The sequence below is a fragment of the Telopea speciosissima genome, chromosome 7 (genome assembly GCF_018873765.1).
Source record: "Telopea speciosissima isolate NSW1024214 ecotype Mountain lineage chromosome 7, Tspe_v1, whole genome shotgun sequence".
NCBI classification, from domain to species: Eukaryota; Viridiplantae; Streptophyta; class Magnoliopsida; order Proteales; family Proteaceae; genus Telopea; species Telopea speciosissima.
This window is the reverse complement of record NC_057922.1, coordinates 66,895,666-66,967,754: the sequence shown is the minus strand read 5'-3', so window position 1 is coordinate 66,967,754 and position 72,089 is coordinate 66,895,666. Positions and strand designations below refer to the sequence as shown.

Genomic DNA, 72,089 nt, shown 5'->3' with positions numbered 1-72,089 from the left:
TGATGCAATGAGTGTACTCCATGATTAGGAATATGAGGGATTTTAGTTCCATATTGATCGGGTAGTGTGCAGTTGTTGGTATATGATATTGAAAATGACCTTTCCACCCTGAAACCTGGGTTTTTGAGTTGTGTGTCATTAAATGATATCAGATGGGTTGTCCATGTACCAATCATGTAGGTGACATGGCTCAAAGCGGGAGGGGAGGGGAGTGGGAGTTGATACAATGAATGCACTACATAGCCTGAAATAGAAGGGGTTCTAGTCCCATATTGGTTGGATATTGTGCGCTTGTTGAGCATATGACCGGATATCATCAATATCTCTCTCTAGACTCATATTTCTCGATTTTGTTTATATATATATATATATATAAAAGTCTTTTTTCATGTTACTGTGATTGAAATAGTTAACCTCCATTTCAACAAATTAATCCTTTCCACTTACTTTTCTTCTAAATCTCAAAGGAGAAAAGAAAAATTAGAGAAGAGATTTAGGTTTAGTAAGTGGAGAGGACCCTGATATTGAATTAACTAGTGGAATTTTCTATCTTTTAAATTTGAAAAGGCTAATAATTAGTCTGGCAAAAGGTTAATTAGAGGTGCTGACAAAGTCTTGGGTTGGGGCAAAGAAACCATGCATCATATATATAAAAGAGAGGGTGAGAGTGAGAGTGGGGTGTAGAAAAAGAAAAAGAAGAAGAAGAAGAAGAAGAAGAAAAGGGAACGAGTGGCAAAGGAACATCGATTGCTTTAAAGTGGGAAGCTAGCAAGAACGATCCCCACCGGGGACCAGCAATTTGTTTTGTCCAGCTAGCTATCCTATCAATCTAATAAAGAAAGGCAAAAAAAGCTCACCTCACCGACACTAATTAATTGCTTGTACGTGTTCAGCTGCCCTCATATTTCTTTCATAGATCGAGGTGGTGGTTTCTCCGGTCGATCTGTGGAGGATTGTGGGAACGTGTTTCAACTCTGACAAGAAGATGCAATATACTTAGTCATATATCCTTCTTAATTTATCGTTTTATTCTGAATCATGCTAGCGCTTGTCGTGGCCTTCTATTTTCGGATTCCATCAGCTACAGATGACTAACGTGCGATTCATCAAAATGGGGTGATATTCAGACACAACTTTCCCAGAAGGGGCCAAGGCGGCGCGCGCAGGCCGGCAAAATTTTCTTGGTTTTGGGTTTGTTATTCGGACACTTTTGTCTTCTCGCGTCCGCCAATTAGCTTAGGTATGTCTATTCCTTAGGGGATCGATGTGGAATTATTGTTTGTATCAGATAGCTCTTTCTAAGTGGTTTTACTTTACTCGATTAAAATAACTCATTCTCAAAAATAGGTCTATAACATTAGAGAACATAACATAATATATACTCACATTCAAACCCTTATGGGACCAATATGAAACTATGATACATAATACCAACGTTTGTGATCATACATCATGACTGATCAGCTAAAACTTCTCTTCTTGCACTATTATAATTCATGAACCATATAAATGAAAGGGGAAGGTTTTCATACAAGATTGTGTAAGCCATGTATGTGAGAGGGTTTCTGACATCATGATTTTTGCCTTTATCCTTAATGTTAGCCACAAACTTTTTTTTGTTTTCGGGTAACATAACCACAAAATTGATCTCCAGGATTTCACCAAACAAATAAAAAAAAAACCTGATCTCTAGGAAGGCACGCTCGCCCGTCCGACTTATAGATATTATCCCTTCCCTTCACTCCCTCATTATAATGTCATCTTCTTGCGCTTTTCTCCCTCATTATGTGACTCTCTCTCTCTCTCTCTCTCTCTCTCTCTCTCTCTCTCTCTCTCTGGTCATTGTTCATTGTTGGCATTTACGTCATCGTTTAATTATGAATTATATATTGAAAAGATAGAGAGTAAGATGTATGACAATCCCATTGTGTGGGGTCATTTGTAGTCACTCAGAAGAGAGAAAACCATTTCTTCATATCTGACTCGCATGAAATCTTCTTAGTTGGTCTCTGAAACAGAGTTTTAATAATCGATCTCGGCCAATACTAATCTAGATTGGTCCGTATCAGTTTGGATTGGATAGATTTATTTATATTTTTTAAAAATATATATATATATATCATAATTTTTTACATTTTTACCTTTGTCTATAATGATCCATTGATATGGAATCGATCAGGAATCGATATCGTCTTCATTAATACCGATTCCTCAAACCATGCTCTCAAGTGGAAGACCAAAAATTGAAACATACCGAAGAATTGATTCAACATGTTGATAATCTAGAGGTAGTGTCATATTTGAAGCAAAAAAAAAGAGGTTCACTAGGAGACACTCAAGTCTATGCTTGGCTAAGGAGGAAGTATCACCGTGTTAGGTTTGCCCTTTACTTGTTCTCTTAGTCATATGGAAAATCTGATGCCCCTTTGAAGATTGCAATGTGAGCTCATTATCACTTTTTGGGATGATCCAATTTTGATTAGTAGTACTTGGGTTGTTTTTGTTCCTATTGTCTTATTCTTTGTTCGTTTGGGCCTAGTCTCTCTTGATGACATCTTTGTTCTGTATTTTTCTTTTGGGAAATAGTTTTCTGTTCGAGAGTGTGGTCTACGCCAGCAATCCCATGTGTCTATATCTGTCCTCCTCAAAATAAAGGGGCAGAGATGTCTTTTTAAATGGAAAGAAGAGAGATAGACTCATAGGAGTGCTGGCTTTTCTTTTTTGTCTTTCCTTTTGAGGGTTTTAATATATTTATTAATGAGTCTTTCCCTCCACCCATGGTGAATGAGATCCCATTCACCATGAGATGGGAGAGGGTATCGAAAAGATATTTTGGAATCTTCTATGGATTTGCCTAGTAGATCAGCCACTGCCCCAATCCCCCCTTTAAGCAAAAAAAAAAAAAAACCTCACAGCCCACTTTCTCGCGTTTCCCACCACCCTCTAGCTTAGACAATATATATGGTGATTCCTTTTCCATGCTCAATCAGGCAATCACTGTCTTCCTTAAAGTGATAGGTGATAGGGAGAGAAATGGGATGACAATTGACCCGAAGAAAATTCTGCCTAGCTAAATTATCACTCATCATGTTCGGTCAAGGAACGTACGGTAGCTTCTCCCTATTATATAATAAGTCTTGAGTCTTCTAATATTTCCTATCCTTTTCCAGCCCAGCCCAGCCCAGCCCAGCCCAGCCCATGTAACGGAACCAACGAAGAATATATATTCTTCTGCTTGTTTAAGCCGCTGGTTGGAGATCGGATGGTTGGTTGGGCCTTGAAACTTGAAAGGGATCTTCTCTGGGCCCCTCCTCTCCTCTCCTTTCCTCTCTCCGAAGCACAGTTTTAAGTTTTAAATGCATAAAAATTGCACTCTCTCTACACTATATTAATTAATTGCCACCACCAGATTATTAATAAAATTTTCCTTTTTCTTCTCTGCAGTTGTAGTACGTGTAAATTTGAATCAACATCAAATACTAGAAAGGGAGATTGTTGCTTGATTTTGTACCTTTTTCACCAGTGTGGGTGCCAATGAGAGTGTAAGTAGGTGCATAATCATTGATTGAATATTTTTTTTATTTCAAGAAGAGTTAAACGATAATTTTACACACTCATATGTCTAGATACAGGAACCATAGAACTAAACAGATACTATATATAATTATGCATCCAGCGTAGCTGAGCATGGAGGTCCGTTCGACAAAATATAAATATGGTCCTTTGATCGAAGACCCACGAAAGAGACATATCTTATGCAGATACACATAACAAGTGGTCCTGGATCCATCTGCCTCACTTAAGAGAATAGACTGCTAACCTAACCTACCGTCACTACTTCACCCCCCGCTATAAATTAATTACAATCTCCAACATATGTCTCATGTTCTAGTGGCCACATAGAGAGAGAGAGAGAGAGAGAGAGAGCAATAAGTGAGGTTTCTATCTATTAGTAGTACTGGCTAGTAGTCCTTTTTTCTTAATTCCTTCTTCTTCTTCTGGGGTTGGCTTTGTCAGCAATTGTCTATCTTTTAATAATGTTTGTCATTGCTGGCAGGATGCACAAGTACTGGCTTGTACTTGGACTGTTAGTGTGGGCGACTGTAGGACTACTGCCCATGTCATGGGGCTTTGCTGCTGATCATGAACACGAACACCAACCTCAAAGCCAAGGGAAGAACTATGGAGAGCAGCATGTCCAGAACGAGTGTGGCTTCACTAGATACCCTAAGCTCTGCGTTGAAACCTTATTAGGGCATCGAAATGCCCATGACACGGCATATGCCCTACTGGAAAAAACTATAGATGAGACCGAGACCGAGACCACCAAGCTCTCCAACTCCACCGCTACACATCTTCCAAACAACCAACTTGGTGCTGCTGATCAGACCCTAACACCCCAACAAAATCCTCATCAGCGTCTTGCTATGTCTGTAGGTACTACGGATAATCCCACACTTACTATTAAGTGATCCTAATTATGTGTACTTATTATGCTCTTTATTTAAATAATTCTTTTGGGTTTAATAATAATAATAATTATGAGTCTAATCTAATTCGGTTAACACCGACAGACACACCACGTACGTGGAACATGGAGTAATCACACAAATTAAGTTAATTAATTAAAACGCCGTCCGTGTTTGCTGTGGACGCAGGGTACTGTGTTGAGGTGATGGACATGTCCCTCAAACGACTCAACCAATCCCTAATAGCTCTGAGAAACTCGCGTATCAAAAACAAGCACGACATTCAAACATGGTTGAGTGCTGTGATAACCTTTCAGCAAGCTTGCAAAGACTCGGCGGAAGCCTCCTCCTCGTCTTCTTTATTATCTTCTTCCTCTTCGTCTTCGTCGTGGAACTTATTGATGGATCAGATTTCCAAAAGGATGGACTACTTGTCTCGGTTGGCAAGCAACTCACTGGCGCTTGTCAATCGCATTATAAAACCACCAACACAATCAATAAGCGCGAAAGCAAATATAAATATAAGGAGAAGCGGCCGCCGCCTCTGTCATTCGGCTTCTGAGAAATTTGATCCTTTCCATTTCCCAGGTTGGGTATCCCCCAAAGATCGTAAGCTACTGCAGAGCCGCACTGGTTCTGGTTCTGGTTCTGGTTCCGCTGCAATGAAGGCCAATGCTGTGGTGGCAAAGGATGGAACAGGTAATTTCATGAGCGTAAACGAAGCAATCAGTGCAGCTACTGGGGGGCGGTACGTCATCTACGTGAAGGCCGGGGTCTATAAGGAGAAGATCCACACCAATAAAGACGGTATAACCTTGATTGGTGATGGCAAATATTCCACCATTATTGTCGGAGACAATAGTGTCGCTGCCGGCAATTCTCTATCAGCCACGGCCACATTTGGTAAACTATTCTCTCTCACCTCCACATTTGGTAATTCAAATACCTTTTTAGGTTTTAATATTTTTTAAATACTTTTTTTTTTTTTTTTTTTAAAGACTAAATTATCCTTTAAGATACCATTTCCTTCGCTGCTAACCTTATAGCAAGAACATACCTACTACTACTACAAGGGTAACAACAAAATTTTGTCCATTATTCATGAGAACATATATGTACCATGTAATAACGAGTGTAGCTCAGCTTCGGACGAGAACCATTCTTGTACAACCTGAGCTACACAGATGGAATCCAAAAATAGGTAGGTCCCACTCTTGGATTCCATCGGTACGGCTCAGACCTATACATTCTCGTACGAGAACCCTGAGCTAGCCTGAGGAAAAACTATGGATCATCGACGTGGCCGGGTAATCTTCGCAAATTATGATGTTGACTGTTCCAAACGGATGGACAGGTCAAAGATCTAAATTGAAACCCATGTCTCTTTGACATTAAATTTAATCATTTGCCCCATGCACCCCCTTAGGGCCTGGACTCGGTTCAGGTTCGTATACATACGAGAACATTCTCGTATGCTAGTCATCCAGATAGAATCCACTACTCCTCTAGATTCCATCTAGAAAGCTCGAAGGCGTACAACAATGATCTCGTAGGTGAACATGAGCTGGCCTCCCAAGAAACAGGAAACAGGATACCTTGAGTCGACTTATTCACAAAATTTGAGTATCAGAACTGCCAATTGGTATATTTGATGTCTAAATGATTATTTCATATAAACGAGTATCCCATGATCCCATCTCAAATCCATTTTAACTTTTTCTTTTCCGGTTCTCAGTTCTCACACTGACACTAAAATCTCTCTCAAGTAAAGGGTTAAAATAGTAGTTTTAGGTTTTTTTTTCGCCTGCATTGGATTTAACCCTTTTTTTTCCCTCCTTTATCCGATTAATATATTAATTATATTGGGGGCAGCAATTAGTGGTGATGGATTCATCGCAAGAGATATCGGAATCCATAACACGGCGGGGCCGGAAGCAGAACAAGCGGTGGCGTTGAATATCGCTTCGGATCGGTCGGTGCTGTACAGGTGTAGCATCGCTGGGTACCAAGACAGTCTATACGCGCTGGCCTTCCGCCAGTTCTACAGGGAGTGCGACATTCAAGGCTCAATCGACTTCATCTTCGGCAACGCCGCTGCCGTCTTCCAGAGCTGCAATATGGTGCTGCGCCGCCCTCACTCCGGAGGCTACAACACCATCCTGGCCAATGGCAGGTCCGACCCTGGCCAGAACACCGGCTTCTCCGTTCAGAGCTCTAGGATCGTTCCTTCTGCTGACTTTGTCCGGGGGACGAAAGCGTACCTTGGGAGACCATGGAAGCAGTACTCGAGATCGGTGGTTATGCAGTCCAGCATCGACGGCGCTATCGCCGCCACAGGTTGGGTGGAGTGGTCGGGTGGGTTCGCCCTCAAGACTCTCTACTTTGCGGAGTACCAGAACATGGGGCCCGGCGCCGGCACTTCCCAAAGGGTGCGATGGCCTGGCTTTCATCTCATCTCCACTGCGGACGCACTTCATTTTACGGTCGCCAATTTCATCGGAGGCACCTCTTGGCTGCCTCCTACTGGTGTCACTTTCGTCTCCGGTCTTTAAATAGTACTGACGGAGGACGAAATTTTGCTGTTACACTTGTAGGAAGAATGTTCCTGCTATCTTGCTGACAGCCAAGGACATGGGATCTTAAAAGGTGTTTTAAAAAATACTAAAACCTAAGAAGATGGAAAGTGAATTATTTCATTTCATTGGCTACCAGCAGTAAGAATATTCCTGTTACAACTACAGTAACAAAAATTTTTCCAACTTGAATGCAGCTCTTTTTATTTTATTTTATTTTTTTTCTTTTAATTGTTGTATGATGATATAATTTCAGATTAATATTCTATTGCTACGTGCTTCATACAGCTTTTTATTTCTTGCTATGTCCATTAGAATGTTCTACTTCGATCCGTTATCGCTAAACTTTCACCTCATCTTCTTTTATTATCTATGATTATGTTTGGATGTCAATAAAAGAAAATTCATAATAAGAAGAAAAAAATGATCATACAATAATTGATGGGAAATTTACGCATACCACCCTGAGGTTTGACGAAAGGATATTTTCACCTCCAGGTTTGGAAAATTCTGCGTACTCCCTGAGGTTTGCTGACGGAGTTGCCCTTCTAAAAAAACCCCCCCAAAAAAAAAACCAAACCTGCAACTCATCTCCCCCAAAATTGATTGGAGAAGATGAGTTGCAACCATCCCAGGGCCACATTGATTCGTTAACAGGTAATTTACAGCAGAATGCTGCACAAACAGTGATGCAAGAGTAAGAGAAATTTCTTTCTTGCTTTCCATCAATGTGTCGACAGATTCTTTCCTCAGCTTCTTCCGCTTTTTAGGCTCACCATCTGATGATGCTGGTTCATCTTCTTCAACATAATCTGTATCTTCAGATACCCTATCCAATCTTGACTTCTTCTTGCTATCTTTTCCTGACCTTGATGAGCCATATTCTTCGACATCCTCATCATATTCACCATTAAAAGCCCTACTATTTGAAACTGTCAAAATTCTTCTGTTTCTTGCTTCCTTTATTCTCATCATCTTCATATTCAGCACCATAATCTACTGTAGACTTGGAAATTTTGAGTCGCTCTAGATAGCGGATCTCCTCATCTTCGACGTCCTCATCAAATACATCATCCAAAACACGTCCGGCTCAGATTTGTCTGTATGCTTCCCAGAGTCTTCAGAAATTTTGCCTTTGGAAGAATCCTCCCTCTTCCCAAGACTGAAACCACTTCTTGAGAAATCTTTCCAAGAGATTCCTTGCAATCCACTTGCCTTCTCTGCAAGAGGGGAGTTATCATCATTTGAATTGTCTTACAACCAAACATTTGTTCAGATAAAGAAGAAGAAGTAGAAGGGATTAGCTCTCTGTCTCTCTCAAAAAATCCAGATTTTTCAAAAGCAAGAAAAAGGCACCGAAGTGTGGGCATCGGATCTCCGCTGAGTAAGGGGAAATCAATTTTCTTCACTTCGTCTTCAATCTTCGAACCATGATCGGGTTCACGTAAACCCATCATCACCAGCCATTAATCACAGCCAACTCTTAATCCCAAATTCATCTCTTAGCCACCGAAATCCATAATCCCAAAACCATTACACTGTTTCTTCTTCCCACTTTCTAAATCCACCGAATGAAGTTCTCTTAATTTTCCATTTCCATCCCCACTTACCCATTTTTTTCTTCTTCCCTTTATTTCCTTCTAAAACCCTCCCTGTTCCTATTTTCTTTCCTTACCATCAAAACCTACAAGAACTCATCATCCTCGATCTGCTTCTTCTTCTTCGGATCCATGGCCAGATTACGGAATGTGGCTCGGTGTTGGAAAGCGACATAATCCCAGAATGTGGAGTACTACTGGCGATGAACATGAACATCTGATGATGGAGATGAATGGACATTTCGATTTGGATTTTTCCCCAATTTCAAACCCTAAATTTCTAAACGGTTGAAAAATGTTTTGAAACCCAATTGCCTAGGGTTTTCCAATTTAAAACCCACTCCTTTTATTTCTTTTAATAATAATTACAGAAACAAAAGAAAAATCCTCATGGTTTTGAAACCTGCAGGTTTTTTTTTTCCTTTGTAAGGGTAATTTTGTCCATTCACCTCTTTTTTTTTTGGGTTCTTCTTAGAAGGGCAATTCCGTCAGTTCAAGTCTAATTTTTAACAGTGTTAGTCATGAACTGACGGAATGGGCTTATTTGTTACCGTTTGCAAACCTCAGGGGGGTACGCAGAATTTTTCAAACCTAGGGGGTGAAAACATCCTTTCGTCAAACCTCAAGGGTAGTATGTGTAAATTTCTCATAATTGATTTATGTATCTACCTCTATTCAAATTCAAAATCTTTTGAATTTTTTTTTTCTTCCATGCATGGTCTGCTATATCTATAATATAATGATTCATGATCATGAACGCATTAAATTCAAATGGGATCATATACTAACTAACTAACTAACTAACAGCCCAAAATGAATGCTACGAGATAGATTCAGATAATTCAACTCAGGATCCACCGTGACCAATTCAACCTAGTTGGATCATCAGTTTGGGTTTGAATTAAAAATCCCAAGTTCTATTATCTTGGAAATCATAGGCACTTATTTATTTATGTTATAAGTTTGCCTCTTGTATCTTTAAATATGTTCCATGGGAGAATAACAACACGTGGATGACTCCCTGATTCGGAAGACTCTGTCAGTTGTATGCATGACAGTTTAACCTAACTCCACTCCATAATTGTAGGAGATGTGTTCATCCTCCAATCCATGAGTTTGCATGTTTCTGTCAATTAATAAATTCTTCGTCTACTAAAAAGAAATTATAGGTATTTATAACATATCACCACGCTTCACATGAATAGTGATATATGAGAGGGTACGTGTTCAATTTTATTTTTGAGTTGACGTTTTACAAATCTTTATCCCTTATGAGGACAATAAGAGATTCATCAATGATGCTACAATTTAGGTGAAAATTTCAGTGTTTTCATGCCTCATCACGCATGCATGCATGCATGAATACAAAACCCCTGTAAATAAAGGTAAGAAAAATTAAGGGATCCACGTACCAACCTCCAGATCGAAGAGTAATCTAATTAAGAGTACGTACTCTCCATATATGTCCCACAAACAAAATCAAGAAAAGAGTAATGAGTCTTGCGTACGTCCATGACAACGAGTTTCTACCTCGTTTGATGGCAATGGATAACCACAGCCTTGAATTCCATTCTAATCTACTTCAACCAATTTTAGCCATTGAGTCGTTTGGAGGTACGGTTTAAAATCACTCTATTGGCAATGATATAATCGGTCACTGAGTTGGCCAGTTGGGTTCCTCTCTCTGTCTCTCTCTCTCTCTCTCTCTCTCTCACAAAGACCGATACATACCTCTCCAGCCCTTGGATGCGCGCTGAAGAGGAATTGATCTAGTTCATCAGATGATGCTAACTACTTATCCTTTTCATTCTCATAAATGATAAATGGCAGCGAATGAAACAAATGTCATCACTTAACCGTACATATGATCTGCACATATTGACCCAGTTTTGGAGAGTTCACTCTACACTTTTTCAAGTTCCATCGGAAAGCCTTCCACGTTAGTGTACGAGAACGGCTCTGAGCCATTCAGATGGAATCCATCTGAACGGGTCAGAGCCGTTCTCATGTGAACGTGAACCTGGCCGGCTCTCGTAATAGTCCCTTGTTCTCTATCTTCCATATCCTCAACCACAAACAAAATCATGAATTACATATAAAGAAGTGGATCGAGTTTCCTTTTTCACCCATGGTGAGGGTATCGATCCCATTGGATGTACAAGGGGAGGGGTAATTTTAATATATCCCAAATAATATGAGGTTGGGAGTTTGTAAAGTGACTCATGAGCGTCATATCACCGATGATGAAGGGATTCTTCGTTTCCAATTGGCAACTTTCGCATTAACAAATACGTATCATCACAACCTTTAATTACCTTTTGTGATGTCATTTCTATTGCTTTCTTCATTTATTTTCCCATCTGAAAGAGATACTGCAAGTGGACTCAACTCTATTCTTGATGGCACCATCAATTATAAAGCAAACTTTGGAAATTTGAAGAGCTACCAGAAAACTCTATCTTCAAAATTAGAATTTTCAAAATGAAAACAATAATAATGGCGGTGGTTATGGTGGTTATAGTGATGATAACAATGACATCTCGGTGACAATATCGGTAGTCGTCATAGTACTTCCATTATCCTTGGGTTTTTTCTTTTTTTCTCCTGAGAAAATAATGTTCTTTATTTTTTTTCTTTAGTGTGAAAAAATAATTTTCTTAAAAGTACATAAGAAAGGAAGCGACAAAGTCCCAATGAATTATGTATTATACTGATTCTTGATAATTACGAATATAGCTTTAATTTCCTTGGGGTTGTTGGGGGTAGGCATGGTTTTAGTATATGGAATCGGAATGAGTATTGGTCAACTAGTAAATCGATACGATATTGAATCAATATTGGCAAGGATCGGCCTAATAACTTTTAACGCCATAAAATAAGATGTGCAACAAAATAAATAACAAAACTAGGGTCTAGTAGAAATTTATATTATGTTTGAAAAACAATAAAATTACATGATTTCAGTCTTATATATCCTCATTATTGTGAACCTTGCCTTCCTTTTCCATGTGGTCTTCAAATTTTTATTGAACAAGCATGTCACAAACCAAACCTGCTAAGGTTAAGATCCTGAGACTTTGATCTTCCCACCGCACTTAGTAAAATTTAGACAATTTTTCTTTTTAATAAATAAAACTCCAACATTATAAAATCCTCCTTAACATATAAATATCTTCAAGAGTTCATAACTGAAAACTCAACAATTTAATGTCTAAGTCCAAACTCTCTGTTGACAATTAAGATTTTAAAACAACTAAATTATTACATCTGTTCTATATTCTAGAACAATAAAATACTGAAATATGATAAATAAAAGCTCGTCTGCTCATTAGAAATCCCATCCGAGTTATGTTGACTTCCCACTACTGAAATATAAGAAAAATAATGGAATGTGTGTGTGTGTGTGTGGAATGATATGCATGATTATACTATATGAATGCATGGTTATGACTGAACCTGATTGAGTCAAGCTGTATACATACCCTGAACATGGATTAGATCAATCATAGTTCTCAGTACTTGACTATTAAAATTCTAAGAGTTTTGACCACATTAGAGTCTAGCCACTGGTTTTGAAAAGGTTAGTTCTGATGATACTACTTGAATGTCTACCGAATCCTTACCAGAAGTTTGACAGTCCAACAACATATTATATGCATGTTTTTGGAAAAAGACTGGCATCACAAAGGCGTGTCATGGTTTTGGGAATACACATGCAAGTATATAGTACTAATATAGCATGGCAATGGCATGTATTGTAATTAATGACATATTTCATCATTCTAGAAAACAACCTAGGATAGGATTCAAAAACCTAACTCAGGAAGACAATTACGTAAAAGCAACTACATATTCATGATCTATATAGAAAACTGAGTAAATGTATGTAAAAGGGAGATAGAAAAATTCCTTTTAGAGCCCGAAACAAGCTTGTCAGGGGAATTCTAGGAAATTTCAACACTTCTGCACCAATCAGTGAGAAAATCAAAGCTTCCAAGCCAATAAGGGAAGAGAAAGAGAAAATTGAATTTTTGGGGTTGGACCAAGGGTTTCTAGAGATTTTCAACACTTCTGCGGTACTCCGGGAGTAATTTTACACCTCCTACTCTCCTAGACACTTTGGGAATTGTTGGAAATTTAGAATTTTTTAGGAAATTTCACTCTCATGTCATCTTTTTGTAGGATTCCACTGGATTTCAGGCCTTTTTCTCCATGGTTTCCCAGCTTTCCAAGGGACCATCGAGGGACAAAGCTGGTGAAAGGATAAAACCCAGAACTTGAAAAATAAGATTTCATAGGCTTCTGAATTGTAAGGAGAGGAGGGCTATATATAGGGGGGGAAAACCTAGAGTCTCGCCTCACTAATGGAGAGGCCATGGGGTTTGGCCTCTTCATTGAAGAGGCCTAGGGGGTTAGCCGGCACCGCCTAAACCCATGGAGAGAGGCTACCATGTGGCAGCCACCCAAGGGCTGAAATTGGGGCCCTTTTTTTGCGACATTAGGAGATCCAACCGTCAAATTTTAGCATTCCATACATCGTTGGAAAGAATTTTGAATTTACTTTACAATGATGTAAAGATCCAACAAAAATTTAGTTCGAAACATAGTCAAATCTGTGCCCCAAGGGGGAGGAGGGCCCATAATACGATCACCTTTTTGGCAGATTTCCAGGAGATTTGACCATCAAATTTCGATAATCCAAATATCAATGGAAAGAATTTTGAATGTTATAATCAATGATATAAGGATACACCACATATTTGGTCGGGACACGGACAGATCTATGTCCCAAAGCAGGCGGTACCCTTTCACCCACCCTTTCACCCACCTCCCTCCACAAAGTAAAAAAAAAAAATTAAGTCATTCTACGAGTCTAAAAAAAGATCGTTAACTGGTTGCGTAGCTCCTATGTTTGGGCACAAGGGCATGCGCATGTGAACTTACTGGTCAGCCCACAATGAAATAAAACAAATTCCATCCAGATAGATGCCCATGCGTGCACTTTCATTGGCCCCCATACTGGTGCAAATGCTACACGATCGGGCAGCGATCTCTTGCCTTATCAAACTTTTAAGCATAGTTATCACGGCATCCAGACAACCCAAGGCGTTGGAGAGGGCTTAGACGCAAGAGTACACCAACAAGACGGCTAAAGCAAACAAAATGCCCGTCTAGGCGACTGAATGCCAAGGCGGTCACCTAAGAAATACATAGGCGACACCTTGACAACTATGCTTTTAAGAGACACTAACACTGATATTCTTTTTAAAGAAAGCAAATTATCCAAACCTTCCCACTTAAAAATGAAAAATTAGGGCTTTTGGGAGGACGGAAAAAAGTCACCTACACCTCCCTTTTCTAATAACTAAAGAAACAGGTTATGGATATTCTACAAAATTGTGTTACTTCTAAGTTCTAACGCCATTATAATGGATCACCAGTTAGGTGGTCAAACAAACGCTCAGATTTACCTATAATTTAAACCATAACAGGCAAGGGTTCTGTTGCTAGAATCCCATAATACAAAACCCACACTTTGGCATTAGTCACTGGCAAATAGGAACTGAAAGTTTTCTGTAATTTCATGGGTTTGATCGTTCAACCACCAGATTATAAAACAGACAGAAAGGCAACGATCCAGTAAGAACACCCCCAGGTGCTTCGAGATTTTCATCAGTTAGATTGGGATTTTGGGTGCTTTTTATGTATTTTTTTTTATTAAAGGGGCTTTTTATGTCAGTGTCAGAGGTATGGGGATTTTAAAATCTAACACTTGAAAATCCAAGGGCACCATGACCACATGCATTGAAACCAAAACAATGGCTTATTTTTAAATCGTTGCACTCACTGCTTCTGAGAACAAGGTATAGCTGAAACAGTCTGAAGCATATGACTGTACATAAACATGACTTCTTGTTCCTTACTAATTGAGCTATCCCCTTGGGTTTAACGTTACTTACAGTTGTTCTTGTCAAATTTACATAAACATGAATGTAAAAACAAAGAAAAAATATCACGCCCAAGCAATAACAATTAAAGCACCTCCATAGCCATGTTGATCTCTTTATCCACTGCCTTCCAGCCCAAAGCTATGACTAATGCATGGTTGGATAATACCTGTACCATGTCGACATGATTTATTCAACAACCTGAGCTTTCTCTTCATCCTCAAGCCTTTTCAACCATTGAAATCCAAGATCACATCCTGCCTTTGCAGCTTTCTGGAATTGTTCGCTGGCCAACTCAATTGCATCATTTGCAGGCTTTTCCAACCCTACTGTTTTTGACAGATTTCTTTTCGAATTAAATATTGTTATGGCTTCAGGGACTTCAGCACCTGAAACACAATGATGCACAAGTAGGAAAATGACCACCATATAATTGAGAAGAAAACATAAGGATGCATATTTGTATACTGGACATTTTAGACTGACAACAGATAAAAAAGACACTCTCAGTTATCATCCTTTTGGATCTTTTAGCACGTTACTTGTAGCCATTCAAATAAAGTGTAATACCTGCGATGGCACAGATCATCTGATCAAATTATATCTTAGCCTAATATATATCAGGTGATTCCTTCCCCATCTCAACCACTTACCCATCATACCACACTAAGCACAAGGTCCATGGCCCTAATTTTTCACCTTTACATAAGCACCAACAAACACCAGAAGGCACAAACCTATGTAATTTCTTAAATCCAAATCCCCCAAAAGAAACAACTTTGACCACAGTTTCTTACACGAATCTGTATACACATATATAGTGATAAAGATAGGTCTCATTGCTGCTAGTGTGATCACCTCACCTTTTAAAAGAAGTGATCCATATGCTATTGCTGCACCGGCATGTCCCTGCAGATATTTTAATGTGCAAAATGAGATCTATCCAAATATTGCACATTGGAAAAACATACAATGACATTTCACATGGACGCAAGTTTTCCTTCACCCGTGGAGAAGGAAGAATCCCCTTACCACTGGTGATTTGACCTTCTGATTGGACTCGTGTCATCGTAAACTCCAACCCCCTCTTGTACAGGGTTGAAAACATCCCTCCCTAGTCCAATCAGATGGGACCGATGGCAGTGGTGAGGGGATCCCTCTTTCAGCCACATTCAGAGTGGCTGAAAGAAAACTTGGTCCTTTAACATGTATATTCCAAGATGTCATCTGTTCTATCAGCATATTCTTTTGTAATAAGATCTTGGCCTTCATAAAAATTCAGCTTAAATTGTTCAAATTAGCTAGATTGGGAATAAATCTGATCAAACAAAGTTGTAAAATTTAGTGAGAGTCCACAGGAAGTATGGAACTAGAAAAGGTCCACAAGCAAGTAGGCAACAGCTACCAACCAATAAAAAAAAAATTGGCCAATCTGTATCGTTCAAATTCTATTGGAATGTTTCTTAAAAGAGAAATACTAAGTCAATCTCCTGGGCCCAAGTTTCAGTCTACTAATGAGCTAACAGCCTATCAAAAAATAGTTGCAAACACGCTACTGATCAAAGACTAGCTGTTAAGAAGGAAATTGACCAAGTCAATATTGTTAGCTAGATTGAGGCTTCAATTCATAACCTGGTATGGGAGGTTCATAAATACCCATTAACTGGCCATCTACCTTGCAACATCATATAAATCCTGCGATATACTATTCCCAAAGCTGACATGCCAGCACAACACCTCCAATCCTTCTGAGAATCATATTACAAGATCTCACTTTTGAATTTTTGAAAATATTAAACAAAATTATTACAATGTTTTCTTAAGTAATTCGAAAGTTTTCAGTACTCAGCCTAGTTCAAGATAGAGGCCTGAAATAAAGACACTCAAAAACTGACTTGGATGCCCACCAACAACTAAAACAATTACTGAACAAAATTCAAAGCTTACAAGCACATTACGCTTATTGCTTATTCTCAAGAAAGATGCATTAAGATTGCCTGGCTCCTTTACCTTTTCTGATGCTCTATGGAAACACCACAATGCAGAGGCAATATCTTTCTTAACACAGTCCCCTGTCAAATATACAGCACCTAGAAGGTATAAAGCACCTGGATGCAACTAGAGCACAATAAGCTCCAGTAAGTAATAAGATAAAGACTCGCCTTTAATTAATACATAGATAAATAACTAGCTAATTAGTTTGTCAGCATCAAAGATGAAAATCATGCTCATTTGATTCATGTCTTTAGTCAAATATGAAAACGTACCTGGTCAACTGCTTTCTCCAAGTAATAGAAAGCTTGCTGATCTGACTGGACATTTTCATTCTATCAAAAACAAATAAAAGAGCATTATAAAACATGAACAACTAAAAGGCATTAGAAATAAAAATAGACTAAAGGAAACTGGATTTTATTTTAAAAAACCAAGCCCTGGTAAAATTGCAACAGATAACCATTAATCCAAACAGAAACTGCAACGCCTTCTTAGATGAAGTTAGAAAGATACAGGATAACATTTTTATTTTGTTTTTTTTGTATTTTTGTTTTGCACTTCAGATAAAGGATAATATTTGAAAGGGTAAATTTTAAATCATATTTAAGGTTGGAGGATCATTTGCAGAGAGAAAGATCAGTAAATCAGTTGTTAAGAAACGCAAGATTTATAGGCCTTGACATGTACTCACCCAAATCCTTTCAAAATTTTACTAGATAAGAGATAATGGAACCTTGCTTATGTATTCACTCACAAAGAATCATAGTTACCATGGAGTCTAGGCAATCCAAGGCGTTGGAGGGGGTCTGGACGCAAGGTGACACCAAGATGGTGACTAAGGCGACCAAAACACCTGCCTAGGCAACCAAGGTGCCACTAGTTGTCAAGGCGCTTGGATGCAAAGGCGGTCACCTAAGCGACGCCTTGACAACTATGCAAAGAATACATCTTTCTTTGGTTGAATCATATTGAGACTACAATTCGGAGTGTCTTTTTTATTTACCTAGAACATAATTGTTACTGACACAACCAAACAGGGGAAAAGGTTTACATCAATGGATTTTTATTTATTTAATTGTTAATTGTTAGGCAATGAACAAAACTTATCCAAAACCACACATCAACAGAGATAATGGACTTCCGAATTCTCCAACAAATGAGTTGGAATGATTCAAAAAGGAACCATTCTTTTTTTGATGATGGTAGAACTTCGAATCAATTTCTTCTTGACACCTCTGCTTCTTCCCCTATTACTGTGTCCCTACCACCAGTGCCTTTGCTCGTATGGCTCACTGATGAACCTGCACCAGCACCTGTTGTTGACAAGCCACTTCAAGTTTACCACCACCGGAAAAAAATCAGCCCATAAGAAGACTTCTTTGCTGCCCTCTTCCCAATCCAATTCTTCCTCTGGAGATCATTCAATAGTGAAAAACAGCCTTCTTGATGCCTTACACAAAACAAACCAGTTTGCAAAAGGTACTTGGCCTTACACCAAACATTCTTCTTTATCAACCGATGCGTGAGTTGTCATTGTCATTATCACACGCGATCATATTTCCTTATGGAATTCGGACTTCTATTTTACGTAGTATTCTTATCATATGTAACTCCTAGTGATAGAGTTTATTTGAGTCACGGTTCCTTGACTCTCAAGGATTCCTTTTCATTGTAATCCCTTATACTACTTACGCTCAATATATAAATAATATATATAGTGGGTCTCTCTAAACAGGGAGAACACGGGAATTAATCTAAGTTAATATGATATCAGAGCAACAACCTTCCACTTTTTTACACAAAAAAAAAAAGGGCATACCCAGTGCACGAGGCTCCCTCCACTGCGGGGTCTGGGGAGGGTCATAATGTATGCAGCCTTACCCCTGCTTTCGCAGAGAGGCTGTTTCCAGAGCAAAAACCTTCTTCAACGAGTTTCCTTAAAAACCTGGGTTTCTTTTTTTGGCTCCACCGAGCCCTACCATGACGAACACCTCGTCTGCAATGGATCTCTCCAGTCTCCACACAGGCCGCCGCTGCTACTCCCTCCACTGTGGGTTCTTCTTCTCCATGTTTTGTTTGGTTCCACCTCGTTCACACGACTGCTCTCACTGCACATTGCTATTCAGGATATCACTCAGGCACCTGAAGAATCTGTCACCTCTTTTCTACAATGAGCAAAGGCAATATCCGATGAGCTCTCTGCCGCTGGCAAACCCCAACTTCCATACAACGAATTTCTACAATGAGCAAAGGCAATATCCGATGAGCTCTCTGCCGCTGGCAGACCCCCACTTCCCTACAACGAACTCCATGCACTCCTCCTGAGTCATGAGTTCGTGAATAAAACATCTCTCAAGCAACTTACCCTTGGCGATTCATCCACTGTTACGCCTCCATCTGCCAACATGGCTAAACAAGGAAAGCCACCTAATCAACCATCATCCAACCATGGCAATTGTGGCCGTGGCCATAATGACACTGGCAGGGGGGTGGCCGCTTTGTTTCCCATGGTCGAATGTTTTGCCATATCTGTCATAGAACAAACCATTATGCTGACACATGCTTCTACCACCATAATCCCACCAACCCCACTTCTACTTCTACACCATATCCATGCCCTCCATTCCACCCTCAATGTTTCCCCCCACCATCCTTATCATCCCGAACACAAACCTGCCACCCAAACCCCTTACAACTTGTCAGCACCCCCCCACCTACTTCCTTCATGTGGTATCCTGACACTGGTGCCAGCTATCACATAACCCCAGATCTCCATTCCTTTCAGTGTTATGATACAGATGCTGGGAACACTCAGGTACAGGTTGGCAATGGTATGTATCTTCCCATCTCTCACGTTGGTCAAGGCTCTCTTTCTTCCCCCACCAACCATCCCACTCCTTTCTTTTGTCTAATATGTTACATGTCCCTTCCCTCACTAAACCTCTCTTATCAGTTCAACAATTTGCAAAAGATAATGATGTCTTCTTTGAATTTCACCCTTCACAATTTTTTGTCAAGGATCGGAGTACCAAGAATATCCTTCTGAGCAACCCGAGTAAAGCTAGTCTCTACACTCTGTCCGCCCCACCTCCGTCAACTGTCCATGTTGTTGAACGAACTTGTTAGAAGAGAGGAGAAAATATGAAATGGCTTGAGTGAGTGATCTTCACACTCAGCCCCTTCATTTATAACATACACTTATAAGGCAGAATTACAATACTGTCCCTGTATAGCCGACTATGCTTATAACAGGAAATAAACAAAGAAAAAAACCCAAAATACCCTTATCGGGTTACATAACTCAACACTCCCCCTCAAGTTGGGGCATAGATATCACACATGCTCAACTTGACTAGACTAGGATGAAATAACTTTCCACTTAACCCTTTAGTGAATACATCTGCAAGTTGATCATCAGATTTCACAAAAGGTATACAAATCTGCCCACTTTCTAACTTCTCATTGATGAAGGGTCTGTCGATCTCCACATTCTTGGTACGATTATGTTGCACTGGATTGTGAGTAATGTTGACCGCTGCTTTGTTGTCATAGTACAACATCATTGGACGATGAACAGAACCACCAATATTTTGGAGTAAGCTCTGAAGCCACAATAGCTCACATATGCCCTAAGCCATGGCACGGAATTCTGCTTCGGTGCTGGACCTAGCCACCACATTTTGCTTTTTACTTCGCCATGTGACAAGGTTACCTCTTACAAAGGTACAATAGCCTGAAGTGGATTTCCTGTCAGGGTTAACACCCCAGTCAGCATCTGGGTAAGCCTCAATGCGAAAATGATCATGTGGAGACAGGAGAATCCCTTTCCCTAAAGCTGACTTCAAGTAGTGGAGAATACGAAGAACAACAGCCATATGAATGGAGTAGGGATCATACATGAACTGACTGACCAAGCTAACTACAAATGCAATGTATGGTCTAGTGTAGGAGAGATAGATTAGTTTTTCCACCAACCGTTGATAGCGCCCCTTATCAACAGGATCACCATCCTTCTCTTGAAGACGAGTAGTAGCCTTCAAAGGGGTGTCACATGGGTGACATCCTAACAAACCAGTCTCTGAGAGTAAGTCTAGAACATATTTCCTTTGGGAGAGAAAGTTGGGAGAACGGCCAACTTCAATCCCAAGGAAGTACCTGAGCTGTACTAGATCTTTTATTTCAAATTCTCATCCCAAGAAAGTCTTCAAGTGAGAAACTTCATCTGCATCATTACCAGTCACCACTATGGCATCGACATGGACTATGAGAAGAGTGACCTTATCTCCATTTCGCTTGATGAACAATGTGTGATCACCATTGCTCTATTTGTATCCTACAGAGATCATTGCTTTATGGAACCTGCCAAACCAAGCCCAAGAGATTGTTTCAGCCCATATAATGCCCTCTTCAGTCTGCAAACCTTCCCATGAGTCTTGTCACAAGAAAAACCTGGAGGAACCTCTATATAAACTTCCTCCTCTAGCTCTCCATGAAGGAATGCATTTTTCACATCGAATTGCTACAAATCCCAATCAAGATTGACAGCATATGACAGTAAAACCCGAACAGTGTTCAATTTTTCCATTGGGGCAAATGTCTCCTGATAATCAATCCCATATGTCTGAGTAAAGCCCTTGGCTACCAGCCTGGCCATCTGTCCACTGTTCCATAAGCTTCTGTTTGACAACAAACACCCATTTGCAACCCACTGTTTTCTTGCCCAAAGGAAGAACCACCAACTCCCACGTCTCATTTTTGGATAAGTTCATCATCTCTTCCAACATGGTTGCTTTCCACTTTGGATCTGCCATTACCTCCTACCATTTTTTAGGAATAGAAACAAAGGAAAGAGAAGACACAAATGCATGATAAGAAGGAGACAAAGCATCATAGGAAACAAAATTGGTGATGGGATGTTGGGTGCAAGATCTAATGCCTTTACGAGCAGCAATAAGTAAATCAAGAGAGGGATCCTTACCAGGTAATGCAACGGAATCTGGATCTGGATCAAATTCTGACGGTTGGAGAAGTGGTACAGTAGTGGTGATCACAACTTGCTCTTTGTGCTTCTGGGTGTAGACTTGATCAACAGGTTTTTGACTCACAGGTCTGCACTGCCCCTAAATAGGAAGCAAACTAGAGACTGAAGTTGGAGGCTCTGGAGAAGAAGGCTCCCCATGAATAAGAGCCGGTAGATGAGCAGGCACATCTTCAAATATTGGATCATGCTCCCCCTGAAGAGGTGGCTGAGAATTATGCCAGGGATTCATGGAAGACAGTGTCCATGGTAACAAATGTATGCCGAGAAGGTGGATGATAACATTTGTATCCTTTCTGAGTGGCGGAATAACCCAAAAATATACATCGAATGCTCCGAGGATCGAGCTTACCATGAAGATGATGGTTGCAAACATAGCAAACACGACTAAAAATTTTCAGGGGGACCACAAAAGAGGAAGAACCTTGAAGGAGGTCAACAGGAGTACGCCCATAAAGTACAGGGGTAGGCATACAGTTAATGAGGTAGGCAACGGTGAGGATACCATCACTTCAATATTGAGGAGGAACCCGCCGTGCAAACATAATGGCCCGAGCCACTTCCAAAAGGTGCTGATTTTTCCTTTCGGCAACTACATTCTAGGCAGGGGTGTCTACTCATCTAGTCTGATGGAGGATACCATTCTCAGCCAAATAGGTTTAGAACTGGCCTTCCATGTATTCTCTGCCATTATCACTCAACAAAATTGTTAATATGATGGGTCTAAATCATCCAATGGAATAGCTGGAAACATCGAAAAACCTCACTCTTGTGTTTCATCATATACACCCAAGTGGTCCTAGTAAAGTAGCCAATAAAGGAAACAAAACCATCTATGGCCAGAAATAGAAACACAACGGGCAGGGCCCCACACATCAGTATGAACTAAAGCAAATGGAGAAGTACTTTTATTTATTGGAGAGTAAGTAGAAGGAGTTTGCTTAGCCAAAACACAGGCTTCACATAAAAACTCATCCTTGTTACAACCTTTAACTAACTAAGGAAACAAAAAGGCTAAAGTTCGAAAAAGGAGGGTGACCAAGCCGACAATGCCATAGATGGAGATCCAAAGAAGTTGTGGCACTTCCTCATCAGATTCATTGTTGTTTCGGTCATCCTTCCTTGGAGAGTTTGAAAATTCTGGATAGTCGTTTTAAGTCTTTTTCTAGTCTTAATTGTGAGTCGTGTCAATTTGGGAAACTTCACCGTGTAAGTTATCCCTCTAGAGTCAATAAACGGGCTACCCACCCTTTTTCTTTAGTCCATTCTGATGTATGGGGCCCTTGTCCGGTTGTTTCTCAGTTGGGGTTTCGTTACTTTGTAACTTTTGTTGATGATTATTCCAGAGTTACCTGGATTTATTTAATGAAAAATTGTTCTGAGTTATTCTCCATTTTTTGTGCCTTTGTTCTTGAAATTCAGAATCAATTTACTACTTCATTAAAAGTTCTTCGTAGTGATAATCCTAAAGAGTACTTTTCTTCTCCTTTTAATGCATTTATGGTCCAGCATGGCATAATTCATCAGTCCTCTTGTACGGACACACCTCAACAAAATGGTGTGGCCGAAAGGAAAAACAGGCATTTGATGGAAGTCACTCAATCTCTTTTGTTTGAGATGAAAGTGGCTTAAATTTTTTGGGCTGATGCCGTTTTAATAGTGTGTTATCTTACTAACCGTATGCCATCTTCAGTTTTACGTGAGGGTATTCCATATTCTTTATTGTTTCCTTCTCAACCTTTGTTTGTTTTACCACCTCGTGTGTTTGGGAGTGTTTGTTTTATTCGGGATCATCGTCTTGGTCGTTCTAAGTTGGATCCTAGGTCTCTTAAATGTCTTTTTCTGGGGTATTCTAAAACTCAAAAGGGTTATCATTGTTACTCTTTTGATTTAAAGGAATACTTTGTTACAGGTGATGTCTCTTTCTTTGAATCTACTCCGTTTGTTGAGTCTTCGCTGCCTTATTCAGATTTGGATGATGATCTGCCCGTCTAAGTTGTCGAACATTCTTCTCCTTTGCAAGATCCTTTGCCAGTAGCGCCACCTCCTACAGCACCACCTGTTGTGTTCTAACGTCGCTCATCCAACGAGCCACCACCTCGCATTACACCTATGGAGAGATATAGCACCCGGTTAGCTACCTCTACCGCATCTTCTTCACCTCCGGATCCTCCCATAGGTACTTCCTCTTCATCTACCATTCCTGTTGTTTCTGATTTAGATGTACCTATTGTTGTTCGTAAGGGTGTTCGGAGTTGTACCAAACATCCTATATCTAACTTTGTGTCCTATGCTGGTTTGTCCTCTACTTTTGTTGCTTGTTTGTCTACTGTTGAGAGTCATCCTATTCCTAAGTCTGTTGCAGAAGCCTTGTCTAACCTTGGGTGGAGGGCTGCTATGACTGAAGAATTATCTGCGCTGAAGGAAAATCAGACATGGGACCTGGTTCCTTTACCCTCTAGTAAATCTGCCATTGGTTATCGGTGGATATTTGTGGTAAAGGTCACATCCTGATGGGTCTGTGGCTCGGTTGAAGGCCCGTCTTGTGGCTAAAGGATATGCCCAGATCTATGGTGTAGACTACCCGGATACCTTTTCTCCTGTTGTGAAACTTGCTTCTGTTCGCATTTTAGTTTCTTTGGCTGCTACACACCATTGGCCTTTGTTTCAGTTGGACGTGAAGAATGCGTTCTTGCATGGTGATCTCCATGAGGAAGTGTATACGGAGCAACCTCCTGGGTTTGTTGCTCAAGGGGAGTCTGGCAAGGTGTGTAGGTTAAAGAAATCGTTGTATGGGCTGACACAGTCGCCACGGGCGTGGTTTGGCCGGTTTACAGATGTTGTGTTGGAGTTTGGACTGACTCGGTCTGAGAGTGATCATTCGGTGTTCTTCCAGCATTCTGATGTAGGAAGCATATTTTTGGTAGTTTATGTGGATGACATTGTTATCACCGGAGATGATTCTTTAGGTATTGAGAGCTTGAAGACACATTTAGGACAGCAGTTTCAAACTACGGACCTGGGATGACTGAAATATTTCTTGGGTATTGAGGTAGCTCAGTCACGAAAAGGAATTTCGCTATCACAGCGAAAGTATGTTCTTTACTTGCTTTCAGAGATAGGGTTACTAGGATCTTAACCTTTGGATACTCCTATGGATCCTAATTTGAAACTTATTACAGATGATGGTGATCTCCATGATGATCCAGAGAAGTATCGGAGGCTTGTAGGGACACTCAACTATTTGACTGTGACTAGACCTGACATCTCCTTTCCTGTCAGTGTACTGAGTCAGTTTATGTCCGCTCTTCGGACGTCTCACTGAGATGCAGTTATAAGGGTTTTACGCTATATCAAGAAAGCTCCGAGACGTGGTCTTCTATATGCTAATCACAGTCATGGGAGGATTGATGGTTTTACTGATGCTGATTGGGCAAGATCTCCAGTTGATCGAAGGTCTACTTCAAGTTATTGTGTGTTTGTTGGAGGAAATCTTGTTTCATGGAAGAGCAAGAAACAGACCGTTGTAGCTCAGTCCAGTGCAGAGTCAGAGTATCGGGCTATGGCGCATGGCACATGTGAGCTGATGTGGGTTAAACAGTTGATGACAGAGCTTGGGTTTGGTGATGATTCTCCTATGCTATTATGGTGTGATAGTCAGGCTGCCATTCATATTTCTACTAATCCTGTGTTCACGAGAGAACGAAACACATTGAGATTGACTGTCATTTTGTTCGTGAGAAGCTGTAACAAGGGACTATTTCTCCTCGTCATGTTCGAACAGGGGAGCAACTTGTTGATTTGTTTACAAAGTCTTTAGGGAGTGTGAGAGTAGATTATATTTGTAACAAGCTGGGCATGATTAACATATATGCTCCAACTTGAGGGGGAGTATTAGAAGTTGTCGATGTAAGGGGGAGGAAGTCGTGAATTAGCGCTAGAGCTAATTCACGATTTCCCTCTTAGGGGTGTTTTGGTCTTTTGCTTTTTACCCTATTGTTAAAACTTATTAATATTGAATGTTTTGAGGCAGTCAGTGATACAGCTGTGACTCCCAACCTGTTGCAATTCTTCTTCTCTTCTTCCTCTCTTCTCCTTTCTTTCTTCTTCTTTCTCTTTAATTTAATTACAACTGGGAACAATGATAATGAAATCTCTCACCTTAAAAATCTGTTGGTCATTGAGTTTGAAACCAAAGACCTAGGACCTCTTCAGTATTTTCTTGCGATTGAAGTTGCAAGGTCCGACAAAGGGATTTTCATTTCTCATCGAAATTATGTCCTGGACCTCGTTAGTGAAACAGGTATGCTTGGTTGTAAGCCTGTTGATTCCTCTATTGAGGTTAACCATCAATTATATAGTGTTGTGGGTGATCCAGTTGACAGAGAGCAGTACTAGAGACCTATTGGTCGGTTGATCTACCTGTCTCATACCAAAACTGACATTGCCCATGTTGTAGGCACTGTTAGCCGATTTCTTCATGACTACAGAAAATCTCACTGTAATGCAGTGCACTGGATTTTAAAATACCTGAAGTCTGCCCCTGGGAAAGGAATTCTCTTTTCCAACAATGGGAACCTGAGGCTAGAGGCTTTTACTAATGCCGATTAGGCTGGGAGCATCGATGATAGGAGATCTACCTTTGGCTATTGCTCGTTCCTTGGAGGCAACCTGGTCACATGGCACATTAAGAAACAGTCTGTTGTATCACGATCTAGTGCAGAAGCAAAATATCATGTTATGGCTCAAGGCATTGAGAACTGATGTGGCTTAAAGGGTTGTTGAGTGATTTGGGTGTTACCACTGATGCTCCCATGCATCTCTACTACAACAACAAAGCTGCCATTAGTATTGCCCTTAACCCAGTTCAACATTATAGAACAAAGCACATTGAGATTGATCGGCATTTCATCAAAGACAAGTTAGAACAAGGCCTTATCTGTATTCCATTTGTCAGTTCTGTTAATCAGCTGGCCGATGTGTTCACAAAGGGATTAAATTAAAGTGTTTCACCTACTGTCTAGTGTTTCACCTACTGTCTCCAAGTTGAGCATGTATGATATATTTGCACCAATTTGAGGGTGAGTGTTGCGATACGTGGGATTAACATCTTATCACTCCTTTTTCCTTTTTTACCCTCTTGAGTTGTAATCTCATTATAAATAAAGAGGACCTCTGTCATTAATGACAAGTCAAATCATTCTCTCAACTCTGATTCCGAACTAAGCTCTTGCTCGACCTGCAAGGAAATGTGATATGGATGTGGAGATAAGAGGCTCTTGAAAGTTATTGGACATCGGAGTTAATCCTATTACACCTCCAAGTAAGGAGTTGGTGCAGTGTAGATAGTGTTTACAATTAAATACAATCCTAGTGGTTCCTATGGACATTGGAGCGCTGTGAGTTGCGAAAAGATATGCATAGACATATGGTCTTATGGTGTTGAATATTTTATAACTTTTTCCCTTATTGCTCTTCTCAATTCTGTCTGTGTCCTCATATCTCTTGATGTGAATCCTGAATGGCCTCTATTTCAGCTTGACATTAAAAATGCCTTCTTCTATGGTGATCCCCAAGAGCAAGCTTATATGGAGAATGCAACTCAAGGTTGTAAACTTCACAATTCTATTTACGGTCCTAGGCAATCTCCTCAGGCTTAGTTTGATAAGTTTAGTGAAGTTGTTGTTCACTTTGGTTTTAAACATCGCTACTCTGTTCACTCTATCTTTTTCATAGAAAAACATCTGGTTTATGATTCTGGTTGCTTATGTTGATGATATAATAGTCTCTAGTAATGATTTCAGTCATTTCACTGATATTAAAGAAGTTAAACAGCATCTGGGTAAACATTTCCAATGAAAGATTTGGGTGCACTCCCGAAGTATGTATTGAATCTTCTTGTAGAAACTGGTATGTTAAGTGCTAAACTTGCTGACACACCTATGGATCCTCACTTTAGGAAAGAAAAGAGGTTGAACCCGCGCTGAATGAGCAGATCGATGAGACGAGAAGACAGCGGATGAGCAGTTTGAAGGATCGATTAGGAGAAAGAAAATAAGAATAGCGCCAAGGAAAAGAAAATAGGGCTTTTGATGGAAAGATTCAGACAGCGCTGTGATCGATTGGAATGGATTTCGATCAACAATTTCTTAAGTTAGGAAGTGATGAAGGAAAGATTGAGAACAAGCACAGATATAGGAGATAGGTTGGTAAGCTTATATATCTCATTGTCTACCTAATGCATAACTGAAGTCCTACATCCGCAAGAAGTTGTCCAAGTAGTATTAGTATTATTAGTTAGTTGCTTAGTTGTAGTTTCCCATACTTAGTTTTATTTTTATGTAATAAGTTGAACGGGGCCAAACTGGTTGAGCCAGTGGTCCAATTTAAGTAGTCTTTTATTTAATTGTTTTTTTTTTTAATTAAGTGTCAAGTGACCAACTTAGGTTAGTCACATGACTTTTGTTGGTGATGTAATAGAGCTCGGCTAAGGGGGAATTAGTCTTTCTCCTAGGCTGGTTAGGAGTTGGCCTTTGACCCATTATAAAAGGAATAAAATTCGAGGGAGGGGGAATTCACCTCTGAATTTTGAATAATCTCAAGCTGCTCTACAACTTCTCTCCACTGCTGCTGAAGATTGCCTTGTGTCTGATCAAGGCTGGTAGGATTGGTGTTTGATCCAATCGACACCTTGCAGAGTGAAGCCCGAGTGGTTCCTTTGAAGCTCTACTTTTAAGTTATGATTTTTATTCAACTTTTCACCATCAAACAAACTGCTGCCAAGGAATCAGCAACAACAGTGAGTTTGAATCATCTCCATCCCCAACAATTCTTCTTCTAATCCTCTCACAGCCTAAACCCGAAGATTCTTCCTTTTGTTTTCAAATTTTCCAAGACCCAAATTCTGCCCAGACCAAACCAGCCTGCCAAATCACACCAAACTTTAATCGAATTCTCCTCTCATACTAGGGAAAACTCTATCCAAGTTGCTCCCTCATCTGACCATTCTAAACCCTAGAAATCCATCTTTTCCCTTTTCCAAAAACCCAAAACCCTAATCTCTACAGTGCTGCCGATTCTGGTTAGCATACCTAGAACCATTAAACTTTAACAGGACCTTCACTGGAAGACCCCCCAACATCAATTAACCCTAACCCTACCATCAAACCCTAGATTCCATTAAACCCTAACCCTAATTTGACCAAAACACCTAATTTTGGCCTACCCAAATTACTATTCCTAGCAGATCCTGGTTATTTGGCTCCTAGTTTGACTTTTCAAAACTACGACTACATTACCTGTTATTTCTTTTTTACTGTTGGTGTGATTAGTCAATTCATGCAGCAGCCTAAGCAAGTACAATGGGAGGCCACTTGTAAAATACTTCATTATCTCAAGAGTGACCTAAGAAAGGAACAAATTTACAAACCTCGTCAACATTTGGACGTAGTAGGGTATTCTAATGTCAATTGGGCTGAAGCTGCAAATGTCAAAGATCTACCACTGGATATTGTACACTTGTTGGTGGAAATTTGGTGACTTAGAGGAGTAAGAAACAGATAGTAGTGCCAAATCAAGTGTTGAAGCTGAGTATAGGGAATGGCACACAGCTGGTGAACTTGTGCGGTCGAAGTCTCTTATGCAAGAGCTCAGATTTTGTGTTGGTAAGCCAATGGAGATGTTCTATGACAACTAGGAAGCAGGAGATGTTCTCCGACAACCCAGCCAAAAATTTACGTCATGGTTGTCTAGGCGACCCAAGGCGTTGGAGGGGCGCCTAGGTGCCTGTCTAGGCACTCTTGGCATGCAATATCTGTAATATAGCAATGATAATTTTATATAATTATGCTTAAATGCAACATAGAAGCCATATCAATGCAATATAGTATAATTATGCTATTAGTGACCTAATATGAAAAAAAAACTAACATATATAATAAACAAAACTTAAGATATAATAAAAGCATATTTTAAAAAAAACAATAAACATAAATTAACATAAACTCGAGAAGCGTCAAAAATGATATAATATAAGGCGTGCTGTCACAAGGACACAAGGAGGTTGCCTTTCTTGCATCAAACAAGCGTGATGTCACCTCGGACCCAAGATGGTGCTTGGATGCCCAAGGATGCCTTGACAACTATAATCCAGTCTTCCATGAAGGGAACTAAATATATTGAAGTTGAAGAGATTCAATGATGAGTAAGAAAATTTTCTACTCCATTTGTCAACTCTGCAAATTAGCTAGGTGACATCTTCACTAAAGAACTATTTAAAGTTCCAGCATGCAACTTTGTTCCAAGATCCGCATGGGGAACTTACGCTCCAACTTAAGGGGTGAATGTTGATAGATTGTTATTATGATGTGCTATTGCCAATTAGTACTGCAGGAGTGTTCCTGCAAATACGGCTACCGTTTATAATGGTTTGATACAGTAACAATTAAAAGGGAGAAATGCCACAACACCCATCAAGGGAAGCCTTCCTTGACGGTCCACCAAGTTCTGCCACATGCAAGATGGTGTGGCATTTCCAATCATTGGATAGACACATTAAGGTCCAGATTGGCCATGAGTCAAATATTTAGACGCAGATTTAATCAAATCCCCTGCCATGTATGTCTATGCATCCGTGTGTATGTTGATGCATGTCTACAGTACTCCAACCCCTACTATGCCCCCCTTCCAAAATCCTGGATTTTTCAAATCCTCTATTTTTCCACTTGGCAAACTCTGTTTGGGTGAAACTTGACATGTGGTCAGGGGATCTTGGGGTCTACTTGATAACAAATTTTGGGCCCCATCTGTCATGCCACATAGCAATTATGCTAGGGCTGTCAAGATAAACTTCCCCTGGTGGTCCATGTTGTAAAAATTAACCTGATTAAAAATCTAAGTTACATTCCAAATTTTTCAAGAGGCTTGAAAATCTATCTTTATCAAAAATCACAGGCTCACAAGTTCATACAAAACACAGCAGGAATTATTTGCACTATCAAGCTCAAGCATAGATGAGCACCTCAACTCTTAGACGACAACCCAATTCATATTGTGCATCTGGATCACCCGTGTTTGCAGCTTCCACCAGCAAAGCTGCTCCTCTATCCAAAAAAAAAAGAAAGAGTCAGCACTATCGGACAAACATTATACAATAAGATGCAAACAAAAAATACTTTACAGAGCCAAAAGTCGGAACACATAAATATGTATATGTATTGAGCAATATCAGAAGAGGGTGCACCTTGGTGCAACAGTTAGGTTGCTCCATTGTGCCCAAGTGGTCACAGGTTCGAGTCTCTGCAAACAGCCTCTCTGCAAAGCAGGGGAAAGACTGCGTACATTATGACCCTCCCCAGACCCCGCAGTGGCGGGAGCCTCGTGCACTGGGTACGCCCTTTATTGAGCAATATCAGAAACATACAATACGACCATGGACATTTAACAGATGTTCACTCGTTTTGTCTATTAGGAGTAGATCTAATTGGCTCCCAAGCTCCAATTGTAAAGCTTCAGAATCTTGTTACAAGAGGGGGGGGGGGGAACTAATATTTACAATATACTTAACTCTCTAAATTTATCTAAATGCATGTTTAGATCCTAATTTTGCTGTCAATGGAGTGATAGTGTTAGCACTAAAGACAATCAAATAGGCAGTTACTCACATTGCTTTACAGGCCCCAGGGACCTGGTATTTCAAATGCAGCCTGGCCAACCAGTACCTTGCATGTGTGTTCCCATTGTCTGCCTCCAATGCCAACTCAAAGTTCTCCTTTGCAGTCTGACATGAATCCAAAAGAAAAAAATAGCATTCACCAAGACCCAGGAATAGAGAAAACAATAACAAAATAAACTCGGGGTTCTACAACCAATAACGATCCAAAAAAGAACCAAGAAAATTGCTGATAATTTGTACCAAAGCCTCAATTACCAAGTTCAAGTGCAATATAATTTTATGTGCATTTAACATAATTAAACATCAAGTGAACCTGGCTCATGCAAATTAGAAGTATATTATATAGGTAAAAAGGACATTTCTAAACACACTGACAATTAGTTGGAGAAAATATTGCTAATTTCAAAATATAAAACCAAATACACCAACCAGCAATAACAAATCCAAAAAGTAATTCATATAATTATTAGCAAGTGTTAATATCTTTTGCATCTATTTTACAACAACAAATCAGCCTTATCCCAACAAAATGGGGTCGGCTACATGGATCCTTTTTCTCCAATCGGCTCTATTCAGAGCCATACTTGCTAGTAGTCCTAAGCTATGGATGTTTTTCCTCACCATTTATCCTTAAGTCATTGTTGACCTACCCTGGGCTGTTTACGAGGAATATAAGTTACCAGCAAAGATTAACAAGGAAACATGGAAGATTATATTGAAGAAGAACCAAGATAACTTAGCTGAACTTGTCCAAGCTAAGATTAATGACTCCAATGAGTTACAAGAGCTGCTAAAATATTTTCCTAACAAAATGAACGAAAACCAATTGCCACAGGCCCCTTACAATGCACACATAAAAATTAGATTTAAAAAAGCAGCTGAAATTATAACATATGAAATCTTAAATATATCAGATAGCCTCTATTCGCATATTTGGTAAAGCAAGCCCCAAGAGCAAAGGCAAGTAAACAGATGAAACCAAGCGCAATCCATAAGTTCCCATGAACTCTTCCCGACAATGACACACCTCTACCACTGATGCATTCCCTTTTTTATTTGAATACATTTCTCTTGTTTATAAACAATTCTATTCTACAGAAAAAGTTGAACTCAGATATTTGAAGACAATGTGGCAAGTCATTCGTTAATCCTTGCATGCTAACCAACAAAACTATTTGATGCAGTACAAGGCCAGCCCAAGTAGGGCCCCTTAATAGTCCAGTTGGGTTAAGTTATAACCAGCCCAAATCAAGCACTTTTCCGGTCATCAATTTAAGTCATGGTCATGGTCAGGCCCATGCTTGGGCACACATATTGATTGTACTTAAATCCATATTCAAGCCCACATTCTGCCCCTATGTTGGGCCTTGGCGCAACAGTAAGATTACTCCATTGTGATCAAGTGGTCGCAGGTTCGAGTCTGGAAACAGCCTCTCTGCGAAAGCAGGGGAAAGGCTGCGTACATTATGATCCTCCCCAAATCCCGCAGTTGTGGGAGCCTCGTGCACTGGGTACGCTATTTATTGTCCCTATGTAGCCATCGACCAGCAGCTGGAGAAGGAGATACCTTGAAAGCTTTAGTGAGTCCCATAGGCCCTCGTGTGGAGTAGGATGTTCAAGAACATATATGAGATACTGTGGGACCCATACCCAGGTTGCGTGGGAGGAGATTGGGAGCTGCAAAGATCTTTCAAGATCCTTGAGTTTCTTAATATTTAGTTACTATTTTCATTAGTTTCTATTTCCATGTAGTTTCTATTTTCAGTTTCTCTTTTAGAAAGTAGATAGATTTTCTATCATTGTAATAGTATCTTAGAAGTTTCAATTGCTGTCTAGCCCTCTCCCACACATGGAGGGTCTTAGTTTGTAACAATTTTTAGCTATAATTTATAAATACAACCAGGGGCATATATATCCCAACGATTCTTAAGTTGAAAAAAGAACTGCTTTGGCGTTGCCTTTGGCCCTAGTTGTTACTGTGAGAGACATTTGAGTGGTGAGATGCCATCGAGGTTGGTGAGAAGCTGACCAAGGCCATAGGTGAGAAGCCTTGGTCATATCTCCCCTGATGCAAATAAGTCACCTAAGGGCTTATGTTAGCAAAACAGATTTAATTAATGCTTAAGTGATCTTACTTGATCACCCAACCCCTTTATTTATAATAAAAGAATTACAATTAGTCAAAATCTAAGTAGGAATGCAACTCCTAATCAAAGTAGGAGTGCTACCCTAGCCTATTCCTATTGGGAATTCCTAATAGAGATCGGCTAAGGGGAAAAATACAGAAAAAGAGACAAAATAAAGAGACAAAAATAAAGTGTTAGCAAGGAGGAAAGGACCAGAATACCCCTAGGCCTATATATTCTAACACTCCCCCTCAAGTTGGTGTAAAAATGTCACACATGCCCAACTTGGCTAGAAAAGGACGAAACACTTTGCCACTCAGCCCCTTCGTGAATATATCAGCCAGCTGATCAGTAGACTTCACATAGGGAACACAGATTAGTCCAGCTTCAAGTTTCTCCTTGATGAAATGTCTGTCCACCTCCACATGTTTAGTACGATCATGTTGGACAGGATTATGAGCGATGCTTATGGCAGCCTTATTGTCACAATATAACATCATTGGAAGTTGGACAGCAACCCCAATATCTAGCAACAGCCCCTTAAGCCACAACAATTCACAGATACCATGAACCATCGTACGGAATTCAGCCTCAGCACTGGACCTAGCCACCACATTCTGTTTTTTACTACGCCAGGTGACAAGGTTCCCACCTACAAAAGAACAATATCCAGAGATGGACTTCCTATCACTTGAACCAGCCCAATCTGCATCAGTGTATGCTTCAATCTTCAGATGACCATTGGGAGATAAAAGTATTCCTTGTCCTGGAGCAGACTTCAAGTATCGTAAGATGCGAAGAACTACCTCCATATGAGAAGAATAAGGGTCATGCATAAACTGGCTGACCATACTAACTGCAATGGCAATGTCTGGCCGAGTGTGAGATAGGTAGATAAGTTTGCCCACCAACCGCTGATAACGACCTTTGTACACCGGAGTGCCTTCTTTCTCCTTGAGTCTTGTTGTAGCTTCAATGGGAGTGTCCGAAGGATGACACCCTAGCAGCCCAGTCTCAGACAGTAGATCCAGGACATACTTTCTTTGAGACAAAAATATGCCCTTTGAAGAGCGAGCAACCTCTATCCCTAGAAAATATTTCAGTGTCCCCAGATCCTTAATTTCAAACTCACGGCCAAGAAACAGCTTCAACTTTATGATCTCATCACCATCATTGCCGGTCACTACAATATCATCAACATAGACTATGAGGAGAGTAACCCTATCATCCACACGTTTAATGAACAAGGTATGATCAGCATTGCTTTGCTGGTAGCCCACTGAAAGCATAGCCTTGTGAAATCTACCGAACCAAGCTCTAGGTGACTGCTTCAAGCCATAGAGTGCACGCTTTAGTTGATACACCTTACCCTTGGTAGCAGGACTTGAAAAAACCTGGAGGAATATCCATATATAATTCTTCCTTTAGTTCACCATAGAGGAAGGGATTTTTCACATCCAACTGCTGAAGATCCCATCCAAGGTTCACTGCACAGGATAGCAATACCCTTACAGTATTGAGTTTTGCTACCGGTGCGAAAGTCTCCTGGTAGTCAATGCCATATGTCTGAGTGAAGCCTTTAGCAACTAGACGTGCCTTGTACCGATCCACTGTACCATCTGCCTTCTGCTTGACCACAAACACCCATTTACAACCCACTGGTTTTTTTTCTGGAGGAAGAGCTACAAGATCCCACGTATTGTTTTTGTTCAATGCTCTCATTTCTTCCAACTTTGCTGCCTTCCACTTCCCATCTGTAGATGCTTCCTGTCAATTTTTAGGAATGGAAACAGAAGAAAGGGAGGAAACAAAGATACGAAAAGAAGGAGAAAGAGAACTATAAGAAACAAAATGTAAAGTGCAGGTCATGGTACCTTTGCGATGTGCAATGGGTAGATCAGAAGAGGAAGGCTCACCAGGAGAAGGAGGATCTGGATCCTGAGTCGGCAACTGGATGGGTATCGGTGCTGCAGTGGACTGATTCTGCCCTCTGTTAGAACATCTCCGGTTAGCAGTGAGAATGGCAGAATTGTCAATGGGCCTCTGAAAGTTACGAATGGTCCTCTGTACTGGAGTCAGCTCCCCCTGAATAGGAAAATTACCACCACTTGGTTCCATGATTGGATTCCCCTCAAGTGAAGGGACAGCAGCCTCAGGAGGCTAGGCAACAGCCACGGGAGGCTGGACAGCAGCCTCGGGGGGGCTGGACGGCAGTCACGGGAGGCTGGACGGCAGCAGGGGATGGTTGGTCAGTAATTATAGGTGATGAAAGAAGGAGAAACCCAAGAGTATGAACCACATCTTCACCAGAACTCTCCCCCTGAAGAGGTGGAGAAGAATAATAGGAAAGGGTTTCATGAAAAACCACATCCATACTGACCATAGTACGACGGGTAAGAGGGTGGTAACACTTGTAACCTTTCTGGGTTGGAGAATAACCCAAAAAAATACACCTTGACCCACGGGGTTCAAGCTTGCCAGGGGACTTAGTATCCCGAGCATAACAGACACAGCCAAAGACCTTGGGAGGTACCAATCGCCAAGTAAAATGTCAGATGGGCTACGAGAATCCAGAACCCGTGAAGGTAACCTATTAATAAGGTAAGCTGCAGTTAGAACAGCATCACCCCAATATTGGGATGGAACATGTCGAGCAAACATTAATGCTCTGGTCACTTCTAATAAGTGGCGGGTCTTCCGTTCAGCCACACCAATTTGGGCCGGGGTATCAACACAACTAGTCTGATGTATAATCCCATGATCAGCAAAGTACTTTTGAAATTTGGATTCTTTATATTCAGTTCCATTATCACTCCGTAAAACCTTAAGAGTGGCCTGGAACTGGGTCTGGATCATTTTATGAAAATGTTGAAAGCAAGAAAAAAAGTGACTTTTAGTGTGAAGAAGATAAACCCAAGTATTTCGAGAATGACAATCAATAAATGAGACAAACCAACGATGGCCAGAAATAGAGGTTTTACGACTAGGTCCCCAAACATCCGAATGCACCAAATAAAAGCAAGAAGAACTTTTATTTGAAAGAGAATAAGTTGCACGTGTCTGTTTGGCCAGAACACAAGCCTCACAAAAAAAGTTATCCTTATTACATTTGGTGACCAAAGATGGAAATAAATGGGCTAAAATTCCTAATGGAGGGTGACCTAATCTAGAGTGCCATTGATAAAGTTCAGAAGAAACCAAGGAGTTCTGAGGTAGTGGAGAAGGTACCGGTGGAGAGAGACGGCCATCAGCAAGCAGATACAGACCACCGTGTACTTCACCTAATCCAATCGTCTTCCCAGATACCAAATCCTGAAAAACACAATGGGAAGGAAAAAAAGTTACCTTGCAGTTAAGATCACGAGTAATACTACTAATGGAAAGTAGGTTAGTAGTAAAATTAGGAATATGTAAAACAGAAGACAAAGGAATGGTGGAAGTGCAGTTGATGATTCCTTTTCTAGATATGGAAGAAAGGGAACCATCAGCCACTTTGACCTTATCTTTCCCAGAAGTGGGAGAATATCGATGAAATAAGCTAGAAGAACCGGTCATGTGATCTGGAGCCCCGGAATCAATGATCCAGAGATGGGATGCCACAGAAGCACAACGACCACCAAATGAGATACCTGACCGGGCAAAATGTGAACCTGAAGGAGCAGAGGAATTGGCAGTAGCAACGGAAGTAGTAGAGGCAGTAGCAACGGAAGACCTTAGCACACGTAGGAAGGCCTGTAGATCGTCCTGGGATAGACCAATGTCTGTAGCCGGGGCTGTAGGAACAGTTTCAGATTGATTGACCTTGCCTTTCGGTTTCTTCTTGGCAGCCCGCTTGGCTTCAAAGTCAGCTGGCTTCCCATGAAGCTTCCAACACTTGTCCTTGGTGTGATAAGGCTTGTGACAATGGTCACAAGTAACAAGGCCCGGAGTAGAACCACGAATAGAAAAAGTACCAACAGGGGCAGCAAGAGCTTGGGCAGCAGTCTAGAGAACCGATCTGTCAGAAACAGGAGGATGTAACATAGCAGACCTGCGGTTTTCTTCTGAAGAGACCAGGGCATAAGATTGTTCAAGTGTGGGAAAAGGAGAATGGCCCAACACCTGAACACGAATCTGGTCATACTCAACATTCAACCCGGCCAGGAAGTCATAAACCCTGATTTTGTCAACATGTTTTTTATATGCAGCTATGTTGGCAGGTGTATCAGGATGATAATCCGAAAAATGGTCCAATTGCTGCCAAAGGCTGCGAAGAGTGGCATAATACTTAGAGACAGTTAATTCCCCCTAAGTAGTATTAAGGACCTTTTGGCGAAGTTCATAAACCTGAGCATCATTACCAAGCTGTCCATATGTCTCCTTACAGGTAGACCAAATCTGAGAAGCCGTATCAAGGAGAAGAAATCCCTGCGCAAGGTCTGAATTCATAGAGCCAACCAAATAGGACATAAGAATATCATTGTTGGCAAGCCATCTAGTTAGGGCAGCACCAGGAGCAGTCGGCATAGGTATAGAGCCATCAATGTGGCCAGTGAGGCCACGGCCAGCAATAGCAAAAGATGCAGATCTAGACCACAGCAGATAGTTGCTGCCATCGAATTTGATAGGGTTAGGATGAAGATCACGATAATCTGATTTATCATAGCTACCCTGATCAGAGATGGCAGTCAAAGTAGCAGTGGAGTCACCCATAGTGCTGAGAAGGTCTGTTGTGCAGAGAAGCCCCCCCCAAAAAAAGGTAAGCCCAGGGCTGAGAGCAAAGCCGAATGCCCCTTTGTGATGAGAAACACACCTCCAAAAAAGGTAGCAGCAATAGAGGAGTCCTCCCCAAGATCGATGGTGTTAGGGTTTTGGAAAAAAACCCAAAAAGGAGAAATCGATGTGGGGAGGGGAACCCAAAAAACCTTGCTGCAGATGAAGCCTGTTGAATCTGTCCAAGAGCATGCAGGGAATGGCTTTGAAGAAGAAAGAAATCCAAAAGAAACAGCAACCGCAAGCAGCCCTAATCCCAATATCGATAATGCTCAGGGTTTTGTTGTAGAAAAAACCTGAAAGTAAGAGATCGAATGGGAGAAGGGGGCTGCAGCACCTGTATGAAGCCTGAGAACAGCAGTCCAGTGTCGCAGAAGGGCTCCAATATAGGTAGAAACAGTCCCAATAAACTCAGGGCCTGATCTTCAAAAACAATTGGAAACCCCAATTACTGCAAGAGAGAACCAGCAGCAGCCATCGAACAGGAAAATTAGGTCATGAAAAAGGGAAAAAAAGAGGTGGAATAGGGCAGCAACTAGATCATCTTATCACCTCTGCAGTGCTGCCCTTAGAGAGGGAGAAGAAGAAGGAGAAGGGGGAGAAAAAAAATCGAGAGAAGGGAAAGAGAAGAGAAAAACGATGGGAGGGTGGGAGGTTTTGAAAACAGGTCAGAGATATCGTGGCTCTGATACCATGTTAGCAAAACAGATTTAATTAATGCTTAAGTGATCTTACTTGATCACCCAGTCCCTTTATTTATAATAAAAGAATTACAATTAGTCAAAATCTAAGTAGGAGTGCTACCCTTGGAATAGGAATTCCTAATAGAGATCGGCTAAGGGGAAAAATACAGAAAAAGAAACAAAATAAAGAGACAAAAATAAAGTGTTAGAAAGGAGGAAAGGACTAGAATACCCCTACGGTATTCTGGCCTATATATTATAACAGCTTATTTTATTGGAAATAAGTTTTAGGTTGGGTTATGTACGTGTTGGACCTTTGATTCCATGTATTTTCATCTATTCTACTGCACAAATACAGTACTTGATGGACACAAAAATGCGCTAAACAGGGAGCAAACTCAATCATCCAATAAAGAAAAACTGGACAAAGTCAAATCCACTAAAATAAGCCTTATCCCGACATCAGAAGGATGTTTGATGCAAATTGGAGTTCAGTATTAGAGATTCAGGACTCCTTATATGTCCCATGTAATATCTTGTAAAAATGGAAGATACTTCCACACATATACCCAATACATTGCATAAGCTATTCAATACCTGTTGGAAACTAGGGGTACTTTAGTACTTTAGTTCTGGTTTTCTGAGTTTTTATGCTATTATTTATACCTTCAGCCCTAGTATGTAAGTCTGTAACAAGTAAGGGGTTAGGAGCAATTTCATAAACTCCTAACCAACTTATTTTATTAGTCAAATTCAATGTTATAAAATTAGAAGGCTGCCTGCGACAGAACTATTCTAATCTATCACAGGCTGCTCTTCCCTTGCTTGCGGCATCTCTCTTCTTCTCTTCTTCTTCTTCTCTCTTCTTCTTCTATTTTTGGTTTGGTCAGTCGGATTCTGGTTTGCAACATGGTATCAGAGCAGTACTGATCAAACCAAGGGTTTTATTCAATCCCCTTCTGCTGAATACCACTCTCGGTTTCCAGATTTTGTATGGTGTGCAGCCACCGTTTGCTGCTTCTGGTGTTTATGGATTAGAGACTCCTTTTTTTTATGAATAGGAGTACTGTTATTGATGGTTGTTGAAGGTTGCTTGCTGGTCTGAAGATCTTCCTGGGAGATCGGTTTTTTTTTTTTGTGGAGATCGAAGTTCTGGTATGCTCTGTTTTTTTTTTCAGAAATCGATGAAGACTTTGGGACTGCTCGCAGCCTTGGTTATATGAAGACTAATCAGATTGTCTGATTGGATTACATCTTTTTTTCTGGTTGAAGACCTTATCAATTCAGGTCTTATTCCCTCCTTTGAAGAACTCGATTTCACTCAGATTTTCTGGGTTCCTTGCCATCGAATTTTGTTGCTGAAGAAAAATCAATGGCTGCTGTTAAGGCTATGGTTCTGGAAGGATATTATACCGCTGCTGGAGCTTATTTTGTCTAGAAAAACTGCTTCAAACTTTCCTCCAGGTGCTATCTTCTCTTGGTGCGATTTTTTTTACAAAAGTCCTAATCGAGTGTGCTGGTTTTTGCCTTGTTTTGTGTGGCTGGTGGTTGCTGGTTCATTGTTCCTGCTATCGTTGCTTCTTTATTTGATATTGCTGCTACTGTGTGGAACTATGGGTGACAATGAGTCTGTCTCCTCTACTTCTACTGCCCCAACTCACACTGACAATGTGAATGTGACTATTACTTCCATCAAACTCAAGGGTAGTTCAAATTACCTGTTATGGGCACAAGCTGTGCGTGTGTATATCATGGCCAGAGACAAATTTAAATACAGTACATATGATTCTCCTACTTCTAGTGATACTGGATACAGTGAGTGGCAAAAGGAGAATGCCATCACACTCATCTGGTTATGGAACAGCATGGAACCTGATATAGCAGCCAATGTTATGTTCCATACAACAGCCAAAGGTGTTTGGGACGATTTAAAGAACACTTATTCTCAGGAGAAAAATATGAACCGTGTCTGACCAATATGAAAAATTGTTTCAGCTTCAACAGTCTACCAAATCACTTCAAGAGTACTACAGTTCATTTAAGGGGTTGGTTGAGGAGTTGAATGTTTTTCAGCCTCTCACCACCGACATTGAGAAGATGAAATCTCAGCGTAACGAGTTCTTTGTATCCAAGTTTCTGGCTGGGTTGAATTTTGATCTGAAGGCTGTGAAGGGTCACTTACTTGCTGGTGAAACAGTGCCTACACTTGCTGACACATTTTCCCGTCTTCAGCGCATTGCTGCTCCTACTAAGGCTGATTCCTCCCCCAAGGATAACTCTGTTTTTATTGCTACCCATGGCCGTGGTACAAGGGGAGGTCGTGGTGGTGGTGGTGGTGGTCGTCGTCATCGTCGTACTGGCAGTCAATCTGGTGATCGCTCCAACAGGAGATGTACACATTGTGATAAATCTGGTCATATGGTTGATTATTGTTGGGACAAGTATGGTAAGCCAGATTGGGCAACCCAATCAGCCAATCATGCAGAGTATCTAATGGGAGTACTGATTTTGTACCTACCATAGTTATCAAGGCGTCCAGGCTCCATGGTCGCCTTGGATGCCTTGCCGCCATGGCGGTGTCGCCTTGATTTTTTACCCTCTAAAACGCCATGGTCGCCTTCCCGCCTTGATAACTACGGTACCTACTGGTGATTCTCAACCTAGTAAAACTACTGGTGGCAGCTCATCTAACTCTACTAACCGTGATGCTCTCTCTCAAATATCACGGCAGTTACAAAGTGTCGAGGCATCTAGTAGCACATCCTCTGGACCTTCCTCTTCCTCTGCTACCCTAGCTCATGCAAGTACATCTGCCTTCTTCTCCACGCCTTCTTCCTCCTGGATTATTGACTCTGGGGCCTCTTCTCATATGATTGGTGAGTCTACCTTATTTACTTCCTTTTCCAATACCTCATATCCTTCATCTGTTATATTGGCTAATGGGTCAGCTGAGCCTGTTGCTGGTTCTGGAACAGTCACTCCAACCTCTTCCATTAGTCTTTCATCTGTGTTGCATGTTCCCCAATTTCCTTTAAGTCTTCTCTCTGTTAGTCAGCTTACTCAAGCCTTACATTGTTCTGTAACTTCCTTTCCCACTCACTGTGTTTTTCAGGATCTTCACACGAGGAAGACGATAGGTAGAGGGCGTGAAAAGGATGGATTGTACTATCTCACCAGTAGTACCACTACTTCTGTTGTTGATGTATTTATTGGTGGGGTGACTCCTTTCCAGTGGCACTGTCGGTTAGGTCAAGTGTCTTTAGCCAGGTTAAAATTATTATTTTCGTCTGTGTCTAGTTTAGAGTGTGATGCCTGCGAGTTAGGAAAACACCACCGTGTGTCTTTTCCTTCTCGTTCTGTGGCTCATAGTCCGTCCTCATTTGCTTTAGCCCATTAGAACAATTAGGGTCCATGTCGTGTAAAAAATAACTGGGGTTTTATGTATTTTGTCACCTTTATGGACGACCATTCCTGTCTTTTTTTTTTTGTGAATAAAAAAATTCATTACCAAAGAGAAAAAAAAACAGCAGCTCCCTTAGGGAGCAAAAGGGGACAGAAAAGAAGAGCCAAATCCTCAAGAGGGAGGGGGATGAGAGACCCTAGGAGATAACAATAAGCCTATTCCTTGGGGAGTCATTACAAAAAGAGGGGGGAGCCGAAGAATGCCTAGCATTGATCTCAAAGGAAATGGAGACCCAAATCTGCTAATGAGATCGAGATTTGGAGGTCCATTTCCTTAGGTTACGCTCCATCCAGATGTGGGTGATGGTCGCACAAAAAGCTAACTTTCCAACAATGTCGCAAATAGAAGAACCAGCAAAAGTCATATCAATCCAAAGCCACTCTCTACTGAAGGGAAGTATTCTTCGACTTCTAGGCCAACAATTAGCTAAAACTCCCTTCCAAATTGCCGAAGAGAAAGGACAAGCAAAGAAAAGATGGTCAGTATCTTCCATATTGTTCCAGCAAAGAAAAGACCATTCCTGTCTTGCCTGGTTGCATCTTTTGAAGGATCGTTCCGAGTTTTTATCTCTATTCAAAGAATTTTATAATGAAATAAAAACGCAGTTTGGCATGTCTATTGAAGTTTTTCGTTCTCACAATGCATTAGAATATATCCAAAATGATATTTATGCTTTTTGTGTTGATTGTGGCATGATTCATCAGACTAGTTGTTCCTATACCCCACAACAAAATGGGGTGGTTGAACGCAAAAATAGGCAACTTCTTGAGATAGCTCGCGCTGTAATGTTTCATATGCATGTTCCGAAACACTTTTGGTGTGAGGCGTGTTGACTGCTTGTTATTTGATTAACCATATGCCTTCTCCCATTCTAGGGAATAAATCCCCCTTTTCTATTGTTTTTCCTGGGATCCCCTATATTTTCTTTGTCGCCACATGTTTTTGGGTGTGTTTGCTTTGTTCGTAACTTACATGGCTCTAGTGACAAGTTTGCCCCTAGGTCTACCAAGTGTGTCTTCTTAGGCTATTCCCATACCCAAAATGGGTACAAGTACTATGATACTGTCTCTCACAAGTATTTTGCGAGTGCTGATGTCACCTTTTTTTAGGGTAGCCCTTACTTTTCTCCGTCGTTCTAGTCCTTTGCGAGTGACCTGCAGACTGTTGTGCCGCCTCCTGTTCCTGTCATAGTTCCTTTTTCACCCCCTTACAGGTGTATCAAGGACAAGACAAGTCCGTGGCCCCAACTGAGATTCCTACTGTACCGGTGGTTTCACCTCCTCCTCTAGCTTCATCCTCTAGTAACAATCCAACTCCCTCCTCGCCTCCTGTACTCAAAAGTCTAATGTAGTGTATCCTATTGACAAGTTTGTTTCCTTGTCCCATTTACCTCCCTCTGTTCATAGTTTTGCCTTGTCTTTATCTACCACTGTTGTGCCTAAAAATCATGTTGAGGCCCTTCGTCTTCCTAGTTGGAAAGCAGCCATGGATGTTGAAAATGATGCCCTCTTGACCCGCAACACCTGGAATCTTGTCGATTTGCCATCTGGTAAAGACCTTGTTAAGTGTTGTTGTGTTTACACTATTAAGTATCTTCCAGATGGTTCTGTTGAGAGGCTCAAAGCCCACCTGGTTGCCAAGGGATACACCCAAACTTATGAAGTTGACTACTTTGAGACCTTCTCTCCTGTTGCCCGGCTGAATTCCGTACGTTTACTTATTTCACTGGGAGTGAATTTTGATTGGCCGTTGTATCAGTTTGGCATTAAAAATTTCTTTTTATATGGTGATTTGTGTGAGGAAGTCTATATGGAGCAACCTCCTGGGTATGTTGCTCAGGGGGAGAATAGTACACGGGCTTGTAAGTTACGAAAGGCTATCTATGGTCTCAAACAATCACCCAGAGCGTGGTTTGAGAAGTTCAATGTTATAGTGGTATCTTGTGGCTTCTCACAGTGTTATTCCGACCACTCGGTTTTAGTTCGTCGCCAAGGGGACAAGGTGGTAGTTTTGGTTGTCTATGTCGACGATATTATTATTTCTGGTGATGATGTGGCAAGTATTGCAGAAGTGAAGACATATTTACAACAACATTTTCAGACCAAGGATTTGGGTGATCTTCGCTATTTTCTCGGTAGTGAAGTTGTGACTTGTGAGAAGCAGGAAAGGTGTAAGCTTATCCCAGAGGAAGTATGTTCTAGATCTTTTGACCGGCACTGGCATGCTTGCTTCAAAGCCAGTGGATGTTCCTATGGAACCTCATCAAAAGTTTGGTATAGATAATGGTGATCTTCTTACAGATGTACATCAACACAGGAGTTTGGTCGACAAGCTGATCTATCTTACATTTACCAGACCAGATATTTCCTTTGTCGTGGGTGTTCTTAGTCAGTTTATGAATCACCTCGGAAAGCTCATTAGGATGGAGTTGTTCGTGTTCTTCGGTATTTGAAGGGTGCTCCTGACAAAGGGTTGACTTATCATCCACATAGACATATAGATCTTGTTGCCTATTTAGATGCTAACTGAGCTGGATCAGCCAGTGATCGTTGCTCAACCATAGGCTATTGTACGTTTGTTGGAGAAAATCTTGTTATATGGCAGAGTAAGAAACAGACTACATTCGCCAGGTCGACTGTTGAAGCGAAGTATACAGCTATGGCTCCCACTACTGCAGAGTTGATGTGGCTCAAGTCTCTCCTTGAAATGGGGTTGTCTGTGCCAATGCCTATGAAGATGTATTGTGATAACCAGGCGGCCATATACATTGCTAGCAATCTTGTCTATCACGAACGGACCAAGCATATTGAGGTGGACTGTCACTTTGTTCGAGATGTTGTTTTGAAGAAGCTTGTTGAGATTCCTTTTGTTTCACCTTCAAATCAGCTTGCAGACATGTTTACTAAGTCTTTGTTTGCTCCTAATTTTCGCACCTGTTGTAACAAGCTGAGCATGGGTGACCTATATGCTCCAGCTTGAGAGGGAGTGTTGGAAACTAGGGGTACTTTAGAACTTTAGTTCTGGTTTTTTGAGTTTTTCTGCTTTATTAATACCTTCAGTCCTAGTATGTAAGTCTGTAACAAGTAAGGGGTTAGGAGTAATTTCATAAACTCCTAACCAACTTACCTTTTATTAGTCAAACTCGATGTTATAAAATTAGAAGGCTGCCTGCGATAGAACTATTCTAATCTATCGCAGGCTGCTCTTCCCTTGCTTGCGGCATCTCTCTTCTTCTCTTCTCTTCTTCTTTTCTCTTCTTCTATTTTTGGTTTGGTCAGTCAGATTCTGGTTTGCAACAATACCAATGAAATATTTTTTGTTGACCATTAAAAAGAAAATGGACGCATTCAAGAGAGATTTAAAAAAATGACCACAAAAATGGAAATAAGCAAAGATTGAAGATGTAAAGTTAGAAGTCAAAATGTATTTTACATGTTTCTTACTCGGAGAAGAGGGAAGAGACGAGGGTCATTCGGTTCAGTGTAATCGATGACTCTATCAACTTCCCGTAAGGCACTGAATCCTTTCGCTATAAACTCCAAAGCCTTTTTATTTCTACTATGCAACCCTCTCTGCAGAAAAATAAATTACTGGAAACAAACTCAACTAACAACTAAATCACAGGATAAAAGTAACATATAAATAAGTGAATAAAAGTTATCTTTGGGAAAACTGAAGAGAGTACATGAAGATCGAAGTGATGAAGAAGATGAATGCTTTGGTGTTTGGTTGCTCTCAAGATGAAAGATCTCAGCATTTTTCACTTGTATCGCAACTAGAAGAGAACGTGGGAAATGGAAGGAGCTAATAACCTACAAACCTCCGCAATATTAGTAAAAACCCAAATGAGAATTAAAGGAGGAAAAAAACATAATGGAAAATAATTAGATTGTATGCATGTGAAATTCAGATAAAAAGCCACAAGTATAACAGAATATATATATAGGGCTGATGTTCTCTGTGCCGCAGCGCAGCCTACGCCCAGACACATGGGCCTGCCATTAAGGGGGGCAGGGTGGTCATTTTGCCCACCCCCATGTGTCTAGGTGTAGCCTGCGCCCCCGGCACAGAGAATATTTGGCCATATATATATATATGAAAATCAATGGCAGAAGTTTGGCATCAAGATGGGTTTTGCCTGACCCTAACCTCAATCTAACTGGCAAACACCTGGCCAGAAGGAGGCAGGAGATAGTGGAGAAATTGAATTCTTAAAAAAGAAAGTCCACAGATATACGCCACAAATACCCAAGTCCCTGAACCCATATGCATTTCCAAATCGGACCAAAACCCAATTAGGCCATACCATAGTTGTCACGGTGTCACGGCGATCCAAGTCGGTGGAAGGGTGTCACGTCGATATATCGACATGGCGAGCATGTCGACCATGTTTAATTTTTTATGTTCTCTATTTTTAATGTCATTTAGTATGCTATAATATATGTCCTATAACATCAAAAATCAACATGAAAGTGTACTACACTACTACTAATATACTATGCCACTATGGTTTAATTCATGAAAGTGTAACTAATATCCATTAGTGTATATGAAAGTATAAAAAATTGAAAATATAGATTAACCTATCAAATAATTGAAAGCAAGCCTGCAACTGCAAGGCAAGAAGAAGAAAAAAGAAAGAAAAAAAACAGAGTACTATGGCTGTAACTGGAATAAATCCCTCCCACCCCCCTCTGTCTCTCAACTATCTCCCTGTACAAGCAGTTGAGAAGAAGAAAAAAAAAAAAAACCGAGAGGCTCTCCTCTGTCTCTCGAGTCTCGACTATCTCCCTGAGTCCCTGTTCACAGAGACTGAACAAAGAGGTTGCGAAGAAGAAAAAAAAACCGAGAGGCCCCCCTCTGTCTCTCAACTATCTCCCACTGTACAAGCAGTTGCGAAGAAGAAAAGAGAAAAAAATAAATAAAAACCGAGAGGACTACTAAGTACTAACTGAAATAAATCCCCCCCCCCTTCTGTCTCTCAACTCTCTCCCTGTCTCTGTGTGTAACTGCGTATGTGTGGTTGTGCAAGACAAGAAGGAAAAAACGATACTACTACTCGTGTAATCACTAATCATTACCGAGGTCGGGAGAAGAACTCAAGAAGAAGAAGTTAAGATTAGAAGAAGAAGAGGACTGCTGGAGGAGAAGAACTGAACTCAAAAATCGAGTTGCAGAGGACTGGGAGGAGGAAGAAGAACCAAATTAAACAAAAATACAAATTACAAAATAATAAAAACTTACCAGAATGGAGTCCTGGAGGTTGCTGGAGATGTTCGCAACTTCGAAGGAGTGAAGAACTGCTGCCGAGAGTTGCAGGAAGCTTGCCGGAATCTCGTCTCACGAACTCTTCCTCACTTCCTCCGTCTCGACTCTCTCCTCTCAACCTCGAAGTCTTGAACTGTTAAGCCTTTTGCGATTTCTATTTCCCCCCAATTATTAGGGTAATATGTTTATTGTTTTTAAACTTTATGATAAATTGATAATGTGTATTGCAAGTGTATACTTTTAAGTTACACCTCCAATAGACATTAATAAAAAAGCATCTAAGCTATTAAATGGTTTTTAAAAAAAAATTAAATCTAACTTTTATATGTACAAATATCGACCGATATGCCAACATATCGTGGTATGGCGTCCATGGCGACGCCATGGAAGACATCGAATGATATATTTACATCCACCATGGCGTAGCTCGATATGCCACCTCTCCTAGTGCCAGGACGCCATGGCGACGCCATGACAACTATGGGCCATACCAAAGCAATCTCGTTTAGCTGAGAAGTGTTACTCATTTAAACCATATTATTGCAATTATTCCAAAAAAAAATGGTACAAATTCTGCTACTGTGACTGAAGTACATAAATCACTTAGAGGGCTTATTTTATTGAAAATAAGCTTTGGGTTGGGTTATATATGTGTTGGGCTTTTGATCCCATGGGTTTATTTTGTAATTGGCCAATTTAATGGGCCTAAAATATGGGTAGAAAATAGGAAAACGGGATTCACTTCCATAGTGTAGCTAAGTTAAAGTCCTATTTTGAATTTGTTTTTTTTATTATTTCATTTTCTTAGTCAATTTAGGTTACCTTATTAGTTAAGGATAGGGTTAGGCTTTTCTTTTTTAGTGTGTAAGTCTATTTTTGAGTCTTCTATATAAGTTTTTAAGGGGGGGCCAGCATTGTACACGAATTTGATTAATGAAATATTGGCTTTAGCCTTTTGTTAAAAATCCTGAGATAGGTTGGGTGAGATGCCCAGGGTGAGCTGAGATAGCCATCCTCTTCCCCAACCCCCTCCATCAATCTCCAATCAAGATCCATTCAAGTTTCGATTCTGCCATAGCTGATCTCCTGAAGAAACATATTCAGTTGCTGGAATTTCTCTGCAAGGTTTAAGATATTTTCAAACAAGAAGCAAGTCCGAAATTGAAATTCTGCAATTATTCTTCTTCCCTTCTAGAAGGTCACATGCAAGGTGATTTTTGCGAGAATTCTGCCCAACCAAATCTAACCGTTAGAACCTGCTGAAACTTTGATCGAATCTTCCTCAAACCCTAAGAGAGACTTGATTCAAACTTCATTACCATCCACCCAGCCAATTGTTTGAAATTACCCGTTTACCCCTCAATCCTATTTCTACTAGGAGTCCTCAATAACTTCAGATTTAGTCATCTGATTTAACTATAACTTTCAGCATCTCTTCTCTCCCATATAATCCACTCTCCTAACTTAACCCTAACATCTAACCCTAGGTCCCATCAAACCCTAACCCTAATTTCACAATTTTCACATATTTGACCTAGCCGAATTACCCGTTCAAGAACAGATCCTTTACACGAACAAAAAAAATTACATTGGTTCCAGTTGGTCTCCTACCAATCTAGAATTACATTAGTGACAAACCTTTACACGAACAAAAAAAATTATGATTTTCCCGGGGATGGTTCAAATTGGTTCTCGTAGACATTTTCACGAACATGTTCTGATCACATTTCACAGGCCCCATCATGATGCAGTTCAGAAGAACAATAAGGTCAGCAGCAAACCAGGCCAAGAATAGACCAATATGTTTATTTTTTAGTGTCCAATGGGTTATATGGGCCATGGGATTAGCAGTTTTGAGCTTATTATTGTAGGAGTAAAGTTCTCTATGGGGGAGTGTACCGCCCATGCCCAGACACAGTGGGAAGGCGAAATGACCGCTACGCCCCCTATGAAAGGCGGAAATCCTACCCCTGAAGACGCTTCTGCGCGTGCAAACATTAGCCCCCATGTGCGCAGGGGCCATGCTCCCCCATTATTGTAATGGGCCAATTCTATAAGCCCAAATAAGAGGGAATTAAGGTTTATACGGGATTAGTGTTAGTTTCTATTTTAGTAAATTGCATTCTTTATTTTAGCAGTGTTTCTAGAAGGCCGGACAAGTGTCCTACATTCCAGCCCCTAATTTTCATTTTATTGAAGTTCTCGAATAGTTTCCTTTTGAAGAAGACTTAAGTTGTAAGGGATTCTCCCAACCATACATAGGGCTTTCCTATTTTGCTCATTTCATTGAATTTATAAATAAAGAGTAGGCAATTACACTAGCCTAATGATTTGAGACAATTTAGCCATGAGCTTGTGAGCTCTATAAGAAACAGAGCATAGTAATCTGGGATTCGGAATTGCTCTACTGTGGGATACAGTAGGGAAACCTTGGTGGGATGTCAGTGTTGGAGTTGATGGGATTCCTTCTCCACAGTAAAGTGAGAGGTCCAACATATCCTTTCTTCAATGTCAGATCTACTCATAGTTGTCATGGCGTCGCCATGGCACCGCCATGGCATCCTGGCGCTCGAGAAATTTGCATATCGACCTACGCCATGGCGTCCTGTCTCTCTTTCCCTCTTCGATTTCTTCTTCTTTAATTTTTTGTTTCTTCCCCAACCTTAGACCCACTCCCTGTTTCCCTAAATCTCCTATTTTAGCCTTGGTTTTTGAGTTTTTTCTTTCTGGGCGGTACTACCAGATTCTAGAAAGCCAGATCCTTACACAAACATCGACTGGTTCTGAGATTTGATCTATAAGTTCTTTTCTCTTGGGCGATCCATACCTGGAAGTTTCATATCCAGAAGTCTCTCTTTCTGTGAGATTCAATTTTTCAAAGTAACCTGCAACTAAGACATCTGCCAGATCTGATTTCAGATCTCACCATTCAGTTGCCAGCAGAATTTTGGGGCTATTTCTCATTGGGATCGGCAGACCTTGGTGCTGCAATTTTGTTCCAGAAATTGCAGGGAGAATCGTCTTCATAAGAAGGAGTTTCCTCTGCTGGAACTAATCTAGTTCACCGCCTCTCTGCCTCTCTTTCTAGCGTGTTATTGCAAGGTTGAAGAAGACATTAAGACTTTAAAATTGCAAGTAAGGACAACTTATATTATTTATATAAAACCCCCTATATTCTCTATTGCTATTCTGTTTAGCCCATTTAATTTTCTCTTTAACTCCATTAAATTACAGTTCTGCCACTCCTTTACAACTTCAGATTAATTACAATTCTGTCATGGTTGATATGATCGCCAAGGCAGGCGACGTGTTGGTATATCGATCAGACACCCCTCCACCGACTTGGTTCGCCGTGACGCCGTGACGCCGGGACAACTATGGATCTACTGCTCCCCTATAACTTGCGCATTTCAGCTTCCTTCTTTGATTCTATTTACTCTTTTGTTTAATATTTTGTCCATTAACATCTGTTATCTTCTTCTCAATTTCAGATCCTATTTTAGGGTTGGAATAGCCACCATACTTATCCATTGATCTCCCTAATGGTTGGCAGTTCTCTATTTTCTTCTAAGAACAGCGACAACACCATCTTTGCCTTTGGTTTTTAAATTATGATACTAGTTTCTATTTCCATCATACTTGCTATTTTGTTTTCCTTTGGTTACTAACTCCATTCTTATTGTCTATTTAGATAGATTCCACTTATATCTCTTAATCCGACCATTGGTATAACCTCCAATTTTGAGGAACCCTTCCCTATGTTCGTTAAGCCAACCGACTTGAACAGGAAGCAGATTAGAGCCCTCTACACCAGGTTGCTGGTTTTCTCTATTAAGGATTATTGTTGACCTACTGTCCTAGATCATAGCTGGTTATGTTGGGAAAAATTAACCCTTTAACGCCTGTGTGCAAGTTAACGGAGATCCACAACGATAACCAAATATGTGTAAAATAATAACACTGAAATAAATCAACCCATATTTTTTTTGGGTGAATAAAAATTTCATTACCAAAAGAGAGAAGAAAGGAGAATTACAAAGGGCCCCACAACAGGAGGGCCAAACCAGCCAGCCTAAGCATTTGCCGGAGTAACCAAGGAAACATTGGAGAGACCCCAGGACTGAACAATGGTCCTGTTCCTAGGGGTGTCTATACAAGAAGAGGGGGGAAGAAGAGATAACTTTGCTTTAATTTCAAAGGAAATGGAGTCCCAAATCTTCTGGTAAGTCCGAGAGTTGGAAGCCCATTTTCTCAAATTTCACTCCATCCAGATATGGTTGAGAGTAGCACAAAAGGCCAACTTCCCGACCGCGTCACAAGTGGTGGATCCAGCAAAAGTCATATCAATCCAAATCCATTCTCTGGAGAAGGGAAGGATGCGTCTTCGGGTAGGCCAACATTTGAGAAGGACTCCCTTCCAGATTGCAGTAGCAGTTGGGCATTCAAAGAAGAGGTGGTTCAGGTCTTCATCATTGTTCCAGCAGAGGCAGCAAGCACGAGAGACTAAGATCTGGCGGCTGCGGAGAAAAGCTTGAGTAGGGAGACAGTTGTTGAAGACTCTCCAGGCTGTGAAGCAGTGCCTAGGAATGTGATGCTTGAACCAAGGAAGTCTATGCCAAGAAACCAAAGGGCCTTTCAGACGAATAAGATCCCAGGTAGCCTTTGAAGAGAAGGAGCAAGAGCTGTTAGAGGACCAAGTAACACAATCTCCTCTAGAAACAGCCCTTCTAATAACCGAGTGAAGCTCATTCCAGATAGGGGTGAGGATGGGGCCAGATGTTGGAGGAGCCCAACTATTGTGATGAAGAATATCGGCCACCAAAGAAAGTCTATGAAGGCCTGAGGAGTAAATGGATCTTGGAGTAACCCGGTGAAGAAGAATTCCCATAGGATGCCAGTTGTCAAGCCAAAGGTAAGTAGATTGACCATCACCAATGTTGGAGCGAATGACTTGAAGGACCAAGGGGCGGCTGGCAAGGATTTTCCTCCAAACCCAAGAAGCATCAGGTAGAGCGGGAGCAGTCCATGTGGCGGAGGGGCCCCGAGTAGATCCAATCCACCCAAATGCTCTTTTTTTTTTAGGCTATCTTCCATAGAAGCTTGATGATGCCAGCTGAGTTCACTTCTTTAATACGCCAAATACCCAACCCCCCTTCCTTCTTGGGAAGGCACACAGCAGCCCAACTCAAGGGATGAAGGAACCTTGTGGCGTCAGAGCCCTTCCAAAGGAAAGAAGCCATAAGAGCTTCCATAGCCTTGATAGTAGACTGGGGGAGTCCATAGACACCCGACCAGTAGATATAAGAGGCTTCCAAAACAGATCTGATGAGGACCAACCTACCAGCATAAGAAAGAAGCTTGCTTTTCCAGAGCTGAAGTCTCTTCCGGATCATATCCAACAAAGGAGTACAATGGTGAGTAGAGAGCCTAGTAGGGATCAAAGGAATTCCCAAGTATTTGACAGGCAGCTGACCCTCAAGGAACCCAGAGATGGCGAGGAAGCTGGCTTTGTCAATTTCAAAAACTCCAACAAAGAAGATGAGAGTCTTGGAGGGGTTGATGCGAAGCCCTGATAACTCTTTGAATTGATAGAGGCAAAGCAAGATAGACTCTAAGGAGGCAATCGATGCCTTGGAGAAAATCATCAAGTCATCAGCAAATGCCAAGTGAGTGAGCTTTAGGCCTTTACACTTTGGCAAAGGAATGATGAGTTGCTGGTCAGTGCAAGTCCGAATTTGCCTGGAAAGGATTTCCATGGCAATAGTAAACAAGTAAGGGGAGAGAGGGCAGCCTTGTCGAATCCCCACAGAAGCTCCAAAGTATCCTGTCGAACTACCATTGACCAAAACTGAGAACTTTGGGGAAGAGATGCAAGAGCTGATCCAGTGAACAAAGGGCAAAGGAAACCCCATTTGAGTCATCACTTGAGCAATGTAATCCCATCTAAGAGAATCAAAAGCTTTGTGGATGTCGATCTTCAGGAGCAACGACGGAGAGTGATTCTTTCTATCAAATCAACCCATATTACAAAAGCACACATCAATTTTTTATGTGGAAAACCCTTTCAAGGTGAAAGGGAAAAACCACGGCACCTCATCCAGGTAAAACTTTCACCATGCAAATAATAATGGTGTTACAATATTCCTCTCTAGGTAAACTAGAGGCTAAGCATCAAGAGAAATAACCCACTCTTGGATATCAAAATAACTCACCAAATAATGTGGATTCACAAGAACAATAACGCTCTTACCTCAATACTAGCAATGACAAAAATATGAAGAACTGAAACATTTCCTACATCCTTGAACTAGGAGATCCACGCCGGCACGCCGCACACTATAACCCAAGTACAAAAATAGAGATACTATTTTTCCACCTCCTTTCTCGCAGACACTAGTTCTCACAGAATGCACGGGCTCGGGAAACAGAAACGAGAGTGGGAGAGTTATCATCCTCCCACCGCCTCATCATTGCTTTTTCTATAAGCATTAAGAGATGAGAAAACCGCCTTGAAGGCGGTTTGTGCTACACCGCTTTCTAACCAAATAATGTGTGGGTCCCCCTCCACGTGAGGAGATTCCCAACAAACTCCCCTCCAACTCACGAGGAGAGATCTCCCAAATTTGTCATATCAACATCTATGTATCGCTACAACACAGGCTTTTCACCATGACAAACATCAAACTTTTCACATTGTAGGAGTACCCACCGCATCTTGCCAATCCTACAACGTGGTTCCTTTTCCTCTGCAAATAGTTTACTCACCTCATTCTTCACCTTGCACATTCTTAGTGCATGTATCATTTTGTGTGCATCACTCTCTCTGCATGCACCATTCTGTATACACCACTATTTGTGCAATGCTGTACACATTGTGCGTGTGCCATTCTATGCAGTGCTAGTCCCTCAAATGAACAACTCTGAATCATGGAACAGATCAAAACATCGTACCAATCAAGGCTTGTACTTCATCATGCAGCTACTTCTCTTGCATGGCTTCAATACTCATCGAACTTTGCTTCTTCTAAGCATTCTGATTTATCTTCATATATTGATGTGGTGAAACTTTGGTAGACGGTTGTCGCTCCTTGGTAGATCATCTCATCAATTGAGGTTCAACTGCTGGCTTAAGAAGGTTGCTCCTCTTGTTCACATCACCTATACCAATTGTAGAGCATCATCATTGTCATCATCACCATCTGCACCCCATTATCTTGTTGTATATCTCCCCCGTCATTTGGTGCCATGGGAGGAGGATCTAAAACAAAATCAATGAGGTCACCAGTATGAACAATCAAGTAAGGAGGACAAACACTTAACTATGCCAGGACAGGCACTTATGCCACAAACCAGGACAGACACTTAATTATGCCAAATATCATTTAAGTAAATGTTTTTAAGTAAAATATATTTTTAGACATCAAAACGAATGAATATTTTTCTGCACTTCTGGTTTTTAAAATGTTTTACCATATTATGATTTATGGAACTTTTAGATTTGAGAAAAACCCCAGCATTAGAAGTTGAAAATTTCACCAACAGTTGCCTAGTGCAGTTGGTGAGCTGTGGTGCTCTTCATGCCCATGCTCACCAGGAGGTCTCGAGTTCGAGTCTCCTGGCTGGTGCCTTCCCCCTCCCTTTCCCCCCCCCCAACAAAAAAAAAGTTGAAAATATCACCTACCGCCAAAAATCCAGTTTTTGTTCGTGAACTGGGGGGGTTGAATTTTTATCCTTTTGGAATTTGATTTTTTAATTATTTTTATTGGATTCAAATAGGGGGCATTTGCTTATTTATGAATAATATCTTAAAAAAATAAAATAACAAACATAAAACCATTTAATATTTGGCATAAATGAAATGACAAATATAAAACCATTTAATATTTGGCATAAATAAGTGTCTGTCTTGGTTTCCATCCAATGTCCAAGAACAATATACACTATCAAACTTGGGTCAAAAACCACAAGTACCATTTTGAGTTTTTTTTTTTTTTTTTGTAAAAATAGTTCATGCATTGTAATTAGAATGTTAAAAAATAGGTTGTATACAAAAAATTAGATCAAAAAAAGCATTTCTGGGCATCAAAACCACCAACTCAAGTTGGCTGGGAAAAAATCACAGGTTTCGACTAGTTTCGACCATATCTCGGTTTCTGGCGGGTCGAAACCGAGTTTTAAAACCTTGCTCACAAATACTGGTTCTCGCAAAATGCACGGGCTCGAGAAATAGAAACAAGAGTGGGAGAGTTATCATCCTACCACCACCTCATCATTGCTTTTTATATAAGCATTAAGAGATTAGGTGATACAGATTCATCACCAAACTGGGCTTCTTTGCTTAAGAATAAGTCTTCAATGTAATAAGTCACTTTTATGGACATAAATATGGATAATTAGGTTGCATATGGGATTAGCTTCTATAGTTAATTTTATTTTAATATTTTTATGTTTTAAATTGAACCGGTTTAAACCAGTGGTCAATTTAAGTAATTAAGTAGTTTTTATTTTATCTTAATTCAGTGGTCAAGAGAACATTTTAGTCATGTAACCTACGAAAATCAGAGAAGAGAAGAGAAGAGAGGAAGAAGAAGAAGAAGGAAGGAGAAGAGAAATTCACACAGTCGTGAGCTCTATTCAATTAGATAATGAAAGTATACAAAGGGTTATATAGTGTTAGGGGCACAATAGGAAAAACACCAGGGAAAAGAAAAAAAGAAGGAACCACATTACATAAAAAGGTCTCTCGGTATTAGCGCCAGGTGCTAATCCCGAGACCCATAATGGGCCAACACAACCTCTCTTCTGGCACTCCCCCTCAAGCTGGAGCATATATATCAATCATGCCCAGCTTGTTACAAATATAGTCAATCCACCCACTACCCAAAGGTTTGGTAAACACATCTGCAAGCTGCTCTCCAGTTCAAACATGACTTGGAATAATCAACCCATTCTGCATCTTCTCATGAACAAAGTGACAGTCAAATCTCAATATGCTTCATCCATCCATGAAACACAAGATTGGAAGCAATATGAACTACTGCTTGATTATCACACCACAACTGCATGGGAACTGAAGGTTTGAAACCCAACTCAGATAACAACTGTTGTATCCACATCAAGTCGCATGACAAGTGAGCCATAGCTCTGTATTCTGACTCGGCACTGGAATGAGCGACAACACTTTGTTTCTAGCTTTTCCAAGAGACCAGATTTCCTCCAACAAATGTGCTGTACTCTGTAGTGGATCTCCTGTCAGTTGGAGATCCTACCCAATCAATATCTGAAAAACCTTCAACTCGGTTGTGACCATGATCTCGGTATACTATCCCTCTACCTGGAGCCTTCTTGAGATAGCGTAAAATACGAAGAACCGCATCCCAATGAAAAGTCCGAGGAGATGAGAGAAACTGGCTCACCACACTAACAGGAAAAGCAATATCTAGTCGGGTAACTGTCAAATAATTCAATTTACCCACCAATCTTCTATACGTCTCAGGATCATTAAGTACATCTCCCCCTTCAGCAATAAGTTTTACATTGTGATCCACAGGAGAGTCAAGGCTTGGACCCAAGCGTACCTATTTCAGTAAGTAAATCCAAAAAGTACTTTCTTTGTGAAACAAAGACTCCCTTCTGAGATTGAGCCACTTCAATTCCGAAAAAATACTTCAACTTCCCCAAATCCTTAGTTTGAAACTTCTGTTGCAGATATGACTTTAAATCCATGATACCCTTTGTATCATCACCAGTAATGATAATATCATCAACATATACCATTAGAAAAATCCTCCCTGCACCTGATTGCCTTTAAAAGAAAGAGTGATCACCACCACACCTCGACAGACCAAACTGGAGAACAACTTCAGTAAAGCGACCAAACCACGCACGAGGAGGCTGTTTAAGTCCATACAAGGACTTCTTCAACCTCCAAACTAGACCAGACTCCCCCTAAGCAACAAACCCCGGTGGTTGTTCCATATAGACCTCTACGTGCAAGGTACCATGCAAAAAGGCATTTTTGACATCCGGTTGAAACAAGGGCCAATGGTGAGAAGCAGCAAGAGAGATTTGAATACGAACAGAAGCCAGCTTGGCCACAGGTGAAAATGTATTTAAATAATCGATACCATACACCTGTGCATAACCCTTCGCTACAAGTCTCGCTTTCAACCGAGCCAGAGAACCATCCAGGTTAACCTTCACAGCATAGACCCATCTACAGCCAATGGCAGTCTTTCCATGGGGCAGCGGAACAAGTTCCCAAGTGTGATTAATGTCTAAAGCCGACAATTCTTCTTCCATAGTTGTCCTCCAACCAGGACTAAATAATGCTTCAGCCACAGATTTAGGAAGGGGACGGGCCTCAACAGTGGACAAGAAAGAACGAAAAGGAGAAGACGAACCAGAATAAGAAACATAATTAGAAATAGAATGTTGAGTACAGCTACGAGTACATTTCCGTTTGGCAATAGGAAGATCAAGATCTGAAATAATAGGGTCAGCTGGAGGACTCTCTGCAGGACTTGCTGTGGAAGAGGACGTGATAGATTCCGCAAGATCAAGGCCCCAAGGGGGGGGGCAGCAGCTACCGTTGGCTGCCGACAGTAAACATGGATGACAGGAGGACGTTGACGAGGAGCGGGATCTTATGGCAAAGAATACCGAATAATATAAACAGGAAAGGCACCATCTAACTCAGAAGCATCAACTAGTTCAGCAAGATATGGAATGGATTCAAACAATGACACATCAGTTGTGACAAACTATTTATGCAAAACAGGAGAATAACACCAATACCCTTTCTGGTTACGTGAATAACCAAACAAATGCACTTGATAGCCTTTGGATCTAACTTAGACAACCCTGGCCGATGGTCACGAACAAAACATACACAGCCCAAAGTACGAGGAGGTAATGCAAACAATGGTTCAGTAGGGAATAACAAAGAATGAGGGATCCCTCCCTTCAAGACAGAAGATGGCATACGATTAATTAGGTAGCAAGCTGTCATCACAGCATCTGCCCAAAAAATCTGAGGAACTTTCATCTCAAACAAGGAATGAGTAATTTCCATTAAATGCCGATTCTTTCTTTCAGTCACACCATTTTTTTGGTGAATCTCCTCAAATTAACATGGCCTGAACCCTATCCTCTATGTCCGACCAAACTCAGGGCCTCCCTTCTTCCTACCCCTGAACCTAGACCATGGTCCTCACTCTTCCCATCCCAGAACCCCTCTTCCCACGATGGCTTCCCCCTGCACTTTATCCCTCCCACCATCATCAATGGCTCCAAGGCAGCCCATTACGAAGCTGATCTCCTTTTCCATGAGACCAAGAAATGGGATAACTGCCTAGTGGGGCACTTCATGGGATCCCGATCCCCTTTCCCCCTTGTGAAAGCTTCTCTTTCAAAGCAATGGAAAACTAAGAGTCGATTTGAAACATACCTGCTCGACCATGGTTTCTTTATCTTTAAATTCGCTGAAGACGAAGACCGAGATAGAGTCATGGCTGGAGGTCCTTGGAACATTGGAAGAAAACCTCTCTTTCTCCGGCAATGGAACCGATACCTTCAGCTTCATCGCCTCGATCTCAGTTCTCTCCCAATCTGGATCTCTCTTCCTGGGCTCCCCTTGCATTTCTGGTGTAAGGAAGGCCTTAGCATGGTTGGCTCAGTCCTTGGAATTCCTCTGTTTTCAGATGGTAGAACAAAGCTCAAGGATCGTCTCGCTTTCGCCAGAATTTCCGTGGATGTTTTGGCGGACTCACCCACTGCCAGCTTCCATCCTTGTAGTTGATGACAAAGGATTCTCCTTCAACCAGGCTGTTCACTATGATTGGAGACCCCCGCAGTGTCTATCGTGCAAAGTATTTGGTCATTTGTCTGGAGAATGCCCGAAGGCTGGGAGCAAAGCCATTGAAGAAGCCTCCCCTGCCCTACCCTCCTCTATCGAAGGCCCTAACACTACCTTGGAGCCAAGAAACCCCTCTGTCAAAGCCTCTAATTCTCTTCCAATCGATTCTGATCAGTGCAGCCCTAGTCGCGGCAAGAGAACAAGCCGCCATCGAAAATCTGGCCGGAAGGATCGCCCGGCGTCGATCTCTCCCAGAAGTCCTTGTCCCTCTGAGCAACTGGTCCCCCCTGCTATCCCTGACTATTAATCGATTCTCTCTCCTCCAGGTCGAGTCCCTATCTGATGGTGCAGCTTTCCCCTCTCTAATTTGCAGAACCCATGTCTTCTTCCTGAGCCAATCCCCTCTGTCCCTACTCCTACTGTGACTGCTACGCTTGCTACTCCTTTGCAATCTTGCCCCAAGACGCTTCCCTCATATCTTAGTATCACCTCCATTCTAAAATCATCGTCTAAATCCTTTCTTTCCTCTCCGCGATTCCCCCTTCCATTTCCACTACACTCTCTCCCTCCTCGATTACCCCATTCAACGTTGTGGTCCCCTCCCCGTCTAAAAATCTCTTTTCCACTTCTCCTCTCTCCCCGATGTCCCCTTCCACCGACGTGGTCCCCTCCTTATCGTCTCCCCCTGTAGCCCAGGCCATCTATGGCCCCTCCTTGGATGGACCTTCTCCTTATGACCCAGATCCCTCCCCTTGCGCCCCTTTGTCTGGCCCATCAGGCCCATCTGGTTTAAATGGCCCAGACCCCTCCTCTTGCGCCTCTTTGTCTGGCCCATCTGGTTTAATTGGCCCAGATCCCTCCCCTTGCACCTCTTTGTCTGGCCCATCTGGTTTAAATGGCCCAAATCCGTCCCCTACCCGCTTTCCCCTCCCTGCCGCCTCCCCTTCTCTTCGCCTTTTCCGTCGCCGTAACCCCAGTTCCTCTTCTTTCCCTAAGAAGCGTCCCTACCTTTTCTACTCCTTGGCCGCCCTGGAATTGAACTCGCCTTTCCATTTAGATTATAGAACCAATGCTCAAAGCGGTGAGCCTATTAACCCGGGTCAATTGGCCTTTTTCGAGCCGGGCTTGGTTCTTTGGTTCTTTGGTTTGCATGGCTTGTTATTTTTTAGCCTCTTTTTTTTTTTTGGATTGGGCTCTTGTCTTGTCCTTGCTTTTTGGTAGGGCTTGTGTCAGCTTTTGCTTGTATCCTCTCCCCCCCCCCTTTTCTTCTCCCTTTGGTAATTGAATTATTTATTCATCCAAACAATATATATATATATATATATATATATATATATATATATATATATATATATATATATTCTTTTACATTATCACTTCGTAAAATTTTCACACAAACACCAAATTGAGTATAAACTTCATAAACAAAAGCACAAAAATTTGAGAATAACTCAAAACGATTTTTCATTAAATATAATCATATAACTCTTAAATAATCATCAACAAAAGTGACAAAATATCTGAAACCCAAGTTGGAAGTAACAGGACAAGGACCCCATACATATGAATGGACTAAAGAAAAAGGACTAACAGAACGCTTACTGATTTTAGGGGGATAACTCACACGATGAAGTTGCCCAAACTAACACGACTCACATTCAATACTAGAAAGGGACACAAAACTAGGATCCAATTTTTTAAGACTCTCCAACGGGGGATGACCAAACCGACAATGAATTTGATGATGAGAAGCGACACTGGAGGAAGCAACAGATTGTGAACCATCAAGCAGATACAGCCCCCCTGACTCCCATCGTCAACCAATCGTCTTCCTCATAGCAAGATCCTAAAAAACACGAGGCAGGATAAAATGTCACCGAACAATTGAAAGCTTTGGTCAATTTACTAATAGATATAAGGTTAAAAGGAATATTGGGAAGGTAGAGAACAGAAGACAAGGATAGAGATGAACTAGGGTGAACAATGTCGATGCCTTTAACCTTTACTAATGATCCATCAACTAAAGTAACACTAGAAGATGACGGAGACAAAGAGGAAAAGATACCTGACATTCCAGACATGTGATCGGATGCCCCTGAATCAATAATCCAGGGGCGGGATGTAGCTGAGAGACAAGCAGTTGCATTACCTGTCCTTACTAGAGTAGTGGTGGAAGAAGTGGGCTGTGAAATCTGCAATTGATTGTACCATGCAAATTCCTCCTCAGACATGACTACCACCTTACCCTCAGTGGGTTGAGATTGAGGTGTCGAATCACTACTAGTAGCAGAATTAGCAAATTGTTGTTGTGCTGGTTTCCCATGGAACTTCCAACAAAACCTTTGAATATGGCCAGGTTGGCCACAATGATGACAAGTCCCTACAGTACCCAAGCTATCAGATGAGGTACCAGACTGGCAAAAACCTTGCTGATTCTGACCTCTTCCTGTGCCACGACCACCACGACGGCCACGGCCTCCCCCATGGCTTCCAACATCTCCACGGCCACCTCCACCAGCCCCTGTTTGTGACACAAGGGCAGAACTCTCAACTGCAGGCGTAGCATCATGAGAACTCTCACGAGATACTCGAAGAACGCGAACAAAGGTATCCGTGAGTGAGGCTACAGTTTCACCACCAAGAATCTGTGATCGAACCGACTCAAATTCTGGTCCAAGGCCTCCCAAAAAAACCCATAACAACCAATTGCTCTCTTTGGGTCTGCATTTGTTTCACATCAGAAGAAATAGGAGGAAGGGAATTTAACTCCTCATACATTCTCTTAAAGTCAACAAAATATTGACTGATAGAGCGCCCCTTCCTCTCAGTCCGATAGAACTCCTGAGATATTCATATATACGGTTGTTTTGGCCAGAGTACAACACTCCCAAATAATCACACAGTTCCTTCATAGTATCAATATGAGTAACCAAATCCACTATATGATTCTCCATTGAACTCTACATCTGTCCAAGGATTCTGGCATCAATCGTATCCCAGGTTGGATCATCAGCAGGTCTAGTGCCTGATAGATGTGCCTGCTGATCCCTCTCTGTCAAAACCAGGTTCACAATTTTCCTCCATTGCTGAAAATTAGTGATCCCCTCAAGCTTCTTCTTCGTGATTCGATTGGAGGATGAGGACACAACCTCCGTAACCACTGCATTCCTCTTATCATCATCACCCATATTGCTCACTTAAAATACCAATGGAATCACCAATAGAAAATTAAAGGAGAACAAATACAAGCAATCGGCAACCTTGCTGCCACCAATCTGATTAAATATAACAGCACTCACACCAATCGAATCACCATAAAGAATGAAAAGAAGAATCAACCAACAAGTATCATACGGTATCTTCATCACACACAGCATATAAGTATCGAAAAAGAATACTAACCCAGCATCCTACGGTCAGCAATCTCTCATAGCCAGTACCATAAACACCATCAAAACACGAAAACTATCAATCCAGCAACCTGCTGTCTTCACTCCTTCACAACCAACACCATCAACATCATTCGGTCTTCAATCCCTCACAACCAACACCATCAACATCAGTCGAAATCTGCTTTTATATTTGGAATAAGCAGATTTACTCCATCAGCAACACTCTCAATCCCGCAGCCAAAGAATGAACAAAAAACAAAGGGGTGAGAACACCCCTGTTCTTACGATTGCAGACCCCTGGTTAGTTCAACCAGAAATCGTAGAAAAGGAAAAAGAAAAAGAGGAGAAAAGGAGAAAGGAAATCTCGCAAGGTGTACACCAGTCCTAGTGGATCTACTCTGCTACCATGTAACCTGCGAAAATCAGAGAAGAGAAGAGAGGAAGAAGAAGAAGAAGGAAGGAGAAGCGAAACTCTCACAGCTGTGAGCTCTATTCAATTAGATAATGAAAGTATACAAAGGTTATATAGGGTTAGGGGCAGAATAGCAAAAACACCAGAAAAAAGAAGGAACCACATTACATAAAAGGGCTCTTGTTATTAGCGCCAGGCACTAATCCCAAGACCCATAATGGGCCCACACAACCTCTTCTAACAAGTCACATGACCATTTAAGTTGGTCCACTCCTCTCCACGGTTCATAGGAGAGGATGTGCTTTGTAACTATGTCGGTTAGGGGAATCTTTCCTTCTCCTAGGCTGATTAGGACTTGGCCTTTTGACCTTTATAAATAAGTAAATTTTCGTGGGGCTCTCTTTACCTCACAGATTTTTTATTTTTTTTTAAATCCTCTTAAGCGCTGCTGCAACTTGTCTTCTCCAAGGAGAACTGTCTTGTGTTCGATCAAGGCTGGTAGGATTGGTGTTTGATGTAATTGACACCTTGCGGTGTGAAGCCCGGGTGGTTTGTTCTAGCTCTCTTGCTACTCAACACTGTTCAAGTTCTGGTTTTTATTCAAGGATCTTCATTCAAGCAAGCTGCTGTCCAAGTACTACTTCAACAACAGTAAGTTTGAATCAATACCTTGTTACATATAACTTTATTGAAATTAGAAAACCAAAGCAACATAACAACAAGAAGAACAATACTGTATACATCAATTCCCATAAATATAAACAACTAATATTAGGCCAACAGCAAGGTATTCAAGCTCTTACAACTCCAACAATATATAATAGTGGCTTAAGATGACCCCAAGTATAACTAGACCTGACCAACTGATTATTCATCAAACTACCATAGAAAAGTAAAGGAAGAGAGGAAATTTTTAGAGCCCAGGGATTTATGAAACTCTTTAGACACAATAGATAGAAAATTGTGGCTTCATCAATTTGGAGTTCATATGAACACACCATGGTTTAAAGTATCGACCGATACGATACGATATGATACGATATGCATCGGTATCGGTCGATACCGATACGATTCATACCAATACGTCTCTTTTGTGGAAAAATGGACTGTCTCGAATTGTATCAAAATGTATCGGCCGATACGATACGATACAACCGATAAGTATCAATACCATCGATACATCCAGTAAAGGGTTCTGTGGTTGGTTTAATACGTATCGATACGTAGCAGCCAATATGGCTCGATACATACCAATACCATCAATACATTCCATAAAAAAGCCATTTTCACTCACAGACTCGATACAACTCCTAATCTAATGGAAAAATGAAGGAAAACTCTCAACCAAGAGTCTAAAATCTTGCATTTAATCTTAGTTTTGTACACTTTTAGACTAATAAAACGAATCAAGGAGTGCTGCAACATCATCCAATACTCTTCATGCCTATAGACAATTACAACATGTAAGAAACCTCATCTTTTATAACAATTTCAATTTAATGCACTTGTTTGGTTATACATTATTCTCCATTTTAGTGTTTATGCATGACGCTTGTTATATATTGCTTATTTCTATTATTTTTTGTTCCAAAAGTGTAATTCCATATGTATCTTGACCATTTCTATGCGTATCTGTATTGTTCGATACGGATCTCTGATACGATACGGATCTCTGATACGATACGTCTCTTAAAATCACCCAACCAATACGATACCCGATACCGATATTTTAACCTTGGAACACACAACAATGAGGTTCAAACAGAGCTCTTCAAGTTTAAAATGTTAATTGGATGCAATTTCACAAATACAACAATTGCTTACCAACCAATAATAGAAAAGGATCATAGTCTAGTGCTGGTTTTTCTATCTGGTCAGACAAATAAAGGGCTTTCAAGAAATGAGGTTGTGCTGTATCTGTTATTGGTTTTCACCTAAAGCAATGGGCAATGACTATTTCTTCTGTGAACCATAAGGGCGAACAGCTAGTGATTATGGATTATGATCAAAGCCAAACTGGGTATTCTCACTAACAATTTGGTTAGTGTCCTTATCAAATTCAGTTGACCCATGTATTTTTATGTGGCAGTGTCCTATTGCTTGTACAGCTAGTGCAAGTAGTGTATTTATTCCCATTGACAGAATTATCCATTTTATGCAACTGATAGTTGTCAAGCATTTTACCCAAAAAAAAAAATTTGCTGTCAAGCAAGAGTAATAGGAATAATGTTCTTCTTATACAAGATAAAAAGTGTTCTTCTTATACTAATCCTTAAACTCTTAGCAAACCTCCTCTAAGCACAAGCCCTTCAAAGGTTTTACCGTTGCCTATAAGCCCGTAGGTATGTTAATCATTGACAGTAAATCAAGGGTAACACAATGAACCATTTGAATGCAATATATCTGAAACTCATATTTGCCTATGAGTTTCATCAATTACATTGTCTCTCTAGACTCGAGGTTCTAAACCAGTAATTAGGTGCCATATCTTCTCATATCTCTCAGCAGTATAAAACAGTGGGATACCACACAATATTATAATAATAACACAGGGTGAACATTCGATAACAGTTGTGTAACATTGTAGACATTCTTGAATTGATCAGTCCGGCTAAGGCATCTCCAAGTGAAAAATTGGCTTCGCTAGATTATCCTAACCACTTGAACAATTTCAATGTTGGGTGAACGACAATACAGACAACAAGGCAAAACTTAAAAATTCTTAAACTTGCAGTATTTCTTACTATGTTCATAATATAAATTGACAAGGATTTAAGGTTCAAAATGCACAAATATATACACCAAAATCAACTCACCTGGGATTGTAGGGTATGAACTATTGATTTGTTCACCACTGATCCAACTTCTCTTCTATTTTCCCTGCAAAAATGAAATCCAATAGTTGCTTTATTCCATCTTCATTTTTAAGTGGACAAAATAATTTTTCATTTAAAAAAAAAAAGCTTCAACAGATTTGTAAGTTTGATCCATGAACGAATGCCTAAGTTGCAAACTACCGATATGCCTATGAGGTTGAAAAAACCTCAGTTTGACATTTTGGGGATTTTAGGGTTTGGGTTGAAAACGATGGGGAAATGAGAAAACTTTGGTTTGTGGAACAGGGATAGCGAGAAGTAACGATTCCCCTGTTTGACCATTCACTTCAACTTCGAGTGAATGGAAACTTAGGCTACAGCAAGAAAGGACGAGAGCCACAGAGTGAGAAGAGGGGTAAAGAAAGAGTAAGGAGCAACGGTTTCGAAGCTAAACCTTGACACTCGGACGCCTAATTCAGCAAGTCAATTGAGCTGCAGAGAGAGAGAGATGACTTTCAGCTTTGCGTGCTTACGTTCACACGAGTAGTAGAGAGTTACAGCAGGTTGATCTGCCTTGCTATGGAGTCGATTTGCCAGGGCTTTGAGTTGCAGAGAAGTTGAAGATGTGCGCCAAGAGCTTAGAGAAGGGTTTGCGTGATTGACCCGAGTATGCGTTCTATCGGGAACACTGGTATTTTCAAACCTTCTTGTTCTTTCAAGTGAGTTGAAGAACATGAGAAACACCAGGCTGCGTTTGTTAACGTTCCGTTTAGTAGAACGACAAAAAAGAGCAAATGGCGTTTGGCTTTTAGGCTCAGTTTTTCGTTCTTAAAGAACGAACCGGAGAACTTTTTGTTCTTTAGAACGATCCTGACGAAATAAATCATAGGTGTTTTGTCGTTCCGCGGAACAAGCGTTTGGAAACGCACGCTTGATAATCTCACTGTTGTTTCTGAACTAAGAAATAGTATCACAGTTTTTTTCATTTCTGTGCTAAAAAACCGTTTTTGTTCCACTTGATAAACATGTTCTGAAAACATTTCTAGATGAGCAGGGTAAAGTGTGTGTGGAAAATTCATACACAGAGATCACAGAGATCAAACAATAGGCATCTAAAGCTATCCCGGCTCTTCCCTCCAAACAAATCTCTTTCATCATACAATTACAAGCCAACCCATCAAGCTGCATTCCATTATTTAACATCTTTCTAAAGAGTTTCTCTGCCTCCTCTATGTTCTTGATCCTCAGCAAGCAAATTACAAGAGAACTATAGCCTGTGACATTGGAAACCTAAGTCAAGTTAGAAATTTGAGGTTGTTAACATTTGCAAGTTAGAAATTTAGATTTGCATTTTAAAAAAAAAATAGAGATTTTAGATATAAGATTTGATGCATTTGTTCCAGCTAGCGTCAATCTTTGTTGTATTTGTACAAATCGAATGGTTGAACAGATTTCACTTTATGAGTTCCTCTGGGAATTACACTTTGATGGTCATGGAGACTGGTTATCAAATTAGAGTGGGGAAACTCTAGTAGGATAAGTCTTGTTTTTTGGTGAGTATATCAAAAGGCAGGAACGAGAACGAGGCCTGTAGAGGACAAGGGTTGTTATAATTAACAATGACGGGAATGATATGAGCAATACTATCCTGGGATTCCAACAACTTTCCAAGGGCTGCACACCCCTCAACAGCCAATAGTCAAACAAAATCTTGATCTGAAACAAATCAGACTTGGTAAGAAAAACAAATTGCAGAGTTTATACCCCACCTAAAAAACAATCTGCAGGTTGAGGCCAATTTAGGGCATCGCATGGTTTCAATTTGGATGGGAAAAAAAAAATAGTACAACAACTAAAAAAATAAAAACCATAATAATGGGTAAGAGATGCGGGGATTTGTCAAAAAAAAAAAAGCTCTCATGCTATGCCCTTTTGGGGACAAACGATCTGTTGGTCTGGGTACAGGTCAAGTTATGGTCAGGGGAAGGTTTTAGGCACCCCATCCTGCATGGACTTACCGGTCTTTCTATTGCTAGGCAGGGTAATGATGGGATTATAACATGCTTTTCGAGGATAATGTAGAGTACAAAAAAGCAAATAAGATACGAGGAAAGATAGGGGAACATACTCGAAAGCTTGGCTGCATGGTAAGGGTTAATATACATGGAAATAAAGAAGGGACTCAAAACCTAGATAACCTAAGCATGGTCAACACTAGACTAAACATGCTAAAACAACGAATGTATGAGAACGAAAATAGTAACTTGATACAGGTGCATGGAGAAACATAAAAATTAAGATTAAAGTATGAAAGCATATGCATGGCATGTGAATATCAACAATACAAATGCTAGCATGACGGAGTCTTAGACTATGGGGGATGAGGATCATAGAGAGATGCATGCATGCAAGGTGAGATACAACATGAAAGAAAGGGGAAAGACAATGAGTGTATGTGATCACCATCTAAAGAGATGGGATCACTTTCCTCCGGAGATGTAAAATAAAATAAAAGATAAAAACCATGTAAATCAAATGAAGTTTGAGAATAAAGAGGGACCAACCTAGTTCGAAGACGATGAAGATGGAAGTATGGAGGTTTCCCTTTTGTAACTCAAGAAGTTGAACGTTGAGAAAGTATCGCCGCATTTGGTGGCTTCTCTTGTCTCTTCTTTTGTGACACTTCTTCGTTCAAGCACCGAAATTCCCAGATGGATGTTTTTAGGCCTTGATTTTGAACAAGTGGGATTGTCACACTCACGGGAGAAAGGAGGCTGTAGGCTAATTCCAAATTGGGGCCAAAAGCTAGAGACTCAAAGCACTTGGGTGGAGGATGACTAGAACTTGTGGGTATGCTTATGGGGAGTTCATGTAAAGTTCATGTAACCCTCCTCAAAGTGAGAGGGGTGTGTGCACTCCCAAATTCGTGTAGGGATGCTAGGTGTGATCCGGATCGTCGAAAGGAGGGGTCTTTGCATCGACAGTGGATGTTTGGTCAAGGTTATGGCCAATGGGATAATAGCATGTGGTTATTTGCCTTAGGAAAGGTTTCTTGCGGCTAAGGAAGCCAATATACGCATCCAAGGTACCAAAAATAGGCTTGGTCACGAAAGGAATCAAAATTGGAGCTAAACATGGCAAGTTTTGGCTCATCGGATTTGCACAAATTCGGCAGTGAACTGGGGTCGAGTCGACATCGAGGAGGGGTGAGGTCAACATCGAGTGGCTATCGATGAACAATACTCGACATCGAGGGAAAGTGCTCGGCTGTTGAAGTTAATTTTTTGAATGTCAAGGTGAGTTAGACAGTAGGAGTGTTCTGCCCGACAATCAGATGGGATATGTTGATGTCGATGAATTGCAGTCGAGTCGACATCGAGGAGGGGTGAGGTCGACATCGAGTGGCTATTGATGAACAACACTCGACATCGAGGGAAAGTGCTCGGCTATTGATGTTAATTTTTTGAATGTCGAGGTGAGTTAGACAGTAGGAGTGTTCTGCCCGACAATCAAATGGGATATGTTGATGTCGATGAATTGCGGTCGAGTCGACATCGAGGGAAAGTGCTCGGCTGTTGATGTTAATTTTCTGAATGTCGAGGTGAGTTAGACAATAGGAATGTTCTAGCCGACAATCAGATGGGATATGTTGATGCCGATGGCAGGTGGTGTCGATGTCGACTCGGGGTCTTTTTTTTTAAAAGTAGACCTGGAATTCGGTGTCGACAGGGATGGATAGTACTATTTGGGCTAGGCTTGTTCCAAGGGGTCTGGGTCAGGGCTAGCAGTTCTAGAGGATCTTAGAGGGCTTGGAGGCTCTGGTTTGGGCTCCGACAAGGGGAATCGACGATCGGTAAATGGATTCAGGCAGTGCACACTGCACCGACACTACATTCACAGATACACCAGCTTTAGACCTTGGAGGGTGCTCATCATTATTACGGGAAACCTCCGGGGGGGAAACAAAATGAGGTGTCTACACCTGGCCATCTGTAGCCTTCTTTCATCATCAATTCGTTGTTGCTCTCTGTTCATCAACTTTGTCTTCCTCAATTGTGCAACCTTTGTCGGTGTTTCACAATCATCATACTCATCTAGTTCCTCATCATCATAATTCTGGTCCCCTAAATCAAGATATTGATCTAGACATGCCTCTTCAAACTCCTCCCTAATTACCCTCTTCTCCCTCCTAGCAACCGCTCCACCCCTTATATATTGTGCCATAGCAAACTTTATCTGACTTGACACATTAGGGTAACCTATTGATGAATCCAAATTCACTCCAACCAATCGGAAGTCGCCACGTGTCCCAGTCCAAGGAAGGGAGCCAAAATAGGGCCAGTAAAGGACCAACCGTAGGCACCAACCACCAACACCCATGGGCGCAAACCCCATAGGGCGCGGCCACCCTTGGGCGCCAACCCCCTTTGGGGGCGCGGACCTCCCAGGGCGCCAACCCCCTTGGGGCGTGGATCTCCCTGGGACATGGATTCCCCAAACACGTCATCCTTGGGCACAGTCTCCCTCAAACACGGCAGTCGCCACCGCCATCAACAAGACACAGTTCACATCGCCAAGGACTCTAGGCCACCGCCTATCGAGTCACGTAGTATGAACGGACTCATATACTAGGAACCTCATCTACCACGTTGATGAGGTCTATCCACCAAGGATGCTAAGTCAATCATGACACTACGTCTCTCGGGAAGACGATTACCAGGTCTATCGTGACACCACGTCTCACAGGAAGACAACCTATCAAGGATAAGCCCCGCTATTCAGGGACTCTATCACCTATGACAAACACTCTACATCAACTGGGACTCTCCACACCACCATGCTCTACTATAAAAGGCAAGGTATACAGCCCCATCAGGGGACATCTTAACTTATCTTGAATACTATTATTCATCTGTTTGCTCAGAGAGATCTAACTTAGGCATCGGAGAGTCCTAGGCCGGAACCACACCGATTTTTCTCTATCACCTAGGGTCTTTTGCAGGTTACGGCACTCGAAGGACCGCTGAGCGATTTCTTGACGCAACACCTATCACATTCCTATCTCCACCAGCAAGATGCGCCTTCAATCTAGTCACTCCCCCTCCCATCGTCAGCTTCCCACAATAATTACATTGTGACTTCTTCTTGTCAATTGAAAGGGGTCTGCTATGCATCCATGCAATGTCCCCCATATTTCAGTTTTAGAATTTACCAACCTGTTCCAACAAGAATATATAGATTACTAACAATAACATTACAAATATGACTCCTATACAACAAGAAAGCATATTCTAAATTTCTCCCAACTTATGAAAAATTTTCCCTCTTTAAAACTAATTATTAATATTATTTTAATAATTAATAGTTAATTAATTAAAGGAAATAACATTATTAATCAAATATAGCTGAAAAGATATTTTACAACCTTAGACTATTTGTCTACTTTTTAAAAACTAAAATAGAATATTTTTTCTATTTATTTTCATTTTTTTATTTCAGCAATTATTTTTCAAAAATCAAATAATTAAAATAAATAACAAAAAAAAAAAAAAAAAAAAAGACTTCGTCACGTTGTAGATCGGCCAACAGTGTCTTACATATATTAAATTGATGTCCATCCATCATATATATATATCATATTTTTTTTTTTCAAAAATATGTTGTATGGAAATAATTTTAATAAATAAAGAAATAAAAAAATAATAATTAGGCTACCATAAAAAAATTCTGACTCTGTAGAGTTGTAGATTAGGCCAAGGACACTAACATATATTAAATTCTACCATGTATTCAACAATGTTGTACAAAAAATTTATTTTTTTGGACAAAAATACTATTATTTTTGAGAAGAGAGGTCCACACACTAGTAGAATCAAGTAGTAGATGCACCAAACGACACCAATATGCGAAGAATCAAGTTGTGGAGGCCAAAAATGTCAAAATCTCCCAAGTTTCCCACCTCCTCTGTTGAAGCTTGCGAAATATCACAAATTTTCGATCGAGATAAGGTATTTTAAGTTCATGGG

At 40.9% G+C, this 72,089-nt stretch overlaps 2 protein-coding genes across 3 annotated transcripts in view; one reads left to right on the top strand and one right to left on the bottom strand.

The window, feature by feature from the left end:
* Positions 1 to 7,027, top strand: part of LOC122668868 (pectinesterase 3) — a 19,544-nt gene extending 12,517 nt beyond the window's left edge. Inside the window, exon 3 of the mRNA XM_043865424.1 lies at positions 6,349 to 7,027. Coding sequence (XP_043721359.1) covers positions 6,349 to 7,021 — 673 coding nt within the window. The 3' untranslated portion in view covers positions 7,022 to 7,027. The remainder of the gene's footprint in view (positions 1 to 6,348) is intronic.
* A 7,640-nt stretch (positions 7,028 to 14,667) lies between these two features.
* On the bottom strand, positions 14,668 to 46,171 carry LOC122669936. 2 transcript variants are annotated; one of them, XM_043866853.1, is made up of 8 exons: positions 46,004 to 46,171; positions 45,762 to 45,890; positions 31,284 to 31,399; positions 30,641 to 30,722; positions 16,856 to 16,915; positions 16,599 to 16,706; positions 15,452 to 15,497; positions 14,668 to 14,977 (listed from the first exon to the last, which is right to left on the bottom strand). In XM_043866853.1, exons 1-8 carry the CDS (start codon positions 46,073 to 46,075, stop codon positions 14,778 to 14,780), a joined length of 813 nt encoding a protein of 270 aa, XP_043722788.1. In that variant the 5' UTR covers positions 46,076 to 46,171; the 3' UTR covers positions 14,668 to 14,777. The 2 variants fall into 2 exon arrangements, with proteins under 2 accessions (XP_043722788.1, XP_043722789.1); XM_043866854.1 differs by having other exon boundaries at positions 31,341 to 31,399.
* Between the last annotated feature and the right edge of the window lie 25,918 nt (positions 46,172 to 72,089).

What these genes read in the sequence shown, in the direction of transcription:
- LOC122669936 (XM_043866853.1), bottom strand. Translation starts at nt 46,075, where the DNA reads ATGCTGAGATCTTTCATCTTGAGAGCAACCAAACACCAAAGCATTCAT. An exon ending in GTCTCTTCCCTCTTCTCCGA is followed by an intron (nt 31,400 to 45,761) that starts GTAAGAAACATG and finishes GATTCATGTCAG; the next exon opens with ACTGCAAAGGAGAACTTTGA. An exon ending in TGGAGAAAGCAGTTGACCAG is followed by an intron (nt 16,707 to 16,855) that starts GTACGTTTTCAT and finishes ATTGTGCTCTAG; the next exon opens with TTGCATCCAGGTGCTTTATA.